Genomic DNA, 72,089 nt, shown 5'->3' with positions numbered 1-72,089 from the left:
GGATATCGACTGGTTTTCAGTTTATTTTTCTGATTTTTATTAATGAATTGCAGTAAGGATATTAGTATATGTATTGATAAGGATTGTGGAAGATCGAATTATTTTCCTCAACCAACATGAGATAATCTGTGTGTTCGTAGTGGAACTTTTGGCTCGACAGATCTTCACAGGTGAGCAGAGAAGCAGGAAAAAAAATAACTCTGATTGTGACTTAATATGTATATACACGTATATATCTATCCTTATCTTTTATATTTAATATAAATAGTTATAATTATTAAATATCTTAATAATAATAATACTTGTTAATATTAATAATATTAATTATCATGATATTACTATGACAATTTATATATATGTATATCATAATAACATTAATTATACAAATTTTAGTATCTAATGTTAATGAAACAAAATAATAGTAATAATAGAAATAATAATAATAATGAAATGATAACGATATTCTTATTAATGATAATAATATCATTTATATTATTTTCAAATAATATTAATAATAACATTAATATTACATTTATTAAATTATATATATATATATATATATATATATATATATATATATATATATATATATATAATATTAACATATTAATATTCATAATACTGATATTAATATTAATATTTATATTGATTTTAATGAAAGTAATAATAATATAATAACTATAACAATCTTAAAATTCATGTTAATACTAGTACTAATGCTGATATTGATATTTTTAAATTACAATTATAATTTTAGTCATTCTTATAATAGTATTTATATTTAAAATCTTTAATTTGATAATCATAATAATAATACAACTCAACTTTAATATATATACATTTTATTTTAAAAGTAATAATATTACTAGTACAAATTTTAATATTAACAATAGTAACAAAAGTAATGATAATTATATTAATATATCAATTATATTCAACTTGTAACTTAATAATATTATTTATTATTTATGTAATATTATATTATATGATGACTTTTACCGAATAGTTAATATTTCATATATATTTTATACAATATATATCTATTTATATATATTAACAGTAACTTAATTATTTTAATCGTTATTTTACATTTTAATTCTAATGATTCATTTATATTTTTTTTTCCAATACTTACATTTATATTTGTTTGCAACAATTGTTCGTGAATCGTCTGGCATAGTCAAATGTCAATTGAATGTATAACATTAGTTCAAAATTTTGAGATTCAATTAAGTAGACTTTGCTTATCATGTCAAAACATTAATTACACAAAGATTAAGTTTAAATTTGGTCGGAAATGTCCGGGTCATCACAATATAGCAGTGTATGGATCACCACTATTACAAATTACAAATCAGGTAGATGACTTAATAAGGTGATGGTATTACGTATCTAGGTAGAAAGATAATTTGTGTACCATTAAATATATTACACCCATCTAAATATATAAATATAAATATAAATATATATATATATATATATATATATATATATATATATATATATATATATATATATATATAATTTTGATTTTGATTTTGAAATTTTATTATTTTTTATTTTAACTTTATATATATTTATTTGATTTTGCTAATGTATGACCTCATAGATTAATCTACATTTAATGAACTCGTATAAATTTCTAAATATGAGTATTTGCAATTATAATGCACTAATAAAAAAGAAAAAAAATTTGATTGAATGAATGACAATTTAATGAAATTAATAACTTCAACTTTATTAAATACAACTTATTATGTCATAGAAGCACACATTAAAAAAACTATTTTTATCTGTGACACACAATATTTTATGAAAATTATATTAATGAAACAATGTTTAAATAATACGGAGTATCCATTTAAATAATTTGCATTAATATTTTCGCGGGGTTATGTTGTATGCATGTTTGCAGATTTCCCCTCTGTTTGTAGTAGTTATTTTGAGTTAATACAATACCATATTGCCTTTAAAAAAAATTATAAAATATTATATAACATAAAAAATATTAAAAATTATTGTTGAAAAAAAAACCTTTAAAAGTTAAATTAGATAGTTATTTTATAACACATAGAGTATGTTTGAAAATGTATGATTAAAACTTTGTGATATAAAATTAGAGTTTTGTGATGTAAGATTAAAAATTAATTATGTAGGGGTAAAGATATATAGTATACGAATTATACCTAATCTGTTATAAAAGTAATAATTGGATGATAATTTTATTATTATTATAGATATTGCATAGTATATTTTTTTGAGTATAAATAGGTGTGTTGAGTTAGAGTTTAGTATGTGTATTTTTTGGTTAACAAAAACACTCTCTCTCTCTAGATTCCAAATGCCACCAAACTCTCATTGTACATTTTTCTATAAATAAAAAACCAATTACTCATACCTTTTGTTCAACCTTTGTTTTCTCCGTTTTACAGTATCTCTATCTCTATATACCTTCTACAGTCAAGAACCACTAAAGGTAGTTATAAGCCTACTGAATTATAACACGTTATCAGCACGATTATCTCAACATTTATACTAAATATGGTTGGCTCTGCCACCTAACTAATATATGGTCGGTTATACCACCTAAATGATATATGGTCGACACTGTCGCCTAATTTACATTTATGTTATCTAACATTTATTTATGTATACTAACATTTACATTTATTTTATCTAACATTTATTTATGTATACTAACATTTACAGTTATGTTCACTAACATTTATATTTATGTTATTTAAGTTATATATGGTCGGTTATACCGCCTGAATTATATTTCTGTAATCTAACTTTTATTAACTTCACTAACATTTATATTTATGTTATTTAAGTTATATATGGTCGGTTATACCACCTGAATTATATTTTCTGTAATCTAACTCTTATTAACTTCACTAACATTTATATTTATGTTAATAAGACCTCATGATTGTACGCAACACGTCATTTGACAACACGGTACTTTATGTACGCAACACGTCATTTGACAACACGGTACCATGGGTCGAGATTAATTCCGATCAATACGAATACGACGGGGTCTTTATATGTTATCTAACATTTATGATTACTTATGCAATTAATCATTATTTATTTCATGCATACTAATGTTTATTCTTAAATTTATAATTTTAAAAGTTAAAATAAAAAAATAGTTTGTATTTTTATTAAAAGTAAATCTTAAAAGTTAAAATAAGAAAAAGTAGTTTGTACTTTTATTAAAAGTAAATCTTAAAAGTTAAAATACAAAAAGTAGTTTGTATTTTTATTAAAAGTAAATCTTAAAAGTTAAAATAAGAAAAAGTAGTTTGTATTTTTATTAAAAGTATATCTTAAAAGTTAAAGTAAGAAAAAAAAGGGGATGGTAAAATAAAATAGTTTTTTTGTCAAAAATGAAGTATTGAAAATGAAGTGGTCTCCTTCTATAACTAAAAAAAATATATACTTTTATCAAATGAATTTTTTTGTGGCCGACAATTTCAAACACGAGTCCGTGTTTAGTTTATCAAGAATATCTCTTGCTTTGGTGAAAGGTCACGATCACGATATCAGGTGTTGTGAAAGAATTAAAAAATTGGTCAAGTGGCCTTTTAAAAACTAGAAAAAAAATTTAAACAAAAAGTTTTTTTTATATATTTATAATTTACGGGTAACGTAAAAAAAGGAAGTTTTTTAAAAAAAAAAAAAAACAAAGAAAGTGTTTAAATGAGTTTTACAGAAAGGGGGAAAGCAAAGTAAAAAAAAAAACTTTTTTCCAAATAAAGGTAAATGAAAGTAGGACTTAATACAAGAAAAAAGTAAACATCTCCTAGACGTGATAAAATCTATCAATGATAAGTATTAGACTTGATGAGCTAAATGTGACAAAAATGTTTCAACATGTCTTATGTTAATTTTCTAAAATAAGTTATTATTATTCCGAGTTTAACACATATACATATGTTAATTAAAAACAACCTTTTTGTTCTTATGTAGTGTTGGGTTGCAATTTTGGTTGTATGCCATAATTCCATCCAGTAGAGTGACAATAGAAAACTTTTGATGATAATCAATAAAAAACTTTTTTCCAAACTTGTCAAATGTTTTGTTAAAAACGTGACCGTTGAAAAAAGGAGGTTGAATAATAAAACTTAAAAAACAAATTATTTTTTAAGAGTGTGCATCAAAATGGCCCGTTTAATAATGGGGAGTAAAAATATAGTCAAATTGTTTCAACGAACAAGGGTTCAATTGGATGTCTCTTAAAAAAAATCCGCGGGTACGGGTGATGGATCCAATGGATCCGCATCCACGACCCGCGGGTGCTATCCCTAATTGTGACAAGTACAAATCAACTAAAAGTCTAAAAAATAAATGCTCTTATAGGGACCAAATGTTCACAATAATTGCCTAAGCTAGATATGAAATAAATAGTTCATAAAAAAAAAAAAAAAGGTCGTTGTGCGTTTTCGGGATGATAGCCGAAATACACTTACAAAAGTAGGTCAGCCGTCAATTCTTTATGGCCATATCAACGTAGATCAATAAAATCATTTATGGTTTTGATAAAAGATTAATTAAAAATTAATTGTTTTTTGGTCTTGGATTCTCGGTAACAAAAGCAAAGGTTGTTTTTGGTTGCCACAACAAACAAGACAGAGGTTGTTGACTTTTGTTGTTAAACATGGCACAAGTGAACAATAACAATAGATTATTGTTTTTGAAAAGAATAATGATGCGTTAATTTAATTGTATAAAATAAAATTAAAGAAAATGGTTTTCATTGATGACTATGAACAAACGCAAACAAAGTGTTTGTGGTATTTGGTGATTAAAAAAAAGTGCATCTAAAGCTTCTACTGAAAATAATATGCATCTAAAGCTTCTACTGAAAATCAATGTGCAAGGTACAACATATGACTATATGGTCAAATTCATTTGAGCCTTCGGAGTCACAACTATATGATGTATATATATTACTCAATTAACAAAATAGTAAATCGAAATTAATTCATATGAATAGTAAAATGAAATTAATTAATTTACTATTCACATAAAAAAGCGCATATGATGAAAAGCGCATCGCATATGATAAGCGCATATGATAAAAAGCGAATATGATGAAAAGCACAGCGCATATGATGAAAAGCGCATATGATTAAAAGCGCATATGGTGAAAAACACAGCGCATATGATTAAAGGCGTATATGGTGAAAAGGATATATGATAAAAAGGCACATATGGTGATTAATGAAAAGTATATTGTGAAAAAGAATCACAAATGTTTCTTGAAAGAATTCAAGGTAAGATATATGAACCAATTCATCCATCATGTGAACCATTTTGATATTTCATGGTTCTAATAGACGCATCTAGCGGATGGTCTCATATTTGTATGTTATCAAGCCGTAATATGGCATTTGCAAAGTTTCTTGCACAAATTATTAAATTGAGAACACATTATTCTGATTACACCATTAAAAGGATGAGACTTGATAATGCTGGTGAGTTAACATCTCAAGCATTTAATGATCATTATATATCTACAGGGATTGTTGTTGAACATCCAGTTGCTCATGTGCATACACAAAATTGGTTTAGCTGAATCAATAGATAAACGCTTGCAGCTAATAACTAGACAATTGATAATGAGTACAAATCTCTCAATATTTATATGTGGACATGTAAATTTACATGCTGCGACATTAATTCGCATTATATCATGTGGAAGTCATAAATATTTTCACTTAATACTTGATTTTAGCCAAGAGCCAAATATTTTCCACCTTAGAACATTGGTTGTGCAGTGTATGTTCCAATTGTATCACCACAAAACAATAAAATGGTTCTTCAAAGAAAGATGGTAATATATTTTGGATATAAAACATCTTCAATCATAAGATATATTGAACTCATGATGGGTGATGTTTTTACAGCACGTTTTGCTGATTGTCATTTTAATAAAACATTGTTCCCTAGATTAGGGGGAGAAATAAAAATAAAAAATAAAATGATGCTTCATGATGTGAACATCAATTAAGGTATATTGAACTCGCACAAAAGAATGTGAAACGAAAGTTCAAAAATAATGCATATGCAAGAACTTGCAAATTAATTACTTTATGCATTTACAGATATAAAAAAGTGACTAAATCATATATACCAGCGATAAATGCTCCAGCTCGAACTGAAATTCCAAAAGCTGGCAATAATGTCACTGTTGAGTCTTTGCCACGCATCAAACGTGGAAGATCAATTGGTTCCGAAGATAAAAATCCTCGAAAAAGAAAATCAGCTGATAATGAGGTAAGAGAAAGTGTTCAAGAAGAACCACAAATCAATATTCCTTCTGCAGAGGATATTGATAAATGTAAATACTAAAATTGCGATAAATTATGCAATATTATGAAACCGAAATGAAACTAAAATCTCTATGAGATATTTTCATATAATGTTACAATGACATCATGAATAAAGATGATGATCTGGAACTAAAATCTGTCATTGAATATACAAAATGGACATGATTGAGCTCAATGGAAAGGAGCAATAAGAGCTGAATTAGAATCGCTCGATAAAAGAAAAGTTTTCGGATCAATCGTTATCACTTTTAAAGATGTGAAACGTATGGGATATAAATGAATTTTTATCTGAAAAAGAAATGTGCAAATGAAGATACAAGGCAAAACTAGACTTGTAACTCAAGGTTTCCCACAAAGACTAGAAATGAATTATGAGGAAAACTTATCCTTATGTAATGGATACAATTACTTATTAGATACTTAATCAACCTGGTAGTTATTAAAATGCATCTCATGGATGTTGTTACTACTTATCTATATGGATCACTTGATAGTGATATATATGAATATACCTGAAGGGTTTAAGGTATCAGAAACATCTAACGCAAAACCTAAAGAAATGTATTCCATTGAATCACAAAGATTTTTATATGGGTTGATACAATAGTATAACGGATTAAGTGATTACTTGATAAGAAAAGTGTATACATATAAACTTATTTGCACATGTGTTTTAATTATGAAAACAATGACCAGATATATATCGTAGTTATTTATGTCAATGGTCTTAATATCATAGGTACAAATAAAGAGATCCATGAAGCCATTCAACTTCTAAAGAAAGAATTTGAAATGAAAGATCTCGGAAAAACCAAGTATTGCCTTGGTTTACAAATTGAACATATGCCTAATGGTTTACTTGTACATCAAACAACATATACTGAAAAGATTTTAAAACGTTTTAATATGGACAAGGCAAAACCATTAAGTACTCCTATGGTTGTTAGATCACTTAATGTTGACACTGATCCATTTCGTCCCTGTGAAGATCATGAAGATATCCTAGGACCAGAAGTACCATATCTTAGTGCAATTGGAGCTCTTATGTATCTTACAAATTGTACAAGACCTGACATTTCTTTTGCAGTTAATTTGTTGGCAAGGTTCAGCTCAGCTCCTACCAAAAGACACTGGAATGGGATCAAACACATATTTTGATACCCTTGAGAAACTGCTGATTTAAAATTATTTTATTATAACGTTTCAAAACAAGATTTGGTTGATTATATATATGCAGGTCATTCATCAAATCCTCATAAAGATAAATCTCAAACTCGATATGTATTCCTAAATGGAGATACCACAAAATCATGGCGTTCTTAAAACAAACACTTGTTGCAACATCATCATCAAATCATGACGAAGTGATTGCATTATATGAAACTACTCGAAAATGTGTTTGGTTGAGATCAATGACACAAATCATTATTGATTCTTGTGGACTAGAACGCTATAAAAGACTAACAACTATCTTCACCAACAACTATATATGAAGATAATGCAGCTTGCATAATACAAATGAAAGAAGAGTATCAAAAGTGACTGAACAAAATATAAATACTGACGAGGCGCCAAAGCCATAGACGGTCTTAACGGTCATAAGTTTGATGGAAAAGAATGGTATGTTGGTAAGGCTCAGAAAAGACTACAAAGGAATAGGAATTGAAACAAGGGTTTGAGCAAACCATGAAGGAGACTGTAGACAAATCACAAGGGCTAAACTTGTACATAAAAGATTTAGATGATACAGTTTCAGATGAAAACCTCAGATTCTTCTCATATACTCAAGATCTCGTAAAAGACAACCAGATTAAAATGAGATACGTTCAATCAACAACTCTGCTGATCTTTATACCAAAGCACTGCCAACTGCTATTTTCAGAACACACGTTCATAATATTGGCATGAGGCATGTTCAGAAGATGTAACAACTCAGGCGTTGCCTACTTGAGGGGGAGTCAACTCTATGCTGCACTCTTTTTCCCTTAGCTAAAGTTTTATCCCAAAGGGTTTTCTTTAGCAAGGTTTTTAACGAGGCAGTACTAGTTATTCACTAATAAAATTATCATCCAAGGGGGAGTGTTATAAAAGTAATAATTGGATGATAATTTTATTATTATTATAGATATTGCATAGTATATTTTTTTGAGTATAAATAGGTGTGTTGAGTTAGAGTTTAGTATGTGTATTTTTTGGTTAACAAAAACACTCTCTCTCTCTCTAGATTCCAAATGCCACCAAACTCTCATTGTACATTTTTCTATAAATAAAAAACCAATTACTCATACCTTTTGTTCAACCTTTGTTTTCTCCGTTTTACAGTATCTCTATCTCTATATACCTTCTACAGTCAAGAACCACTAAAGGTAGTTATAAGCCTACTGAATTATAACATAATCTTTATAACTAACGGATTATTCTATAATTATGGATCACATTGATTATCTATATGTACATATAAAGATCTAAAATAATGATGTCATCATTAAGCTAATTACCCTTTAATGATGATGTCACTATTTTATATTAATTTCATTAAAAAATAATACGAAATCTTTTATAAAAGAAAATACTAATCTCTCATAAATTATAAAATCTTCTACAGAACACCCATATTTTAAAGCATATTGTACAACTTTTATATAATAGTTGTATTTTAATTTTCTAAAAATATTTAAAAGGCATTTATTATTACTAATAATAATTATTATTATTATTATTAAAAATATAAATACTCTAGTTACTCCATCAATTTAGGGCGATTCTAGGAGAACAACGGCGCTTTTTTTTCCGATCCTTTTCCTTGAATTTCCCTTGCCGCCGTAGTTTTTTTTTTAGCTTTACGTTTTCCAATCGTTATCGCGGTTGAGTGATCGTGTCTTCTCCATTATGGGGAAGAATTCCAGGGGAAAAAAGATCAAAAACCCCATCTACGGCATCATCCGCTAGGGTTTTACGTAACCGAGTTATCGGTGGAGATGTGTCTGTAGGGGTGCGTAACGAGGATTTTCTTGATGAATCTTCATCGGAATCTGGTGAAGATCAAGTGTCAAAACCTGATATAACAATCTTGTCGAGTAATCAGTTAGAGGCTTACAATGACAAAGGTCATGACAAAGGTTTAGTTGGGGAGGAAGTTGATTTGCAGCACACCAATTTTATTGGTAGTGGTATTGATTCGTCTTCAAGTTTTAAAAAGGTTCCAGGTAGTAAGCCTGATATTGCGACTGAAGATCCTAGGGTGGTGCTTCGGTACGATGATAGTCATGTGGACTCCTCTCCTAAATACTCTTCACAGTCAAAGGAACAACAAGATCATATGACGGGTTTACTGAAACCTAAGGTCTCCCTGGTTGTAGGTGTAGAAACGGAAGACATTCACATGAAAGAAGTAATTTGTAACGACCCAACTTCGTTTTACCAAAAACACGACTTGAATTTTTTTTTTTAATAACACGGCGTCCAGTTTCAAAGGACAGGACGGCGTTCAACAATCAGGACGGCGTCCAGTTGCACTAAAAAGTTCTGTGACAGAACACACCCAACCCAAGTTATACTAGACGGCGTCCAGGATACATGATCAGTCCCATTTCATTTCAAAATATACTGAACACTTCGAATCAATACCAAAACGATTTGTAACAACCCAATCAAGTTTTACATCAACAAAACGTTATATAAAAGTGTTTACGCCATAAATACGGGTTAAGACTCAATAACCCAACCCAATACCAAGAGCATAATCCTGGGGACTAGCAAATCCCCAATCCGCGTTCATATCTCCAAAAGCTACCCCATCGAGCCCAAGCGCTCCTATGCATCTAGCCTAACAACTAGCTAGCTTCATAATCACAATACCTGTAAAAAGTTAAACAACGAGATGGGTAAGCATAAAGCTTAGTGAATGCAATAATTATACATATACTTATATGATTTACTTACTTGCAATCACTTACACAACTACCTCATACACGCTAGCAATTTAAATATCATACCATCGCAAAGTATAACGCTAAATCTCCATTACCACAAGATAGCACAAACAATAGCATATATAACTCGAACAATATAATATGCTACACTACAACACATAACCATGGTTAACCAATCGTACAAGGGAATGGTGCTCGCGAAAGACCATCGGTGTTCACAACATCCGTTAGCGTACATGATAAGGCTAAAAAGGAACATATATTTCATAGCAATATCCCTCCTAAATAATAGGTTTTCATATGTAATTGTATTATATTTTCATTGTAATTGTTTAAATAAATAAAGGCGAAAACGAAGATTTGAAGATACAAACGTCCAAAAAGCTCAAATGTACAAGATACAATTCAAAAGGTTCAATTTATTGATGAAAAACGTCTAAAAATGACAAGAGTACAAGTTACAAAACGCAAAGTACAAGATATTAAATTGTACGCAAGGACATTCAAAAATCTGGAAGCGGGACATGAGTCAACTATCAACGCCCGACGCAACGGACCAAAAATTACAAGTCAACTATGCACAAGAATATAATATAATATATAAATAATTATATTAATTATTTATATTTTATATTTATATATTTATTATGTCGACAAGCTAGGAGCCAAAAGTTTGTGAGATGGATTTTCAAACTCCACGACTCGCGGAGTTTGAAGGCCAAAAACTCCACGACTCGCGGAGCTTGAAGGCCAAAAACTCCACGACTCGCGGAGCTGCCAAATTCCAAAATGCCTATAAAAGGTCACAAATTCTGCGAGTTTAAAAAATATAATAATAATAATACTCTGTAATAAATAAATAAATAAATAAATATATATATATATATATATATATATAATATATATATAGTATAGGGTAGTTTTATATTATATTAGTTCGGGTTATGTAAAGGTTATTTTACGGGTTTTAAAGTCGGAGCTCTGTCCGTGTAACACTACGCGATAAATAATCAATGTAAGCTATGTTCTCCTTTTTAAATTAATGTCTCGTACTTAAGTTATTATTATGCTTATTTGAGCCAAAGTAATCATGATGTTGGACTAAATATTAAAGACGGGGTAATTGGGCTTTGTACCTTAATTGGGGTTTGGACAAAAGAACGACACTTGTGGAAATTAGACTATGGGTTATTAATGGGCTTTATATTTGTTTAACTAAATGATAGTTTGTTAATTTTAATATAAAGATTTACAATTGAACGTCCCTATAAATAACCATATACACTCGATCGGACACGATGGGCGGGATATTTATATGTACGAATAATCGTTCATTTAACCGGACACGGGAATGGATTAATAGTCTATGGAATTATTAAAACAGGGGTGAAATTATGTACAAGGACACTTGGCATAATTGATAATAAAGTATTAAAACCTTGGGTTACACGCAGTCGATATCCTGGTGTAATTATTAAACAAAGTATTAAAACCTTGTTACAGTTTAAGTCCCCAATTAGTTGGAATATTTGACTTCGGGTATAAGGATAATTTGACGAGGACACTCGCACTTTAAATTTATGACCGATGGACTGTTATGGACAAAAACCAGACGGACATATTAAATAATCCAGGACAAAGGACAATTAACCCATGGGCATAAAATTAAAATCAACACGTCAACCATCATGGTTACGGAAGTTTAAATAAGCATAATATATTTTATTTCATATTTCATCGTACTTTTATTTACTCGCTATTTTATTTAACGTCATTTATATTTTGCATTAGGTTTTAATTGTAACTTAAAATATAAAATCGACAAACCAGTCATTAAACGGTAAACCCCCTTTTATATATTATCAATATAATATATTTTGTACAAATATAATTGTTTAAAAATATAGTGTAAGCCCACTCCCTATGGAACGAACCGGACTTACTAAAAACTATACTACTCTACGATTAGGTACACTGCCTATAGTGTTGTAGCAAGGTTTAGGTATATCCATTCTATAAATAAATAAATATCTTGTGTAAAATTGTATCGTATTTAATAGTATTTCCTTATAAAATTTAATAGTATTTTATATCCCTTAGCTTTAACTATCAAGTTTTTGGCGCCGCTGCCGGGGAACCGGCGAAACGCTATATTTTTAATTTATTTTTGTATAAATATATTTATATATCATTTTAGAAAAAACAATATAAAATTTAAAAAAAAAAACGTTTTCAAACTCCACGACTCGCTGAGTTTGCAGGCTTAAAACTCCACGACTCGCGGAGCCGCCCTGACCAGCCTGACCTGAAACCCTATTTCGCATTAATTACGGAATATTATTAATTATTATTATTCATAAACCCTATTTAATTTATTATTATTAATATATAGTTTTAGTTTTTAAATTAATTTGTATTTTGTATTATAATTAGTTTTATTATATATAAAAATTAATACTTTTATAAAATAAATATAAAAATAATATTTTTATAAAAATAAGTAATTTTATCACTTTTTATTTTTAAATTTGTATCCTTTTATTTAGTGTAATTGTAATATTTTGTATATTTTTCGTTCGCAATTAATTTTAAAATTAGTTTTTCCGTAGTTATTTTATATGTATAGATTCTTAGGCTTTGCCATAAAATCCTTTAAGTGCTTTTTCTTTAGATTAAGATTTAAGCGCTTTAGAATTTTACGACGCCGTTTTAAATTTTAGTGCCTTTTAAGTAATTGCCGTTTTGGATATAGAATTCCTTTAAGCTTTAATACCTTTAGGCGTAACTTTTTAGATTTAATTTTTAGACTTTTAAGTTTTGACGTTTTTCTTTCTTATTTTTATTTTTCGACGTTTTTTTTCGACGCGCACTCTTTTTCTTTCTTATTTCTCGACACGCTAGTTTTTAGGATTTAGAAATTTTCTCTACTTCTTCTCTAATAATTCCAAACGAAAAATTATTTTAAGTGGTTAAATTGATAGACATCCAAATTTTCTGCTTCGTAGTAATAGTTGGATTTGTTAGTGGCTGAGTTGTGAGCTTCCGATTTAAAGGGTTCTTGCTCCCTGTTGCATCTATTGGCTATTCGAAACGTGGGCAAAAGCAGAAAAGTTTATTAATTTGATAACTTATATAATTTTTATTTTTAATTTGATAACTTATATAATTTTTATTTTTATAACTAATAGGATAATTAAGTAAATGCACCACATTGTAGCTAAAATTTGGTAATAAACGCATTATGGAAAATCTCGAAAATATCTTAGAAACTCTTTATGACATCCGAAATCAATTTCATCAATACTCTCAAACAGGTGTTGATGACAATTCGTTCGGTCAATCTTGGATCACGAATGATGAAACAATAACTGGTTGTGAAATCTGTGGAGATTATCACTCAACATGGGAATGTTATTATTACGTTCCTATGGAAAATTATGCACCCATGGAAAATGAATGGAATGATTATGAAGAATACAATTCAAATTGGGATTATTCCTAAGAATATATCCAAACTCAACAACCAGTAGACGAGGAAAATTACGTGTCTGAAAATTCTTTAGACAATATGAAAATCAAACTCGAAGAACTTGATGCTCAAAATGAACAAATGAGAGAGTTTGTAAATTGGCAAGCTGAAACTCTATCAGATTACACACCTGTTGATCTGAGGAGTCGTGTGCAAGAAAATCTCATATCATCGAATTTTGATGAATTCGAGAGCTCCGAAATCACCAACTATCCCGATGATACTTTTTATTCAGCTTTACCAATTTCACAACATATCGACACATTAGCCTTTACCGACGAAATCAATGACCTATCAATGAATGAAGAAGAAGTAAGGGTGACAAATTGGTACTCTTGGAAAAACAATAACGTTGAAAATTTTACCCCCGAGACCAAAGTGGTGGGACTGATAAGTACCGTTAATAAAGAAGAATCTACTCCAATCCCGAAATTCACCATTCCACAACCTTCCAACCCAATATTCTCAATAGACAAGTCATCTACCGAAGATGAACTACGAGCTGTAATAGATAATGACACCTCAGATTTCACCCAATTGGGTAATAGAGGTGAAAACTTTGATCTCGAGAATAAAAGGAAGGAAACGTTAGAAATTATCCACCCTATAATATGTATGTCGGTGTATATCGATCCATTTGACCAAGAACCAGAAAAGAGACATATCCATTTACTAAAAGCTATACTTAAAAAAGAATTAAGTAGTGATATTCGGGTGGGTCTAAACTTTAAACCCATTGATATATTTTATACCACCCGAGATGTAAATAAGTGGCTCACTATTTTAATTCGTGGAACTTATTCTATCGACTTCACATGTCGTCAGCTAAGTGTGGGGAAGTCTAACCCCACTTAACGTTAAATTAGGGGTTCGGGTTAGTGCATAACTCGTTAATAAAAATGCATGATGAGTTAGGGTAAAAGACGTATTTTCAAAACTTAGAAAACAGTCCAGAAAAGCAACCGTTTTTGAAGAAAAACATGTGTGATAAAACAAGAAGGAATGAACGATGAGGCGCGCCATCTATCATTCGACGAGCTTTATAATTACAAACTGAGTATTTTCAATCACTTTTCTACACTAATCACCCTCATGAATTTATAATTAGAGTCTGATTTCATGCAAATGAGGGCATTGCATGATCTCAAGTGTGGGGAAGAGTTATAAATTCTCTCGGGTTTATACTTGGTTTATTTTCTAAATTTTGTGAAGAAAACAAAAAATTTCAACTAAATGAATTCAAAATCATGTTTATACATATTTATGAACGATGAAAACTAAGTGTTAATACCGAAATTATCGTTACCTCGGAAAGGACATAAATTGAGAACAACTAAAACGCTTGAATTTATTTATTAAGATATAAAAAGACGCATGAAAAAAAGCCAAGTGTGGGGAGAATGTACCAAGTTATTCAATTAAAAACTATCTATCACATGTTTCTGTAAAGTTTATTGCAGGTACTTTTGTTTTGGACTAAATTGACTATTTTACCCGCAATATTATAATAAAAATAAAAGAAAAGATGGATCTACACGATGAATCAATTCCATCATTAAAAGGAAGTAAAGTCTTCCGAAAAAGACACGCGCTTCTTGATTTAGGTCAAGAAGTTGTCGTCCAGACCAGCTGTAGGTTGACGAAAAATCTAGAAAAGTCATCTCTAAAATCAGCAGGAAATCCACGGACCTCAGCATCAAACAGGGTCGCTATGTGGTCAGACTTATCCTAACTATGAGAGGATCTGTCTCGTAAAATGGGGAGGGCGCCGTGCAAATTAGCTTGATAAGACTAATGAATCAGACCCCCAGAAAGGATAATCTCCTTAAAGATTAAAAATTAGCTTTTAAGCCTGATATTACTCAATCCTTGAGATTGACCTTAAAGATTGAGAATTACAAACTCATGGAATTCGATGATATCTAAACTCGAGCTTGAACGAGAAAATATTTTGATCAAAATTACAAACCGATTTGTTTTCTGAAAACCTATTTTCAATGTGTTCATTACCATTGAACGTAAAATCCTAGGAATTCACCTGGAATTCATTAGGTCACCTGAACCAAATCGGGTGTCAACCGTAAGAACGGTGGTTGCATAGCATGGTCGAAGACAGGACCTTGTGCCAGACCAAAAAATCATAGGATGATCTTTACTATTGCTCCTACAAAGGATAGTAATAGCATCCGACACGTTTTTGGACCATAATCAAAAGCAAGTCATGGGACATTGGCTTAACAGTTGCTTGTTCAACGCTTTCCTTTACAATCGAACGGTAGTTTACCGAAAGGTAATATACGGGACAAGTGAACTGGACGTGTTGCTTTCCTAATACAAGGTTAGCAAGTGGGTGACACAAAACCATAAGTTTTGAGCTAAAATTTTCAAATCTGAAACCCACAAAACCCACAAAAATATTTTGCAACACCGGTGAAGGGTTATTCCGGAAAACTTATCTAGGGTAAAAGCTAGATTAAATTTTCAAAAAGATCAAATGTTTTCATAAAGATCCAATTTCCTTAAGGATCTACATTTTCATAGTCATGTGGGACTGTAAACCGCCTTTCAAATGTGCACTTTGCTTTGGAAACCGAAAGTAAATCGGCTATTTGATTGCAAGTGTCGTTGACCTAAACTCGAGCAACTGTGGATGACACACCCACATTTAACCATCGTTACTATCATTGTTTATACCGCTATATCAAAATCACTGATGTACAAAGTGTGAGAATAAAAAAGTGATTCGAGTGAAGTGTGATTTTATTTCAAGTTATGTATTGCTTGAGGACAAGCAACGTTTAAGTGTGGGGATATTTGATAAGGCTAAAAAGGAACATATATTTCATAGCAATATCCCTCCTAAATAATAGGTTTTCATATGTAATTGTATTATATTTTCATTGTAATTGTTTAAATAAATAAAGGCGAAAACGAAGATTTGAAGACACAAACGTCCAAAAAGCTCAAATGTACAAGATACAATTCAAAAGGTTCAATTTATTGATGAAAAACGTCTAAAAATGACAAGAGTACAAGTTACAAAACGCAAAGTACAAGATATTAAATTGTACGCAAGGACGTTCGAATATCCGGAACCGGGACATGAGTCAACTATCAACGCCCGACGCAACGGACCAAAAATTACAAGTCAACTATGCACGAGAATATAATATAATATATAAATAATTATATTAATTATTTATATTTTATATTTATATATTTATTATGCCGACAAGCTAGGAGCCAAAAGTTTGTGAGCTGGATTTTCAAACTCCACGACTCGCGGAGTTTGAAGGCCAAAAACTCCACGACTCGCGGAGCTGCCAAATTCCAAAATGCCTATAAAAGGTCACGAATTCTGCGAGTTTAAAAAATATAATAATAATAATACTCTGTAATAAATAAATAAATAAATATATATATAATATATATAGTATAGGGTAGTTTTATATTAGATTAGTTCGGGTTATGTAAAGGTTATTTTACGGGTTTTAAAGTCGGAGCTCTGTCCGTGTAACACTACGCGATAAATAATCAATGTAAGCTATGTTCTCCTTTTTAAATTAATGTCTCGTACTTAAGTTATTATTATGCTTATTTGAGCCAAAGTAATCATGATGTTGGACTAAATATTAAAGACGGGGTAATTGGGCTTTGTACCTTAATTGGGGTTTGGACAAAAGAACGACACTTGTGGAAATTAGACTATGGGCTATTAATGGGCTTTATATTTGTTTAACTAAATGATAGTTTGTTAATTTTAATATAAAGATTTACAATTGGACGTCCCTATAAATAACCATATACACTCGATCGGACACGATGGGCGGGATATTTATATGTACGAATAATCGTTCATTTAACCGGACAAAGGAATGGATTAATAGTCTATGGAATTTTTAAAACAGGGGTGAAATTATTTACAAGGACACTTGGTATAATTGATAACAAAGTATTAAAACCTTGGGTTACACGCAGTCGATATCCTGGCATAATTATTAAATAAAGTATTAAAACCTTGTTACAGTTTAAGTCCCCAATTAGTTGGAATATTTGACTTCGGGTATAAGGATAATTTGACGAGGACACTGAAATGTCCCGTTCTTATTGATTAAAAACGTTCCATATTAATTGATTTCGTTGCGAGGTTTTGACCTCTATATGAGACGTTTTTCAAAGACTGCATTCATTTTTAAAACAAACCATAACCTTTATTTCATAGATAAAGGTTTTAAAAAGCTTTACGTAGATTATCAAATAATGATAATCTAAAATATCTTATTTACACACGACCATTACATAATGGTTTACAATACAAATATGTTACAACTAAATAAGTTTCTTGAATGCAGTTTTTACACAATATTATACAAGCATGGACTCCAAATCTCGTCCTTATTTAAGTATGCGACAGCGGAAGCTCTTAATAATCACCTGAGAATAAACATGCTTAAAACGTCAACAAAAATGTTGGTGAGTTATAGGTTTAACCTATATATATCAAATCATAATAATAGACCACAAGATTTCATATTTCAATACACATCCCATACATAGAGATAAAAATCATTCATATGGTGAATACCTGGTAACCGACATTAACAAGATGCATATATATAAGAATATCCCCATCATTCCGGGACACCCTTCGGATATGATATAAATTTCGAAGTACTAAAGCATCCGGTACTTTGGATGGGGCTTGTTAGGCCCAATAGATCTATCTTTAGGATTCGCGTCAATTAGGGTGTCTGTTCCCTAATTCTTAGATTACCAGACTTAATAAAAAGGGGCATATTCGATTTCGATAATTCAACCATAGAATGTAGTTTCACGTACTTGTGTCTATTTTGTAAATCATTTATAAAACCTGCATGTATTCTCATCCCAAAAATATTAGATTTTAAAAGTGGGACTATAACTCACTTTCACAGATTTTTACTTCGTCGGGAAGTAAGACTTGGCCACTGGTTGATTCACGAACCTATAACAATATATACATGTATATCAAAGTATGTTCAAAATATATTTACAACACTTTTAATATATTTTGATGTTTTAAGTTTATTAAGTCAGCTGTCCTCGTTAGTAACCTACAACTAGTTGTCCACAGTTAGATGTACAGAAATAAATCGATAAATATTATCTTGAATCAATCCACGACCCAGTGTATATGTATCTCAGTATTGATCACAAATCAAACTATATATATTTTGGAATCAACCTCAACCCTGTATAGCTAACTCCAACATTCACATATAGAGTGTCTATGGTTGTTCCGGAATATGTATAGATGTGTCGACATGATAGGTTGAAACATTGTATACGTGTCTATGGTATCTCAAGATTACATAATATACAATACAAGTTGATTAAGTTATGGTTGAAATAGATTTGTTACCAATTTTCACGTAGCTAAAATGAGAAAAATTATCCAATCTTGTTTTACCCATAACTTCTTCATTTTAAATCCGTTTTGAGTGAATCAAATTGCTATGGTTTCATATTGAACTCTATTTTATGAATCTAAACAGAAAAAGTATAGGTTTATAGTCGGAAAAATAAGTTACAAGTCGTTTTTGTAAAGGTAGTCATTTCAGTCGAAAGAACGACGTCTAGATGACCATTTTAGAAAACATACTTCCACTTTGAGTTTAACCATAATTTTTGGATATAGTTTCATGTTCATAATAAAAATCATTTTCCCAGAATAACAACTTTTAAATCAAAGTTTATCATAGTTTTTAATTAACTAACCCAAAACAGCCCGCGGTGTTACTACGACGGCGTAAATCCGGTTTTACGGTGTTTTTCGTGTTTCCAGGTTTTAAATCATTAAGTTAGCATATCATATAGATATAGAAAATGTGTTTAGTTGATTTTAAAAGTCAAGTTAGAAGGATTAACTTTTGTTTGCGAACAAGTTTAGAATTAACTAAACTATGTTCTAGTGATTACAAGTTTAAACCTTCGAATAAGATAGCTTTATATGTATGAATCGAATGATGTTATGAACATCATTACTACCTTAAGTTCCATGGATAAACCTACTGAAAAAGAGAAAAATGGATCTAGCTTCAATGGATCCTTGGATGGCTCGAAGTTCTTGAAGCAGAATCATGACACGAAAACAAGTTCAAGTAAGATCATCACTTGAAATAAGATTGTTATAGTTATAGAAATTGAACCAAAGTTTGAATATGATTATTACCTTGTATTAGAATGATAACCTACTATAAGAAACAAAGATTTCTTGAGGTTGGATGATCACCTTACAAGATTGGAAGTGAGCTAGCAAACTTGAAAGTATTCTTGATTTTATGAAACTAGAACTTTTGGAATTTATGAAGAACACTTAGAACTTGAATATAGAACTTGAGAGAGATCAATTAGATTAAGAAAATTGAAGAATGAAAGTATTTGTAGGTGTTTTTGGTCGTTGGTGTATGGATTAGATATAAAGGATATGTAATTTTGTTTTCATGTAAATAAGTCATGAATGATTACTCATATTTTTGTAATTTTATGAGATATTTCATGCTAGTTGCCAAATGATGGTTCCCACATGTGTTAGGTGACTCACATGGGCTGCTAAGAGCTGATCATTGGAGTGTATATACCAATAGTACATACATCTAAAAGCTGTGTATTGTACGAGTACGAATACGGGTGCATACGAGTAGAATTGTTGATGAAACTGAACGAGGATGTAATTGTAAGCATTTTTGTTAAGTAGAAGTATTTTGATAAGTGTATTGAAGTCTTTCAAAAGTGTATAAATACATATTAAAACACTACATGTATATACATTTTAACTGAGTCGTTAAGTCATCGTTAGTCGTTACATGTAAGTGTTGTTTTGAAACCTTTAGGTTAACGATCTTGTTAAATGTTGTTAACCCAATGTTTATAATATCAAATGAGATTTTAAATTATTATATTATCATGATATTATCATGTATGAATATCTCTTAATATGATATATATACATTAAATGTCTTTACAACGATAATCGTTACATATATGTCTCGTTTAAAAATCATTAAGTTAGTAGTCTTGTTTTTACATATGTAGTTCATTGTTAATATACTTAATGATATGTTTACTTATCATAGTATCATGTTAACTATATATATATCCATATATATATCATCATATAGTTTTTACAAGTTTTAACGTTCGTGAATCACCGGTCAACTTGGGTGGTCAATTGTCTATATGAAACATATTTCAATTAATCAAGTCTTAACAAGTTTGATTGCTTAACATGTTGGAAACATTTAATCATGTAAATATCAATCTCAATTAATATATATAAACATGGAAAAGTTCGGGTCACTACAGTACCTACCCGTTAAATAAATTTTGTCCCGAAATTTTAAGCTGTTGGAGGTGTTGACGAATCTTCTGGAAATAGATGCGGGTATTTCTTCTTCATCTAATATTCATGCTCCCAGGTGAACTCGGGTCCTCTACGAGCATTCCATCGAACCTTAACAATTGGTATCTTATTTTGCTTAAGTCTTTTAACCTCACGATCCATTATTTCGACGGGTTCTTCGATGAATTGAAGTTTTTCGTTGATTTGGATTTCAACTAACGGAATAGTGAGATCTTCTTTAGCAAAACATTTCTTCAAATTCGAGACGTGGAAAGTGTTATGTACAGCCGCGAGTTGTTGAGGTAACTCAAGTCGGTAAGCTACTGGTCCGACACGATCAATAATCTTGAATGGTCCAATATACCTTGGATTTAATTTCCCTCGTTTACCAAATCGAACAATACCTTTCCAAGGTGCAACTTTAAGCATGACCATCTCTCCAATTTCAAATTCTATATCTTTTCTTTTAATGTCAGCGTAGCTCTTTTGTCGACTTTGGGCGGTTTTCAACCGTTGTTGAATTTGGATGATCTTCTCGGTAGTTTCTTGTATAATCTCTGGACCCGTAATTTGTCTATCCCCCACTTCACTTCAAAAAATCGGAGACCTGCACTTTCTACCATAAAGTGCTTCAAACGGTGCCATCTCAATGCTTGAATGGTAGCTGTTGTTGTAGGAAAATTCTGCTAACGGTAGATGTCGATCCCAACTGTTTCCGAAATCAATAACACATGCTCGTAGCATGTCTTCAAGCGTTTGTATCGTCCTTTCGCTCTGCCCATCAGTTTGTGGATGATAGGCAGTACTCATGTCTAGACGAGTTCCTAATGCTTGCTGTAATGTCTGCCAGAATCTTGAAATAAATCTGCCATCCCTATCAGAGATAATAGAGATTGGTATTCCATGTCTGGAGACGACTTCCTTCAAATACAGTCGTGCTAACTTCTCCATCTTGTCATCTTCTCTTATTGGCAGGAAGTGTGCTGATTTGGTGAGACGATCAACTATTACCCAAATAGTATCAAAACCACTTGCAGTCCTTGGCAATTTAGTGATGAAATCCATGGTAATGTTTTCCCATTTCCATTCCGGGATTTCGGGTTGTTGAAGTAGACCTGATGGTTTCTGATGCTCAGCTTTGACCTTAGAACACGTCAAACATTCTCCTACGTATTTAGCAACATCGGCTTTCATACCCGGCCACCAAAAATGTTTCTTGAGATCCTTGTACATCTTCCCCGTTCCAGGATGTATTGAGTATCTGGTTTTATGAGCTTCTCTAAGTACCATTTCTCTCATATCTCCAAATTTTGGTACCCAAATCCTTTCAGCCCTATACCTGGTTCCGTCTTCCCGAATATTAAGATGCTTCTCCGATCCTTTGGGTATTTCATCCTTTAAATTTCCCTCTTTTAAAACTCCTTATTGTGCCTCCTTTATTTGAGTAGTAAGGTTATTATGAATCATTATATTCATAGATTTTACTCGAATGGGTTCTCTGTCCTTCCTGCTCAAGGCATCGGCTACCACATTTGCCTTCCCCGGGTGGTAACGAATCTCAAAGTCGTAATCATTCAATAATTCAATCCACCTACGCTGCCTCATATTCAGTTGTTTCTGATTAAATATGTGTTGAAGACTTTTGTGGTCGGTATATATAATACTTTTGACCCCATATAAGTAGTGCCTCCAAGTCTTTAATGCAAAAACAACCGCGCCTAATTCCAAATCATGCGTCGTATAATTTTGTTCGTGAATCTTCAATTGTCTAGACGCATAAGCAATCACCTTCGTTCGTTGCATTAATACACAACCGAGACCTTGCTTTGATGCGTCACAATAAATCACAAAATCATCATTCCCTTCAGGCAATGACAATATAGGTGCCGTAGTTAGCTTTTTCTTCAATAACTGAAACACTTTCTCTTATTCATCATTCCATTCAAATTTCTTCCCTTTATGCGTTAATGCAGTCAAGGGTTTTGCTATTCTGGAAAAGTCTTGGATGAACCTTCTGTAGTAACCAGCTAGTCCTAAAAACTGGCGTATGTGTTTCGGAGTTTTCGGGGTTTCCCACTTTTCAACAGTTTCTATCTTTGCCGGATCCACCTTAATACCTTCTTTGTTCACTATGTGACCGAGGAATTGAACTTCTTCCAACCAAAATGCACACTTTGAAAACTTAGCGTACAATTCTTCCTTCCTCAATACTTCTAACACCTTTCTCAAATGTTCACCGTGTTCTTGGTCATTCTTTGAGTAAATAAGTATGTCATCAATGAAAACAATGACAAACTTGTCAAGGTATGGTCCACACACTCGGTTCATAAGGTCCATGAACACAGCTGGTGCATTAGTTAAACCAAACGGCATGACCATAAACTCGTAATGACCGTAACGTGTTCTGAAAGCAGTCTTTGGAATATCATCTTCTTTCACCCGCATTTGATGATACCCGGAACGTAAGTCAATCTTTGAATAAATAGACGAGCCTTGTAGTTGATCAAATAAGTCATCGATTCTCGGTAGTGGGTAGCGGTTCTTGATGGTAAGTTTGTTCAACTCTCGGTAGTCGATACACAACCTGAATGTACCATCTTTCTTCTTGACAAACAAAACAGGAGCTCCCCACGGTGATGTGCTTGGTCGAATGAAACCACGCTCTAAAAGTTCTTGTAATTGGCTTTGCAGTTCTTTCATCTCGCTGGGTGCGAGTCTGTAAGGAGCACGAGCTATTGGTGCAGCTCCTGGTACAAGATCTATTTGAAATTCAACGGATCGATGTGGGGGTAATCCCGGTAATTCTTTTGGAAATACATCGGGAAATTCTTTTGCAATGGGAACATCATTGATGCTCTTTTCTTCAGTTTGTACTTTCTCGACGTGTGCTAGAACAGCATAGCAACCTTTTCTTATTAGTTTTTGTGCCTTCAAATTACTAATAAGATGTAGCTTCGTGTTGCCCTTTTCTCCGTACACCATTAAGGGTTTTCCTTTTTCTCGTATAATGCGAATTGCATTTTTGTAACAAACGATCTCTGCTTTCACTTCTTTCAACCAGTCCATACCGATTATCACATCAAAACTCCCAAACCTTACTGGTATCAAATCAATCTTAAATGTTTCGCTAACCAGTTTAATTTCTCGATTCCGACATATATTATCTGCTGAAATTAATTTACCATTTGCTAATTCGAGTAAAAATTTACTATCCAAAGGCGTCAATGGACAACTTAATTTAGCACAAAAATCTCTACTCATATAGCTTCTATCCGCACCCGAATCAAATAAAACGTAAGCAGATTTATTGTCAATAAGAAACGTACCCGTAACAAGCTCCGGGTCTTTCTGTGCCTCTGCCGCATTAATATTGAAAACTCTTCCGCGGCCTTGTCCATTCGTGTTCTCCTGGTTCGGGCAATTTCTAATAATGTGGCCCGGTTTTCCACATTTATAACAAACTACATTGGCATAACTTGCTCCGACACTACTTGCTCCGCCATTACTCGTTCCGACACCATTTGTTCCTTTCGTTCTATTAACCCCTGGTCCGTAGACCTCACACTTCGCCGCGCTATGACCATTTCTTTTACACTTGTTGCAAAATTTGGTGCAGAACCCCGAGTGATTCTTTTCACACCTTTGGCATAGCTGCTTCTGATTGTTGTTGTTGTTACGGTTATTATTGTTGTTGGGATGATTGTTGTAGTTGTTGTTGTTGTTGTTGTTGTTGTTGTTGTTGTTGGGCCGTTTGTTGTAGTTGCGATTGATGTTGCGATTGTTGGGATAATTGTTGCGATTATTGTTGTAATTGCTGTTGTTGTTGTATTGGTGATTCTTATCACCGTTTTAATCCCACTTTCTTTTGACTTGCTTCACATTGGCCTCTTCAGCAGTCTGTTCTTTAATTCTTTCTTCAATCTGGTTCACGAGTTTGTGAGCCATTCTACATGCCTGTTGTATGGAGGCGGGCTCGTGTGAACTTATATCTTCTTGGATTCTTTCCGGTAATCCTTTCACAAACGCATCGATCTTCTCTTCCTCATCTTCGAATGCTCCCGGACACAATAGGCACAATTCTGTGAATCGTCTTTCGTACGTGGTAATATCAAATCCTTGGGTTCGTAACCCTCTAAGTTCTGTCTTGAGCTTATTGACCTCGGTTCTGGGACGGTACTTCTCGTTCATCAAGTGCTTGAATGCTGACCACGGTAGTGCGTACGCATCGTCTTGTCCCACTTGCTCTAGATAGGTATTCCACCATGTTAACGCAGAACCTGTGAAGGTATGCGTAGCGTACTTCACTTTGTCCTCTTCAGTACACTTACTTATGGCAAACACCGATTCAACCTTCTCGGTCCACCGTTTCAATCCGATCGGTCCTTCGGTTCCATCAAATTCCAAAGGTTTGCAGGCAGTAAATTCTTTGTAGGTGCATCCTACACGATTTCCTGTACTGCTAGATCCAAGGTTATTGTTGGTATGTAGCGCAGCCTGTACTGCGGCTATGTTTGAAGCTAGAAAAGTACGGAATTCCTCTTCATTCATATTCACGGTGTGTCGAGTACTCGGTGCCATTTCCTTCAAAATAGTCAAATGGAACAAGTTAATCATACAGAATATTAAGAGTAGTTAATAGTATTTCGTAGCATAATATAAACTCATTTATAAAAGCTTTTTCTTCATATTAGCGTTTTATAAGTTTAAATTCGGGTAGTACCTACCCGTTAAGTTCATACTTAGTAGCTAATATACAATTCAACTACTACAATTCTATATGAAAAACTGATTATAATAATATTTCGCGTTCAAACTTTTACACAATATTTTACAAACTTACAATACCGCTTATTTTACATATAGCATGAAATATAGCATATAATAAATTTGATACAAGATGGTTGTGAAGATAATTCTAGCTAGTACACAAGTCGTTCAACAAAGGCAATAAAGACACATAATTCATACGTCCAGAAACAAGTCATGCATTCTGGTTTTACTAGGATTACTTCCCATCCTTGGTCTTGTGGAACATAACCGTTATGGCCGTTGATAAGACAGCGTGTTGTAACGTCGTCAAAGGGACGAGGGTTACGTAATGACCAACAGTCTCGTAATAACCTAAAAACCTCATTTCTTACCCCAATTACCGACTCCGTCACTTGTGGGAACATTTTGTTTAATAGTTGTAGCCCGATGTTCTTGTTCTCACTTTGGTGAGAAGCGAACATTACTAACCCGTAAGCATAACATGCTTCTTTATGTTGCATGTTAGCCTCTTTTTCTAAATCACGAAGTCCTATATTCGGATATACTGAGTCAAAATAATTTCTTAACCCGTTGCGTAAAATAGCATTTGGGTTCCCCGCAATATATGCGTCAAAGTAAACACATCGTAACTTATGGATTTCCCAATGTGATATTCCCCATCTTCCGAACGAAAGCCTTTTATAAACCAAGGCATTCTTGGAACGTTCTTCGAATGTCTTACAAACTGATCTCGCCTTAAATAGTTGTGCCGAGGAATTCTGACCGACTCTAGACAAGATTTCATCAATCATGTCTCCGGGTAGGTCTCTTAAAATATTGGGTTGTCTATCCATTTTGTGTTTTTATACTGTAAAATAGACAAGAGTTAGATTCATAAAAAAAAATACTTATTAATACAAGCAATTTTTTACATATATCATAAAGCATAAGCACACTATATTACATATATTACACCACACGAATATAACTATCTTATTTCGACTCGCTCGTTTCTTCTTGTTCGGTTTTGGTTCGTTTTGCCAAGTTTCTAGGGATATATGATGTTCCCCTAATACGAGCCGTCGTTATCCACATTGGTTTAGAAAAACCTGGTGGTATAGAGGTTCCCGGGTCATTGTTAAAACTTAAGGACTTCGGGGGTTGACGATACATATAAAGTTCATCGGGGTTGGAATTAGATTTCTCTATTTTTATGCCCGTTCCCTTATTATTTTCTTTTGCCTTTTTAAATTCAGTTGGGGTAATTTCTATAACATCATCGGAATTCTCGTCGGAATCCGATTCATCGGAGAATTGGTAATCCTCCAAATATTTTGCTTCCTTGGCGGAAACACCATTGACCATAATTAACCTTGGTCGGTTGGTTGAGGATTCTCTTTTACTTAACCGTTTTATTATTTCCCCCACCGGTTCTATTTCTTCTTCCGGTTCCGGTTCCGATTCTTCTTCCGGTTCCGACTCTTCTTCCGGTTCCTCTTCGGGAACTTGTGAATCAGTCCACGAATCATTCCAATTTACATTTGACTCTTCATTATTATTAGGTGAGTCAATGGGACTTATTCTAGAGGTAGACATCTATCACATAATATCAAACACGATAAGAGATTAATATATCACATAATATTCATATGTTAAAAATATATAGTTTCCAACAAAAATGTTAAGCAATCATTTTTAAAGAAAAAACGGTCGAAGTCCAGACTCACTAATGCATCCTAACAAACTCGATAAGACACACTAATGCAAATTTTCTGGTTCTCTAAGACCAACGCTCGGATACCAACTGAAATGTCCCGTTCTTATTGATTAAAAACGTTCCATATTAATTGATTTCGTTGCGAGGTTTTGACCTCTATATGAGACGTTTTTCAAAGACTGCATTCATTTTTAAAACAAACCATAACCTTTATTTCATAGATAAAGGTTTTAAAAAGCTTTACGTAGATTATCAAATAATGATAATCTAAAATATCCTGTTTACACACGACCATTACATAATGGTTTACAATACAAATATGTTACAACTAAATAAGTTTCTTGAATGCAGTTTTTACAAAATATTATACAAGCATGGACTCCAAATCTCGTCCTTATTTAAGTATGCGACAGCGGAAGCTCTTAATAATCACCTGAGAATAAACATGCTTAAAACGTCAACAAAAATGTTGGTGAGTTATAGGTTTAACCTATATATATCAAATCATAATAATAGACCACAAGATTTCATATTTCAATACACATCCCATACATAGAGATAAAAATCATTCATATGGTGAATACCTGGTAACCGACATTAACAAGATGCATATATATAAGAATATCCCCATCATTTCGGGACACCCTTCGGATATGATATAAATTTCGAAGTACTAAAGCATCCGGTACTTTGGATGGGGCTTGTTAGGCCCAATAGATCTATCTTTAGGATTCGCGTCAATTAGGGTGTCTGTTCCCTAATTCTTAGATTACCAGACTTAATAAAAAGGGGCATATTCGATTTCGATAATTCAACCATAGAATGTAGTTTCACGTACTTGTGTCTATTTTGTAAATCATTTATAAAACCTGCATGTATTCTCATCCCAAAAATATTAGATTTTAAAAGTGGGACTATAACTCACTTTCACAGATTTTTACTTCGTCGGGAAGTAAGACTTGGCCACTGGTTGATTCACGAACCTATAACAATATATACATGTATATCAAAGTATGTTCAAAATATATTTACAACACTTTTAATATATTTTGATGTTTTAAGTTTATTAAGTCAGCTGTCCTCGTTAGTAACCTACAACTAGTTGTCCACAGTTAGATGTACAGAAATAAATCGATAAATATTATCTTGAATCAATCCACGACCCAGTGTATACGTATCTCAGTATTGATCACAACTCAAACTATATATATTTTGGAATCAACCTCAACCCTGTATAGCTAACTCCAACATTCACATATAGAGTGTCTAAGGTTGTTCCGGAATATGTATAGATGTGTCGACATGATAGGTTGAAACATTGTATACGTGTCTATGGTATCTCAAGATTACATAATATACAATACAAGTTGATTAAGTTATGGTTGAAATAGATTTGTTACCAATTTTCACGTAGCTAAAATGAGAAAAATTATCCAATCTTGTTTTACCCATAACTTCTTCATTTTAAATCCGTTTTGAGTGAATCAAATTGCTATGGTTTCATATTGAACTCTATTTTATGAATCTAAACAAAAAAAGTATAGGTTTATAGTCGGAAAAATAAGTTACAAGTCGTTTTTGTAAAGGTAGTCATTTCAGTCGAAAGAACGACGTCTAGATGACCATTTTAGAAAACATACTTCCACTTTGAGTTTAACCATAATTTTTGGATATAGTTTCATGTTCATAATAAAAATCATTTTCCCATAATAACAACTTTTAAATCAAAGTTTATCATAGTTTTTAATTAACTAACCCAAAACAGCCCGCGGTGTTACTACGACGGCGTAAATCCGGTTTTACGGTGTTTTTCGTGTTTCCAGGTTTTAAATCATTAAGTTAGCATATCATATAGATATAGAACATTTGTTTAGTTGATTTTAAAAGTCAAGTTAGAAGGATTAACTTTTGTTTGCGAACAAGTTTAGAATTAACTAAACTATGTTCTAGTGATTACAAGTTTAAACCTTCGAATAAGATAGCTTTATATGTATGAATCGAATGATGTTATGAACATCATTACTACCTTAAGTTCCTTGGATAAACCTACTGGAAAAGAGAAAAATGGATCTAGCTTCAATGGATCCTTGGATGGCTCGAAGTTCTTGAAGCAGAATCATGACACGAAAACAAGTTCAAGTAAGATCATCACTTGAAATAAGATTGTTATAGTTATAGAAATTGAACCAAAGTTTGAATATGATTATTACCTTGTATTATAATGATAACCTACTATAAGAAACAAAGATTTCTTGAGGTTGGATGATCACCTTACAAGATTGGAAGTGAGCTAGCAAACTTGAAAGTATTCTTGATTTTATGAAACTAGAACTTTTGGAATTTATGAAGAACACTTAGAACTTGAAGATAGAACTTGAGAGAGATCAATTAGATGAAGAAAATTGAAGAATGAAAGTGTTTGTAGGTGTTTTTGGTCGTTGGTGTATGGATTAGATATAAAGGATATGTAATTTTGTTTTCATGTAAATAAGTCATGAATGATTACTCATATTTTTGTAATTTTATGAGATATTTCATGCTAGTTGCCAAATGATGGTTCCCACATGTGTTAGGTGACTCACATGGGCTGCTAAGAGCTGATCATTGGAGTGTATATACCAATAGTACATACATCTAAAAGCTGTGTATTGTACGAGTACGAATACGGGTGCATACGAGTAGAATTGTTGATGAAACTGAACGAGGATGTAATTGTAAGCATTTTTGTTAAGTAGAAGTATTTTGATAAGTGTATTGAAGTCTTTCAAAAGTGTATAAATACATATTAAAACACTACATGTATATACATTTTAACTGAGTCGTTAAGTCATCGTTAGTCGTTACATGTAAGTGTTGTTTTGAAACCTTTAGGTTAACGATCTTGTTAAATGTTGTTAACCCAATGTTTATAATATCAAATGAGATTTTAAATTATTATATTATCATGATATTATCATGTATGAATATCTCTTAATATGATATATATACATTAAATGTCTTTACAACGATAATCGTTGCATATATGTCTCGTTTAAAAATCATTAAGTTAGTAGTCTTGTTTTTACATATGTAGTTCATTGTTAATATACTTAATGATATGTTTACTTATCATAGTATCATGTTAACTATATATATATCCATATATATGTCATCATATAGTTTTTACAAGTTTTAACGTTCGTGAATCACCGGTCAACTTGGGTGGTCAATTGTCTATATGAAACATATTTCAATTAATCAAGTCTTAACAAGTTTGATTGCTTAACATGTTGGAAACATTTAATCATGTAAATATCAATCTCAATTAATATATATAAACATGGAAAAGTTTGGGTCACTACAGACACTCGCACTTTAAATTTATGACCGATGGACTGTTATGGACAAAAATCAGACGGACATATTAAATAATCCAGGACAAAGGACAATTAACCCATGGGCATAAAATTAAAATCAACACGTCAACCATCATGGTTACGGAAGTTTAAATAAGCATAATATATTTTATTTCATATTTCATCGTACTTTTATTTACTCGCTATTTTATTTAACGTCATTTATTTATTGTCATTTATTTTTCGCTACTTTAATTATCGTCATTTATATTTTGCATTAGGTTTTAATTGTAACTTAAAATATAAAATCGATAAACCAGTCATTAAACGGTAAACCCCCTTTTATATATTATCAATATAATATATTTTGTACAAATATAATTGTTTAAAAATATAGTGTGCAATAAGCCCGCTCCCTGTGGAACGAACCGGACTTACTAAAAACTATACTACTCTACGATTAGGTACACTGCCTATAGTGTTGTAGCAAGGTTTAGGTATATCCATTCTATAAATAAATAAATATCTTGTGTAAAATTGTATCGTATTTAATAGTATTTCCTTGTAAAATTTAATAGTATTTTATACCCCTTAGCTTTAACTATCAGTACATAACACCGCGTATCACTAACCCCCGGGTGGCATCTTAACACCTCGATACTTCACCCTGGGTGGCATCTTAACACCTCGATGCTTCACCCGTCAATATACTTTCCGGAGTGGTGTCTTAACACCTCGACACTTCACTCCCGGGTGGCATCTTAACACCTCGATACTTCACCCCGAGTGGCATCTTAACACCTTGATGCTTCACCCATCAAACATTCCGGAGTGGTGTCTTAACACCTCGACACTTCACTCCAGGGTGGCATCTTAACACCTCGATACTTCACCCCGAGTGGCATCTTAACACCTCGATGCTTCACCCGTCAAACATTCTGGAGTGGTGTCTTAACACCTCGACACTTCACTCCCGAGTGACATCTTAACACCTCGATACTTCACCCCGAGTGGCATCTTAACACCTCGATACTTCACCCTTCAAACATTACGGAGTTGTGTCTTAACACTTTGACACTTCACTCGTCACGTGAAACGTGGTGTCTTAGCACCTCGACACTTCACATTTCACGCTACACAAATAAGTACATTATATACGTACACCCATAATTATTCCACTCACCTCGAACTCGAGCAATACAAGCCATGCGTGAAATCTCCACTAAACGCAACCGAGCAAGCTTTTTACCTATAATACGCATATAGGTATACAAACAATCAACATACATTCTCTACGAGAGAATTCGACTCCAACACCCTTACCCAAGTGATTCTATCTAACTCAACAACCCGCTCATTTAGGCACCTAAAAAGGACTTCACCAATTACCACTACGGGTGGTAATTCCGACCCATTCAAACAAGTACCCACTAACACTTAATGCACTTGATCTTGTAAAAATCAACCCATAAGTGCAACTTGACCCAAATTGCACTTAACCACCAAAACAAGTCAAGTTCGACCCATAAGCACCATTACTAGTGATTTTGTCATAAAATCACCAATTTAACACTTAACACAAAAGTTTGACTTTCCTTTGACCAAATTAGGTTTAACTCACTTCGACTTGTCAAATTACACCCAAAGTACCTACAATCACTAACAACTAGTGATTGTATATCAAAATCATCATTTGACACCAAACTTCAATAACACTTGAACCATTTCAACACAAAACCCATTTTGACCCACATTAGGGTTTACACCCAAAAATCAAGTCAACACAACACCAAAATCACTAGTACACAAGTGTTCTAAGGTTTAACCAACACATGCAAGACTCAAACTTACAATTTCATAAATTTGGGTTTACTTACATGATTCTTACCCAAAACCCCCAAATTTCACAATAAATGGGTTTATAACTCTAACTAACACAAACCCTAACTCAAACATGAATCTTAAACAATGAAATTCGGATTTAGAATTTACCATAACAATCAAAACGTGGCCGAGAATGAAAGGAGCAACTTTAACTCTCGAGCTTTGGCGAGAACCTGGCTTCTTCCTCCTAGATCGGAGCTTTCTCACACTAAAATCACCCTCTCTCACTAGAATATGTTGGGAGTATTTTGTGAAGGTGAAAATGGGGATAAGAATGAGGTTGGATCAGTTCTAATGGCTCAAAACCGACCCCCAAGTGATAAGACACAAATACCCCTTTTAAATTCATTAAAATTCCAACAGCTGGCCTGTCAGGCCATTTGGACGGCGTCCAAAATGGTTGGACAGCGTCCAAATCAACTGGATCAATTTTCTGAACTTGTTTTGGTCGTAACTTTCAAACCGTAACTCCGTTTTTGATGAATCATATATCGTTGGAAACGTAATGAGATTTACTATCCAATGGTAAGGTTTTAGAACATTAACTCAAACTTTATTTGGGATCCAAATATACGCTTACATGCCTCGTAACTCGAATGACGTCCAAAATAACGCGTAACTGGAAAACGGGATGTTACATAATTCCTAAGGACACTTTGGGTGATCTGAGGGCAGAGAACATAAACAGTGGCCAAGTAATCCATAATAGTTCAAAGGGTAATGAGGATGAGGCTCGCTCAGAGTCTGCATCAAATCAATCTAGGGATAAGGGTCTAGCAAAGGACGATCAATATATTTTTCCAAACCTTGGTAACCCGAGTATGACCCCTTGTGATGATGTTCATGTGGCTGTGAAACCTTATTGGTGACAAGATTAATCTATCCGCTTCTTATTTGGGAGCTGTTAATGGAAATCAAAGCAAGAAAAGTGTGAACTTCAGGTTTATAGAGCCATCAGCTTCGCTAGATGATGGTGTTGATGTTGAGTTGCCATTAGCTTCGATTTTGGAAGTGAATGAAAGGTATAATAATACGTTATATGGGTATTTTCTTGGTAAACGAGTAGCTTATCTAGTGGTGAAAAACTATGTTACTAATGTATGGAAGAAGTTTGGATTGGAAAAAATAATGATGAACTCTAAGGGTTTCTTCTTCTTTAAATTTTCTTCGGAAACTGGATTGCAAGGAGTGCTAGAATCAGGCCCGTGGATAATTCGTTCAAATCCTATTATTCTCAATGCATGGTCGCTTGATGTTCTGTTAACAAAGGAAGACTTAACATGTGTCCCGGTCTGGGTGAAAATCCATGATATCCCAATAGCAGGTTTTACTGAGACGGGTTTAAGTGTTATAGCCTCTAATATTGGCATTCCGATGAGATTGGATTCTTACACGAGCATAATGTGTCTAGAGTCATGGGGTAGGCCTAGTTTTGCTCGAGCATTGATTGAAGTCTCGTCAGACAAGGGGTTTAAGGATAATATCAAATTAGCGATTCCAAGTATTGATGGTAAGAGCAAAACCTCTTGTTCTTTGAAGATAGAGTATGAATAGAAACCCCCGCGATGCACATGTTGCGCCATCTTTGGTCATACGGATGCCCAGTGTCCAAAGGTGGAGACTACTACCGAGGGTAATCAACCCAAAGATGAAGATGGTTTTCAGGTAGTTGGCAAGAAGGTGGCTAAAGACGTGACAAATAGTAATAACAAGCAGAAGGTTACTTTTGGTGTAAGTAAGCCAAAGAAAAAATTGGTGTATAGGCCTAAGAAGAATAATGATTCTAATAATGGTTTTCAAAAGAGTGTTCCTGGTGACAAAAAGAAGCCGGAAGTTGGGACAAGCAAAAGTTCTCAAGTGAAGACTCAGAACACGTTCGAAGTTTTGAACAAAGAGCCATTTAGATTAATAGATGAAGAAAGCGATGTTGAATCTGATAAATATGAAACATCTGAGTTTATGGCTACGAAAACTCTTGCTAAGGATAGAACCACATTTGGTATGAAATCAGGATGGTTACAGGTTGTGTCTGTGGGTAGGAAGGTGTTTATGTGGTTTTGGTTTTGCTAGTTCTTGTCGTGTTTAGGTTCTAGCTTGGTCATTAGTTGTTTGTGAGGTCTCAGGGTATGCTTGAGGTCGTTGCTCTTTTTTTGTATCTTTTATTATTTTTTAATAATATTTACCGGGTAAAACCCTTTACCAAAAAAAAATATAAATACTCAACTTTGAGCGAACTTTATTATTATTATTTACTTTTAATATAATAATTATTATAATTATAATTATTATATTATCAATATTCAAATATGGATTCTTTTTATGAAATTAATTACGTTACATATGTATGAGAAAATATATGTCTCTATATATTTGTAAAAACAACGACAAGTTTCTTAGTCAAACGGGTCATTAAAATAAATGACTTTAACATTTACATTCACTTAATACCTAAAACATGTCATTAAATTATTTCGTTTAAACAAACCCGTAATTTTACGGATCATTTCACTAGTTTTTAACATTTTATAAATGTTGCTGATATCCCATAATCACCATTATTGTAAGGGAGATTATAAATTCAATTACATTTTTTTATAAATTCATTTTTATTGTACATTATGTGTTTATTGTTGGAAATTTAGTGTAATTGAGGGATTTAATCTACACTTGTAAATGGGTTAGGAGGTACGGAGTGTACACCCATTAAGTGATAGATTACCCGGACCCGAAAGTGGTTTTCCATTATCACAAATTTGAGTGATTACGGAAGTATTATTCATGCACTAGGTGAAACATCTCCATCGTGGAAATAAAACAAACAACTTTATGAAAAGGATTTAATCGATTTCCTTGATTTGGTTGTTGGAAATAAAACAAACAACTTTATGAAAAGGATTTAATCGATTTCCTTGATTTGGTTGTTGGAAATAAAACAAACAACTTTATGAAAAGGATTTGTTTTAGATTTGAAAAGGAAATTAGTTAGTGAAACATCTCCATCGTGGAATAATACTTGTTTTTGGGTGCCTATAAATAAGGACTATCATTCATGAGAAAAAATAGATACAAAAACACCTTAATACTCTTATGCAAAAGAGTTCTTGTTTACTGCCAATAACAAGAACTAATCTCTGTCTTATCCCAAAGTGATATTCGTGTAACCCAGGCAATAAGGGTCGAATAATTACTTTCGGAAAGTGATACCACGATTTAGTGTTTTATCCGGCTATCGATTATTTTACCCTACACGAAATTTGAATAAAACCTCCAACATTTGTACAGTATAAACAATTATGAATACATAATAAAAGTGAATGTATAAAATATATGAGTTGAAATATCACTTTGGTGTAACTATTATAACATTCAATATTTTTATTTTTATTTTTTCATTTTTATAAAGGTTGAAAAAGTTAGGAGGTGGTGATCTTGATTTCATGAAACAAGAAGCACATCATGTCATCATCCATAGGAAACCTATATACAAAAGTAATCCCAACCCATCCATTCATTTATCCCCAACACATATACATTATACGTACACATGATGATTATATACACATATATACACAAAAATACATACATGATTACATAAATACAAATACATAACTTCCTCCCTCATATATCTCATCTCCCTTCCACCCCTTTTTTATTATTCTTTCATTCATTCACTCGTTAATCTACATCATAATATATACATAATTAAAATTCTTACTTTTCTCTCTGAAAATTCATCTAATTTAGCAATAACCTTTTTATAATAATCATCAATCCAACTTCCACCCATATAATATTATCAACAGTTCTATCCAAATTGGTGTTGATCAGATAAAGATTCTGTTTTTCTGGGTTTGTTCTTGAGAAAGAAAAGTGATTGTTTGTTTGATTTTGATAGATCTTGATTCCATGTAATTCCTTTTGATTTCAATAATCATCATAAATGTACAATTTTTATAATACCGAATTGGAAATCAAAGTTACCCATGATGTATATCATATGATGATTTCTCTAAAACTTATCACTCTACTTGATGAAATGTATTTCTTTTTCATTTTTTGATCTTTGATGATCATAAATGTACAATCTTGTCTAAAAAGTTACCAACTTTACTTGATGGTTTGATGAATTATACTTTGTTTGATGACAGCAAAATATATATTTATAGTTGATCATGATCTTTTTATGATCAGATTATTAATTCTTCATTGTATATGATTTTTTGTTTATTCCCAGAATCAAAAATTTTTTGTTAATGTGATCCTTTGGATGAAAGCTATCAGATATAATTTTTGTTAATGGCCAATTCTTTTTTGAAGCAAATATGATTTCTTTATCTGATAATTTCCATTATTATTATTTTTGATTATTGAATTATTGATTTTCAATTTTTCATTTCATCTGTTTATAATCTATAACTTTGTGCGTGTCAACATTTATTAAATTTTATCCCAATTCAATCATACACGATTGATCAATGAGAATTGTTTCATTTTAAAGCGTTTTAATCACTTTAGTATAATTTTTGAACTTTAGATGCCAATTTGATTGTGTTCTGATGATGATCTTGTTGTTTTTGTAGTTTTGAGACTTTGGGTTTTTGTGTTAACCAAAATCTAAGGTATGACATTGTTTTCTTTACAAAAAGTTTGCACATTTCTTTCATTAGTGAAAATCAAGCCGTTTAATTATGATTATAGACCAAAAGTGATCAAGAAACGATTTTTTGATTAAATCTGCATATGAACAACAAATGTTGTGAAGTGTATGATTTGTTAACATATCTTATTTATGTGATTTCTAACAGTTGATTAATTTGGGCACTGCAGAATTGAGCAGTGCCCATGGATGCCACCAGTAGTGGAACACCAAGTATTCAATATCATAACATACCCGAACAACCGAATCCTACAATGGTGACATCACCAACTCCATCATCATTTAATCGACAAACTCGACATTGTTTTGGAGATGCAACACCAGGAGAATTTCCATTATCTGCAAACCCATCCATTGTTCTTCATGTTCTCACTGGTTGTAACTTAGACCCTCAAGATTTAGCAAAATTAGAGGCAAGTTCATATTTTTATATGTTTCAACGATAAAAAGATTATAACCCAACATTTAGAATTGATAGTGCTGCTGATTTCTGTGTGAAAAATGTTTTTTTTTTTTTTTTTTTTGCAGGCTACATGTTCTTTCTTTAGGCAGCCTGCCCATTTTGCCCCTGATCATGAACTCTGTTTACCCGAGCTTGCAGCTCTTGATATGTGCCAAAAAAGAGCAATCTTTAAACCAATGACTTCAGAAAAACGTGACGAATTGAAATTACGATGTGGGGGTTCTTGGAAATTGGTTTTGAGATTCTTATTGGCCGGTGAAACATGCACTAGACGAGAAAAGTCTCAGGCTATAGCCGGGCCTGGCCATAGTATTGCAGTCACTTCAAAAGGTGCTGTTTACACTTTTGGGTCTAATAGTTCAGGCCAACTAGGTCATGGCACCACTGACGAAGAATCGAAGCCCCGCATAATCAGGTTTACATTCTTGATCCGTGTACCTTTTTTACCCATTCTTTATACTAAACGGGTCGATTGGTGCAGATCATTGCAGGGCATTCGCATTATAAATGCAGCAGCAGGGGCAGGGCGAACAATGCTGATTAGCGATTGTGGGCGGGTTTACGCCTTTGGAAAGGACTCATTTGGGGAAGCCGAATATGGAGTTCAAGGAAGTAAACAAGTGAACACGCCTCAACTGGTCGAGTCTTTAAAAGACATATTTGTTGTACAAGCGGCCATTGGAAATTTCTTTACGGCTGTATTATCACGAGAGGGAACAATCTACACTTTCTCTTGGGGAAATGAGAATAAACTAGGGCACCAAACCGACCCAAACGATCTTGAACCACACCCGTTGTTGGGTCCGCTAGAAAACATACCTGTGGTCCAAATTGCAGCCGGCTATTGCTACCTTCTTGCATTGGCTTGTCAACCTAGTGGCATGTGAGTTTCACTTGAACTTTATCAGTCTAATACCTTTTGGGTCCAGGATTGTTTTTACTAGAAATGGCAAAATGGCCCGGTTGACCCATTTGGGTAACTAGTTAAATGGGTTCGATTAAAGTGAGTTTTTTGTTTTATATATTTTAAAACGGGTGGTGGGTCAAATGGGTCTCGGTTAAATCACTATTTGCCATGTTCTTTTTTTGTTCATTTGTGGTTGTGCATACTGTTAAAAAAATCTTGAATGTTGAAATTGACTTGTGAACAGGTCGGTGTATTCGGTTGGATGTGGATTAGGAGGGAAACTAGGGCACGGGACCAAAACCGACGAGAAACAGCCAAGATTGATACAACAGTTTCAGACTTTAAACCTGCAGCCTATGGTGGTTGCAGCCGGTGCATGGCATGCGGCCGTGGTTGGGACCGATGGCAGGGTGTGTACATGGGGTTGGGGCCGATACGGTTGTTTGGGCCATGGTAATGAAGATTGTGATTCAGTCCCAAAAGTGGTTGAATCTTTAAGCAATGTAAAAGCTGTACATGTTGCTACAGGGGATTATACTACCTTTGTTGTTTCTAGTGATGGTGACGTTTATTCATTCGGTTGTGGTGAATCTTCGAGTCTCGGGCATAGTACTGCAGAGGCCGATGCACAGGTTCGAAAACATTCTTGTGTTTTTTACAACTTCTTAGGTTTCAACAATATAAACTGCCTAGAAAGTTGATATAAACTTTATACTCTGTCAACTTGTGCTATATATATTATACATCTCATCTAAAAGGTTTCAAAGATCGAGTTTTTGCCAAGAAAACTGAACGTTATCTTAGAAAAAGATTGAATATTGCAGTGACTTGCACCCCATTATTGGCAAAAATTGAATATTGCACTCCATTATTGTCAACATTGAATCTTGCACTACTTTATTGAAAAATTTAAATCTTACAACCCTATTTAGGAATTTGAAATTAGTAGAATAGTCAAGTTTAGAACTTAATGTTATTTTCTTGAAAAGAAGTGATGTTAAAAACACTCGTGTTTTTTTTACAATTTCTTAGGTTTCAACAATATAAACTGCGTAGAAAGTTTTGAACTTTATGTTATTTTCTCGAGTCTTTAAAATAAGTGATGTTAAAAAAAATCTTGTGTTTGATATACAGGGAAATAGGCATGCTAATGTGTTGAGCCCGAAGATAGTGACATCGTTGAAGCAAATTAACGAAAGGGTGGTACAAATAAGTCTAACAAACTCAATCTATTGGAACGCGCACACATTTGCGCTTACAGAAACAGGAAAGTTGTATGCATTTGGAGCTGGAGACAAAGGGCAGTTAGGGATGGAACTTTCGGCTAATCAAACCGAAAGGCCAACACCGGAGCGTGTGGAACTCGATCTCAGTTAGCAAAGTTTAATGATGATGATGATGACTGTGACTATTAATGCTACTACTACTCTACTAATTTCATAATTGTTTGTGTTTTTATTTTATCAGTTTGGTGTCAGTCAGTTGTTCCTTCAAATGTCTATTTATGTACATAGAAACAAAGAAGGATTTATGAAGAATGTTGGTGTAGGTTGAGTAGAAAATGTTGGGGGGTTTGATGTAAATATTTAATTTCATTTGTGTATTATGGTTTATTGATTTAAACAAGTTATTTATTATTGATTGTATTATGGAATCTGTTTTTTACGTCAATTTTGGATCACACTTGGGATTAAACCACTCACGCGTTCCTCTCCTGTAGTTGTATAACCCGCTTTCAACTATTGCCCTGAAAGAAACCCGGACCAATTCGAGGGCATGGCCGGTAAAACCTCCCTCCATGTTGCCTCGCACTAAGCGAAAGGCGACCTAAAGTAGATACTTCATGTCAGATAATGATAGAAATGTATGATAGAATAAAGTGCTTTCTAAAATTAAAATACTTAAAATATGTATATATATACTAAACTAAATAATGGTAAACTTTTCTTTTTCATGTGTGATAAATTGCTTTCAATGTACATGTCACAACTTGAATTTGCTAATAATGGAATTACATATATCCCCATGTGATATTTACACTTCTCTTAGCATGTCCCCATAGATTCAGGGTTATCTTTTAAGATTTTTAAATTGTCACATATATGAAAGCTTATTTCTATGGACAAACTGTAATGTAAGTTCATAAATACTAGTGGGAGAGATCTTTTGCGCAAAACATTTGGACGGTGTTAGGTTATAAGGGGATCAGTTGTAAATATATATTACTCCGTAATATATTGAAATTTACTTTCAACATTATCCACATATTTGTTAATTCAGGTTTGTGTTTGTGTTTTTTTTAGTTCAACCTTCTGATACAAGTGTGTGTTTTTGGTGGACAATAAAACAACTAATTATACTAAACAAGAATCAATAAGGGGATGTATACTTTTTTCCCATTAATATCTATATGGGTATAAATGGTAGTGCGGGTAATGAATGGTTACATGCAAGTAAGAAGATAATGAAAATTATTGTTTTACTTTTAGTGCTTAATGACTTGATGGAACAGTAGTAAATGATAATTCTAACCTTAACATAATAATTAAAAAGTATCTTTATTTTTGCATTCACTGAAACACTTCATTTAACATTCTTCATTCATTGTTAGACTTCTTATATACTTGAAAACACATTCCATTTAAAAACATTCGTATGGGTGAGATATGTCAAATGAACAGATTAAACCCCCATTCAAAAATTCAACTCAAACATTCCAAAATAGATACATTGTCACAAAGGAAGTTATCCGGATAACTAAAAACATAGAATGAGGTCAAGAGGGAAATGTCAAAAGGTTTTTGCAAGTTAGATTCGGGTCGATTAAGCAGGTGGAGGTGGATTTCTAGATTGGTTACGAGTTTGATAGTGTATAAAGGTCACCTAAGCAGCAATCATAATGGATAGAGGAGGTCGCCGGACCAGCAGTTACGGCCTGATGTGAGACTATCTGTGAACATTGTGAAGAAAAAATAGAGAAGAAGAAAGAGATACAATGGAAGGTAAAGTGAATGGTTAAGTTTGTAAAAAGTATGGCTGGATGGGGAGTGCCCATTCTTGAATGTGTCATTATCTTCTTACTTGCAATCTATAAATAATGCGGAGTAATTGTAAGTTGCAAGTAAACACCCTGCCTTTCTTACCGAATAATCATCTTAGACAATACAGCCCATTAATGCCAACAGAAAAACTCTTAAGTGATTTTTTTGTTGCAAATACCCAGTTTTTAAAAAGTATAATTGTTGCAAATGCTCAGTTTTTAAAAAAACCGGCTATACTTTTTAAAAAGATCATTTCAAAAACTTAAGAATGAAAAACCAAAGCAAAGAGAATAAATGTCTTTAATGGAGCAAGTGTCATAACAAAGCAGTAAAGCGTACTAATCTCGAAATAGTAAAAACATGACCGAGACCGCAACAAAGAGACCACACAACAAAACAAGACTACAGCAACCATGATATGCATGAAAAACGTTAACGTTTTGTTGTACATAATAATAAACCAAAACTTGAAAGCTAGGTAGCTCTTAGATGTCAATACTCAGATGGAGATATGACGTCATCAATCTTCAAGATCATCTTCACAACTTGTGTAGCAAGCAAGATCTGCTGTTGTTTTCCAATTAAGGTTTCAAATACGTTTTGCTCACGCATATCATTGGTACCCGTATCGTTGCAATCTATGCCACAGCAATGATTGTTTTCCTACAAATCAAACCAAATATGTCATAATGCATCCCAAATGCAAACACATAATATCACACTCAAAATGCTAAACCATGTTCTATTAAGAAGAAAAAAGTGTATAATGGGGTTAAATCTTGCCAAAAGCTTTGTCAAGTGTTTCAAACTCCTAATTCGTTTTATTGGAAAAAAAAGATTATTTCTTGAAAAAATTCATATAAACAAGAAACAAAGATTATCAAATCAACCCAACCAATTTGACCCATACTAACTACCGTCATTAATACCTTGATTTGCTGAGCTTTAACTGCAGATAGTGTTTCAATGGGTTGCAGACCACTATTCTCTGCAAGAGCCATGGGTACAGCATCCAAAGCATCAGCAAAAGCCCTGATAGCATACTGTACAAAAAAATAGAGAAGTCATCAATATGAACAAGTTTCAAACATATGCTAAAAAAAAAATTACTAGCTATATACCCAAGTATATGGGACCCACATTCACATCTTCATTCTACACATATCATATCAATACATCCAAATAATAAATGAATATTACCTGTTCAACACCTGGATATTTATCAGCAGCAGCTTCTACAGCAATTGAGCATGAAATTTCAGCTGCACCACCCCCATACACAATGGAGTTATTACGAATGAGATTCCTAGCAACGCACAATGCATCATGAAGGCTGCGCTTAGTCTCCTCGATCATCATTTTGTTACCTGATTCATCACAAAATAACATTTTTTAGATATAAACATGGATTGAGTAACATCATAAAGTACTAAATGCTGTGAAGAAATGTCAAAAGTTATTATAAGCTATAAACTTTGTATCCATAATGCTAACTTACCCCCACGAATGAATATGGTAACAGCCCTTGAGTTCGCACAATGCTCAATATAAAGCATCCGATCTTTTGTGGTACCAAATGCCTTTTCCCTTACCAAACCAGCCTGTCAAAACAAAATGCAATAATATATTATAAATAATCAATAAATCAATAATGGTATAATAATAAAAATGAACGAAAAATCAAGAGCTATAAATTACCTTTCCTAACTTGTCAGGTGTAAGTTCCTGGAACCTCGGAACAATTCTACCACCTGCACATAAAAAAAGATAAAGTATTGACCATTTAAAACTCTAGTAATCTATAAAAAATATATAAACCAAACTATATACTTAAATAGATAATAAATAAGCACAAACCAGTTGCTATTGCAATAAGCTCTAGTTCTACGCCACCAACCCATCTGACAGCAGGCAAGTTTCTGTGCATCAACAAGTGATTTGCTTCATCATCAAATCCCCATTGACAAATCACCAACGTTGCCCCTACATCCTGAAAAAAAAAAAAAAAAAAACATTCATCAACCACCATACACTAATATCAAGAAAATTATACTTCAACATTGTAAAAATCAACTTACCTTGCATTGTTGAACCATGTCATCAAAGTACTTCTGCTCTTGCTTACGTAAAGTTTGAAACTTTTCAACAGTATCAATGTCAACCTTATGTTTGGTCTTAGGCTTTGGAGGCTCAAACGGGCAAGTCAAGATTGCAATTTTGGCATCGTTTATTTCTTTTGGCATCTGTGGGTGACTCATATCTTTATCAACAAGTATTCCATATATAAGTTCAGTATCCTCCAATTTACCACCTACTTTACCCTCCACTTTAATAAGGTCCAAATTAACATCTTTCCTCTCTAAATCAGCAACAGCCATAACTCCCTTCACTGCAATCTCAGCCAGGCTACGTTTGCATCGATTAACACTGAGAAAATATTAAATAAACCTCCATTAGATTAGATTAGATTAAACAGTATAATGTTTCAAATTGCATTACTGAAATCAAGCTTACATTTTGGAGGACAAGGTAGTCATGCAAGTTTGGACCAAAGGTTCTATATTTGTGGCGTTGAAATCAAACTTATCTGCTATACGTTCCAAATGATCAACTGCAATCCTTGAAGATATTTCAAATCCCTCCGCAACACGGATCGGATGAATTCCACGTTCCAGCAGCTTCTCCGCTTGTTCTAATAAAGCACCAGCCATAACAACCACACCGGTTGTTCCATCACCAATCTCATAGTCTTGACTTCGTGACAATTCAACCATAAGTTTCCCAATTTGATTGTCAACTTCCATTTGCTCCAATATTGTAGCACCGTCATTTGCTAAAGAAAAAAAATAAGAAAGAAGGAGAAGTTAAAATATACGATACTTCGGTTTATTCTGCATTAGACTTCATAAAATTATGTTCGATGGCATTCAATTGCTTCAAAAACTGTATATAAACTTTATAAATCATAAACAGTTACGAATTAAAATAGAATTCGGTGTTTTTAAATGTATAAAACTCTACCATAAACTATACGTTATGTATCCTACATGAAAACGAACTTCTGTATATATCGAACTTCGACATATTACTACTATATGTATCCAGTGACTATTTCAACATATATTGTTTACCAAACAGACTGCAACGTGTTCAAAACGCCATTTTAAAAATCAGGCGACAACTAGTTTTAGATTATAATACACACATTATCTACATTTAAGCACACTTAAAGCCCTATCGAATAAAATAAAGATCCAAAGCAGATAAAACCCTAACATATAAACTAATCAAGTAAAGCACAAACATAATTACAGATCAATGGATAAACATATATGAGAAATAAGAATTAGTATATATATATACTGATGGTGATATCGCCATCGGGGCTCTGAAGCATCTTGTCCATGCCTTTAGGGCCAAGAGATGTACGGAGGATTCTAGAAACTGCAACGCCGGCGGCGATGTTAGCTTTTTGAGCATCTAAACCTCTTAACCTACTTTTGCTTTCCTGTTCGCGTAGTATGATGAACGGGCGTCCGTATTCATCGAACGCTAACGCCATTTTTTGTGATTTTGTGACCTAATTAGGGTTTTAGATCGGTTAATGAAATGAGGTGAAATTGGAACAGTGAGATCGGCACACAGTGTGTGTGAGTGCTAGAAGTATTTTGTGTGGTTATTTTTTGACCTAGAAATGGGTTCATTCTACCCGTTTTCCAAATTCGGGCCGGGTCGATTAAAACCAAATTTGATGGAACTTTGATTTTTTCTTCCAACAAACAGAATATAAATAAAATAAAGGGTTAAACACAAATAGACTAAGGTTGTGTTTGACGCGTAGCTTATTGGAGCTTATGGAAGCTTATTGAAGCTTGAACTTATGATTTTAATAAGCTCCAAGTCAAAAGCTTCGTTTGGTAGACAAAAAAAGTAGAGCTTATGAAAATCATAAGCTCTGAAAAAATAAGCTACTTGTAGTAGCTTATGAAAAAAAATAGAGCTTATGAACTGAAAAATAAGCTCCAGCTAGTTTACCAAACATTTATAAAAAAATAATAAGCTCCAGCTATCAGCTTCAAAAATAAGCTCCTGCTCAAGCTCCTGCTCATAAGCTCCAGCTACTTTCGTCCAAACACACCCTATATACTTTTTTAAATATTCTGATAGACGATATACCCATTTTTGTCTTACTGTCGGCTATATACTTTCGAAAATTGTCCTCATGTCAACAATTAATTATCAATTATCAGTTACCTGTACAACTCGTCAAAATAATTACGTGTATTTTTTGTTTTTTTAAAAGTGACGTGCACTAAATATAGTTTCTCTTTTATTCTAATGTAAGCTAATAATTTCAACTTTGTTCCAATGTAAACTATAAATATGATGACACGTCATCAACATTTTTGGTTGAAGGTTAAAAAAATATAATCGTTTATATGAGTACACTTTTAAAACTATATAGCAAACAAGAAAGAATGAGTATATAGCCTATATCGAAACATTTGAGAAAATATATAGTCTATTTGTAGCTTTAACTCAGAATAAAATTAATCAAAACATGAAGGAAGCTGGTTAGATCAACAATGAAATGTAAATCTTACTCTAAAACAAACACTACCATTTGACATAGGTGGGTTGTGATCCCAAATGTAACATTGATATTTTTTTTTTTTTTTAAAGCAAAACATTTGATTAACGAAATTGATACACTACCATGTACAAATGGGCCGTGAAGTGTACTAGCGGGTTAGCCCAATAAACTACCAAGATTATGACTAAATGAACTATAAGATATAATACTACAATTACAATAATTCTATGAAGGTTGGGTATGAATTGTATCTTCAGTAGTTTGACCGATGCCAACTCTTTGAATGTTCGAAGATGTGTAGGACGATGGGTTGATCAACCACTGATGTCATTCGATACATGTCTTTTTGAGCCTTTTAGAAATCCATTCGTAACTTTGAGTTTGAATATCCAAGATAATCCTATTAGGTGACCATTCTTTGTTCGAGAAGACTTTCCTATTTATGTTTCTCCATATCGTGTAACCGCACATCCATTTGGTAGCTTGCCATATGTTTTCTCTGTCGAGGTATTTACCACACTTTGATCTTCGACGAATGCTTCTTCAATATTAGATATGTTTATTGAGTTGAAATTCCACCATTTTAGTAACAAATAACATATAAGTTGAACTTTTAGACACAAAATCATTATGTGCTCCACTGTTTCGACGTCGGTATCACATAGTGGACATAAAAGGGTGTTTAAGTCAATGCCTCGCTTGTCAAGTTCTGATCGAGTAGGTATCTTAATTCTTACACATGATAGCACGCCATATGAATATATCAATCTTTTGAGGTAGTGATTTGTTGTGCAATGTCTCCACATCAGAAGCAGCACCAGCCAATTTCTTATCATAGATAGTCTACCATGTAACGGGCTACATGCCCATGCTAGCTTAGGGTTATGTCTTTATTTACATTGTACGCAACATTCTGGCAGATATGCAATATACAATTTACTATGTGTTAACACCTCTAAATGAATTAATGTATTGCTAAAAGCTTGATTCGATCCAATAATGTCATCGTATTAAAATTAGGCAAGAAGTAAAGAGACAAATTTTACAATTAGCTATCGTTAAAAGGCCAAATGGTGAGTAGTATGATTAGATATAGTTGAGTTACAACTAATAAGCGATCGTCTTCTGTGTAATGAAGAAGTATAGCAAAAATGAAATCCGTGTTATATATATAATTGTTTCTTTTTCATATATACATCCTTTAGATTCATATAAAAACGAAATTCAAAGGGAAATTATTTTACAACATCATCATAAAGATGATGAAACAAGATATAAAAAACGGTTTCAATGGATATATACAATGCCCATTTGTTGCACCTTTTATTTATTACAATAATAACTTTTGTACAAAATTATTTAAAAGAAACACCCTGCCACAATGAGGGTTGATACAATGACTCCAACAGCCGAGGCCTTGAACGATGGAGCTTCAGCGGCCGCTGGATCAGCACCGCTAGTTGCACCACCTCCTGATGTTGGGGCACCGGCAGCTCCTGCATCGGGAGACCCTGCAGGGGATCCAGCAATAACTCCTGCCGCATCAGATGCGGCATTACCAGCCGCACCTGCAGCGTCAGAGGCAGCTCCACCAGCTGTGTCAGCAGCCGAGACATATGCAACCATGGCGGCAAAGATAAGTGCCAGAACAACGAATCGGTTGATGGCCATTTTTATTTGTTTTTATTTGAATCGAGTAGAAGATGTTTTTTATTTATTTCTTTATTTATTCGTATTGCAATGAAGTTGAAACCAAATACAATGTAGGATTAATATAGTGGAAAAGGTTGCAAATGTTTGTCATTGAACGTTTAATTCGGTCATTTTAATGGTTCTTTATTTGTGCAAGTCGCTAAACCACTCAAAAGTTTAAACGTACAACGAGATATATGCAAAAAGAATTACACACACATTAGAAGTTTGTGGTTCCCTTTTTTATGGTGTATTTTGAGTTATCCATGGAAATATAATAGAATTTTAACCACACTTATATTTGCGGTGAATTCACAGTTGAAATTACGTAGTATAATCAATATAATAGCAAAAATTGTTTTAATCGTGATTACAATGAAAAAACGGTACTAAAAAGCTTATGGCCTAGCGATAACAAGTGAACCCATCAACATTCAGGTCGTAAATTTGAGTCTCGTTGTAGAAAGAAAAAAAAAAAACGTGTATTTGATGTTCAAATAAATAAATAAATATATAAATAAACAATGAAAGAACTGTGGTAAAATTTAAGTAGTAAAAATACAGTTAGTGTTTTTTATAACAAGAAATGACAACTTTAATGAGGTGTGCAATTTCATTATATAGTGATCATCATTCTTCATGACAACTTTAAGAAATATGTCCGTGGAGGTTTTTGCGGCATTCGACGAAATGATGACACTCTTGGCTGAGGAGAATGTTTCGGGTGATAAATCCGCCGATGTGTTATCTTATAACTTATAAGATGGAGAAGTGGTCTGAGAAGAACACTTTGAAATAGACGGTTGATGGTAAGTTGAAAAAGACGGAACGTAAAGGTCGATTTCACGTGGTTCATTTGGTTTGGCTCCCGTTTCTATCGGGTAATTTCTGCTTAGTATTGTATAGTTTTGTATTAAGATTGTTCAGGTTATTAAGCAAGGCTTGTTTATAAACTAGATAAGTATCCGATCGCGCGTTGCGGCGGTTACATTTGGGTAGACGTTGGTTCTGTATCGTAATAGCTAATGATGTTATACGCAAAATGGAAATTACATAACTTATATTATATGATCATATGAGGGCAAGCCACTACATACAAAATCGAACATTGATTATGGAGAAAAAAAAAAAACATTGATTATGAGAATATGTTAGGCACATATTGCTTCAGGCTACATAATATTGCTTCAGCCTACATACAGAAAATCAGTGACAAAGTTTGTTGCTTCAGCCTACATACAGAAATCAATGACAAAGTTTGTTAGGTGTGACGACCCGGAAATTTCTGACCAAATTTAAACTTAATTTTTATATGTTTCCGACACGATAAGTAAAATCTGTAATATTGATTCTCAAAATTTTTGAACTAATGTTATATATTCAGTTAAAATTTGACTATTGACCGACGATTCACGAACATCTATTTGTATATATATATATATATATATATATATATATATATATATATATATATATATATATATACAATAAGTTGGAATATTAAGTTATTAAGTATTCATAAATAACTTGCAATGCGTATTTAAAAACTGATTTAAGTATATTAAATAAAGATATATACATATATATAATTTTAAGTTATTTAGTAAACGATAGTAACATTCGTTTATTGATTAGATTGATATTTAGATAAGTTAACTAAAACGTTTAAGATGAACAAGTAAAACACTATTTGTTACAGTAAAACACTATTTGTTACAGCAAAACACTATTTGTTACAGTAAAACACTATTTGCTACAGTAAAAATGACTTTGCTACAGTAAAACACTATTTGCTACAGTAAAAACGACTTTGCTACAGTAAATATTATTTGCTGCAGTAAACACTATTTGCTACAGTGAATAATATGTCGACAAACAAGAAAACAAAACATATTGGGTGCGTACCAGCTGGCCAAGCGATCGCATGGCAAATGGGCATGAAACCCATGCGATTGCATGGGGATCAATCTCAGCAAACATCTATAAAGCTCGCACATTTCTGCTTCGACACACACACACACATAAATTCCTCTGTATTATTATTATTATTATTATTATTATTATTATTATTATTATTATTATTATTATTATTATTATGATTATTATTATTAAGATTAATAGTATTATTAATCTTATTATTATTATCAGTAGTATTAATATTATTATTATTAGTATTATACATAAAATACTACGACGAAGTACTGCTCAAATGATTTCAAACCGAGTTTTCAAATGAGTCAAAGCTAAGGAAACTATGGGTTATAGCTATGGAGGTTATGGGTAATGTCCATGGGTATTGTTCGCAAGTCAAACCTAGTGTTTATCATCTCTGTTGCGTCTACGTACTTTCCTACAATATTGAATCACAATATTGATACGTGAGCATAATAGTGTATCCAGGTCCAGTGCTCGAGTATATATGTTTATACATGCTTGTATGCTTTAATTTTGTCGTCAGATAGTTTATGATGATTCACGAATTTGATACATATGGTACTGATATAAAGTATATGATATGCATGTCGTTGGAAAACTATCGAAAAATTAATAACTTTTCATTTAGAAATCGCGTGATTTCGATGAACGGATTAAAAGATATGGTCAACTGAATTATGTTTGACGTTAATTGAAATTGTGTTTGAAACTGTAAACTAATATTTAAACAACTTGTCTATGAGATTGATAAATTGGATTTTTAGATATTACTAATCGAATAAATGAATTTCTATATAAGGCACGTCTCGTTTTGTTGAACAATTGTCAAAGTTGACCGTTTTATCATGTTTTAAAGCTTTATAAACACTATAATCTGATTCTACAAGTATTAGAAAAACTATGTGAAATAATAAAATATTTTCTATTGCCATGATAGTTCAAATATAATATAACTCCTGAAATAAGTAATATTTTGAGTTTGATAAACTATAAATTCGTTCAATTATCAAGACTTATACTATGTTAATAAACATGTATAGATTTAAAGATCATATTAGGTCAGGTTGACTTTTGAGATGACTTTTGTTAACTTTTGCATGTCGGTCTCGAGCATTAGGATTGTGATACACTATGACCTGACCTAGCTTGTTAGACATGTATTGACCAACATATGTTCTCTAGGTTGAGATCTATGGTTATTTTGCATTCCAAGTTTTGGTCACATTTCAGTGAATGACCTTATGTGCTGCTAAGGTGAGTTTCATATGTCCCTTTTTAATTGCTTTTGTAATCTATATTTTTGGGCTGAGAATACATGCACTTTATTTTAAACACAATGGATACAAGTACATACTTAAATTCTACACTGAGTTTGAACCGAAAATCCCTTAGCTTTGGTAACTAGTAGCTGCCGGTTATAAGAACTGGTGGGCGTGAATAGTTGTATATGGATCCATAGGGCTTGACATCCCCGTCTGTTCCAGGTATAGAAACCCTAGCCTGAACTATAAAACAGACGTATACTATTTGAGGTTAGTACACGTTGGATTGCGTGTATTGTACATGTTGGTTGCATGTATGTTAAAACAGGGGTACTTATTATAACGTTAAAGTTTAGTTACCAGGGTGCTCTGTTACGTAGAATCTTTTGATAAACGTTTCGGATGAAACAACTGAAATCTTGTGATCCACCTTTATATACAGATTATGCGCAACATTAAAACTATGAACTCACCAACCTTTGTGTTGACACTTTTAAGCATGTTTATTCTCAGGTTCCTAGAAGTCTTCTGTTGTTTGCTTATACGTTATACAAGCTATGTGCATGGAGTCATACATGCTTTATTCGAGAAAACTTTGCATTCACAAAATCATCACCATGTATCTTATTTTGACTGCATTGTCAACAGATGTAGTATTGTAAACTATTATTTACGGTGATTGTCTATATGTAGAAATCATCAGATGTCAAAGACCTTGGAATTAGATATTCATTTATGGTGTGCCTTTTCAAAAGAATGCAATGTTTATAAAACGTATCATATAGAGGTCAAAACCTTACTATGAAATCAATGAATGATGTATTCGTCCAAATGGAGTTGGACGGGTCATCACAGTTGGTATCAGAGCTTGAGGTCATATAGAACCAGAATTTGCATTAGTGTATTTAACTGGTAATTGTTAGGATGCATTAGTGAATCTGGACTATGACCATATCTGTTTTTACCGAGTTTTACTTATTATTTCTTGTCAGAAATTATATGCTTATTATTCTTAAGCCTAGACATGTTTCCTGCATTTATTGCATACATAGTGTGCAGACGAATTCGCATCTTAGCGTATCTATTACTGTAAACTTTGCTTGACATCTTCCGAAAATTCCTCCGTGATTTATGGAATTTTGGTATTATATATACATATGTAAATTATGTATTGAAGAGTACCAATCTAAATTCTATAATCTATTTCATACCAAAAATCATCTCCCTAATTATACAAGATGGATCCCGTATCTAAATCAAATCCCTTAAACTCAGACAGCTATTCCGATATGGATATTCACCTGAACTCCGAAGACAGTGTAACCGGAATGGATCAACCAATCAGCCATCACCTATTCTGGATGAATTGGGGATGGGTTCGTAGCCTACTTAGTCATTGGAGACAAGAAGAAGGTGATCCCTTCTATCCACCACATTCCACTCTTGGCGAAGAACCTGAAGCACTTACCCGCGAACCTGTTCGTAATACCATTTTCTCTCTCATCTCCAGAGTATTTCGTCATGATTTTATTCTATCTCAAATTCTGGATCTTATTCATCCGCTCGTCCGAACCGCCAATCATCCCGGTGTAGTATAAGAAGTCAACGAGCTTCGCGCTCGGGTAGTGGCATTGGAGAATATGGTGCAAAGATTACAAGCACCAGCAGCATCACCAGCATCAACAGTACCACTATCATCAACACCAACAGTGTCATTACCACCCCCAACAACAACATCCGCATCCCACACCTCAACATCACAATCTGTACCTCGAACATCAACGTCATACGCACCATAGATACCAAGGAATACCAACAACAACAAACGATGAAGTATTGATTCATAACTTCATCGAAGAAATATTCTGCAGAGAATATGTAGTTTCTAAAAGTTTTAGAGATTACTTATTCTAGTTCTAATTGTAAACCAGATGAGTGAGAGAATAGAAATGATGAAATAAAACCCTGATCGGAATGATGCACGATTTACAAGCTAGATCTGTTTTACCAGCAGCATCAACAGTACCGTCAGCATCACCAGCACCGTCAGTACCGTCAGCATCGTCAGCATTAGCATCATCTACAATATCACAAGCTCCGCCAGATCCATAATCACCGCAAACATCATCACTAATCAACAACGCGTATATTATATCAACGAGTTATGAAGTATTAACTCATTCCCTCTGAAGAAATTATATGTATATTTTATATATATATGAATTTTGAGATCAAAATAAATCTTTTCGTACTAAGCTATTACGTGTGAATCTTAACTACTCGGTTAGTTCATGTTATTAATATGATATGATGTACATCCTTTGTTAATGACTTAACAATCATTAACTATAATCTCTGCTTCAACTTAATAGATTCCATTTCATAATAAATCAAGTGTATTATTCAAATACATGTTTGATTTTACACTTTCATTTTCGATGTACTTGAAACTTTCCAGAAAACATCATTCGTACCTTGCGAAGTTAGCAAGAGTTTCATAAGCACCAACATGATTCACTGAGGAAATATCAATAAAACTGAATAACGAAGTATTGATTACTCCGTGAAGTTTATGAAATCTTTAATGTTTTAGAGATTATTCATTTCTAATCCAGTCAAAAATCAAATGAGCTTAATATGATATTAACTCATTAAATCTGTATTACATCTGAAGAAAATATACATACATATATTTTCATAAAGACTATAATAAAATTCTCTGGTACAAAATATTACTTGTGAAACTTTTAATGGGTAGGTAATACCCGAGAGATATATAAATTCACAATCAATATGTTGCATTCTTCGATTCTGATTCAGCAAATCATCAACTATACTCACTACTTTCACAACGATATACATTCTTTCCTAGAAATCAAAACAACCATTCGCATCTAAATTTGATTACATATTCTGATTTTGAAAAATCAGAATCCAAGCCAAGATTTAACAGAAAACATCACTCTTAGATTCTTACATCTTTCAAATGTCATACTTTGAATTCGAAACTGTACTAGAACATCATATGTATACATATATGATGTGCAGCGGGGTGTATATAAAATAGTTATTATTTTACTAGAAAAATACTATTAAATATGATACAATTTTACACAAGATATTTATTTATTTATAGAATGGATATACTTAAACCTTGCTACAACACTTATAGGCAGTGTACCTAATCGTACAGTAGTGTAGTTTTTAGTAAGTCCGGTTCGTTCCACAGGGAAATCTTTAAACAAAGCTCAACGCTATATTAGTTTACTTTTATAAAAATACAAATATATATATATAAGTAATATTATTATTATAAAGGGGGTTTTTACCGTTTAATGACCGGTTTGTCGATTTTAAAACTTTAGTCGCAGTTAAAACCTAATGTAAAATATAAAATACAAGACTTAAATTAAAGCGTAAAGTAAATAACGATAATGAAATTGCGAATAATAAAAATGCGATGAAATTAAATTGCGATAATTAAAAAGTACGATAATTAAAAGTGCGATAAAATAAAATAACAATAAATAAAAGTGCGATAATTAGAAGTGCAATTAAATATAAAATAAAGGAAATTAAATATGAAATAAAAGAATTATGCTTATTTAAACTTCCGTAATCATGATGTTTGACGTGTTGATTTTAGTTTTATGCCCATGGGTTAATTGTCCTTTGTCCTGGATTATTCAATATGTCCGTATGGTTTTTGTCCATAACAGTCCATCAGTCATAAATATAAATTGCAAGTGTCCTTGTCAAATTATTATTATACCCGAAGATAAATATTCCAACTAATTGGGGATTCGAATTGTAACAAGGTTTTAATACTTTGTTTAATGAATACACCAGGTTATCGACTGCGTGTAAACCAAGGTTTTACTACTTTGTTAACAATTACACCAATTACCCTTGAATGTAATTTCACCCCTGTTTTAATTATTCTAGTGGCTATTAATCCATTCCCGTGTCCGGTTAAATGAACGATTATTCGTACATATAAATACCCCGCCCATCGTGTCCGATCGAGTGTATATGGTAATTTATAGGGACGCCCAATTGTAAATCTTTATATTAACATTAACAAACTTTCATTTAGTTAAACAAATATAAAGCCCATTAATAGTCCATAGTCTAGTTTCCACAAGTGTCGTTCTTTTGTCCAAACCCCAATTATGGTACAAAGCCCAATTACCCAATTTTAGTAATTAGCCCAACATCATGATTACTTCGTTTTAAACAAGCATAATAATAACTTAGCTACGAGACATTAATATAAAAAGGTTGAACATAACTTACAATGATTAAAAATAGCGTAGCGTTACACGGACAGAATTTCGACTTACACCCTTACAACATTCGCTAACATACCCTTATTATTAGAATTATAATTAAAATTAAAATATAAATTATAAATATAAATATATTTACGTTGAAGAGGAAGAGAAAAAGGATGTTTAAAACTCGGCACAAAACTGGCTTTTTATAGGACCTGACCAGCAATCTCACACCATGCGACTCGCATGGTTTTGTGCCTCTGGCCATGCGAGTCGCATGGCCACCCTGGATTCAGCCAACTACTTTTGTTTTCTTCTTGCCGACGTAATATAATAATAATAATATATATAATATATAATTATATATAATTATATATATATTATATTATATTCTTGTGCATAGTAGACTAGATATTTTTGGTCCGTTGCGTCGGGCGTTTCTTCTTGGCTCAGGTCCCGGTTCCGGATTTTCGGACGTCCTCGCGTATTATTTTAAATCGCGTACTTTGCGTTCCGCAACTTGTACTCTTGTCATTTTGAGACGTTCCTCATCAATATTTTGAACCTTTTTAGTTGTATCTTGTACTTTATAGCTCTTTGGACCTTTTTGTCTACAATTTGTCGAATCTGCCTTTTGTCTTCACTTTTAATATTTAAACGAATATCTCTTGTAAATAGAACAATTGCAACTAAAAGCTTGTCTTTCTTGAGGAATAATGCTATGAAATATATGTTCGTTTTTAGCATTATCAAATATTCCCACACTTGAGCGTTGCTTGTCCTCAAGCAATATTGTCTTGAAATACTAGAATCACTTCTTTATTCTTCACACTTTGTACATCAGTGATTTCTATACGGCGGTATAAACAATGGTAGTAACGATATGGTTTACAGTCTCACATGACTATAAAAATTTAGATCCATTAAGGAAATTGGATCTTTATGAAAACATTTGATCTTTTGAAAATTAAATCTAGTTTTTCCCCTAGATAAGTTTTCCGGAATAACCCTTTACCGGTGTTTGCAAAATATTTTTGTGGGTTTGGTGGGTTTCAGATTTGAAAATTTTAGCTCAAAACTTGCGGTTTTGTGTCACCCACTTGCTAACCTTGTATTTGGAAAGCAACACGTCCAGTTTACTTGTTCCGTATATTACCTTTCGGCAAACTACCGTCCGGTTGTAAAGGAAAGCGTTGAACAAGCAACTGTTTAAGGCAATGTCCCGTGACATGCTTTTGATTATGGTTTATAACGTGTCGGACGCAATTACTATCCTTGGTAGGAGCAATAGTAAAGCTCACCCTTATAATTTTTCGGTCTGGCACAAGGTCCTGTCTTTGACCATGTTATGCAACCACTGTTCTTACGGTTGACACCCGATTTAGTTCAGGTGACCTAATGAATTCCAGGTGAATTCCTAGGATTTTACGTTCAATGGTAATGAACGCATTGAAAATAGGGTTTTCAGAAAACAAATCGGTTTGTATTTTTGATCAAAATATTTTCTCGTTTCAGCTCGAGTTTTAGATATCATTGAATTCCATGAGTTTGAATTCTCAATCTTTACGGTCAATCTCTAGGATTGAGTAATATCAGTCTTAAAAGCTGATTTTTAATCTTTAAGGAGATTATCCTTTCTGGGGATCTGATTCATTAGTCTTATCCAGCTAATTTGCATGGTGCCCCCCCATTGTACGAGATAAATCCTTCTCATGGTTAGGATAAATCTGACCACTTGGCGACCCTGTTTGATGCTGAGGTCCGTGGATTTCCTGCTGATTTTAGTGATGACTTTTCTAGATTTTTCGTCAACCTACAGCTGGTCTGAACGACAACTTCATGACCTAAATCAAGAAGCGCGTGTCTTTTTCGGAAGACTTTACTTCCTTTTAGTGATGGAATTGATTCATCGTGTAGATCCATCTCTTCTTTTCTTTCATTGGGTAAAACAGTTTAGCTTAGTCCAAAGCAAAAGTATTTTCAGTTATTTGTTACAAATATATGTGGCATATGTTTAAAATAACTTGGTAAATTTTCCCACACTTGGCTTTTTATTTTTCTTTTTATCGTCCTCTATTCCATTTTTAAATGAATTTTAACATTTTAGTTTGTTTCTCAATTTATGTCCTTTCCGAGGTAACAATAATTTCGGTGTTAAAACCTAGTTTTATCGTTCATAAATATGTATAAACATGATTTGAATTCATTTAATTGAAAATTTTGAAAAATTTTACTAGAATTGGGTAGTCAGTATATAAGACTAGGGCTGTTCTTTTTTTATCAGAGAGCACTAGATTCTAATACAACTACTGCTTTACTAGTATTTTTAATGGTAACCAAGTGTTTAATATTAAAATTTTAAAATCCGAAAGAATTTAACCCCCTTCCCACACTTAAGATCTTGCAATGCCCTCATTTGCAAGAAATCAGTAACAATTTAAATTATTGAGGGTGATTTGTGTGAAAATTATTAAATTTTTACCAAAGTTTCCTAATATATTGGCGTTTGTTTGCTGAATGATAAATGGTGCACGTCATTTGTTCATTCCGTCTTGTTGTTATTTCACATACATTTTGCATCATTGTCGTCAAAATTACTTGCTTTTGCTGAACTTAATGCCAGTCTTTGAAAACGCGTTGTTTCACCCTGTTTTGTGCATAAAAATAGAATACATACAATACAAATATAATCATACATGAAATTTGAAATGGAACTTTGGCATCCCACTTTCAAACTATAAGAAAAATATTAGTACACAATAATAATAGAAATATCAAACATTACATAAACGTAATAGAAATGTTAAGTGTTTAAAATAATAAAAAATAAAAATTACCAACTTATCTCTACTGATCAGGAGGTGGGTTAGGAGGAAAATTAGGATATGGATCCCAATTCATGTTCGCGTCCGGGTTCCATGGCTGATTATAGGTGTACTGGTATGCTGCGTCATAATCATATGAATCATAGGGTGGTCTCATCTCTGGCTGATGTGCGGGATAGTATGCGGGTCGGGTCGGATAATACATCTCACCAGGCTGCAACTGGCTTATAATTTGGCGTTGATGATAATCCCATCGGCCATGCTCTCGTTGCCGGGAATGCTCGTAGTCATTCCGGCGTTGCCATGCCTCGTACTGCATATGCCTATCATAGTTCGTCATGTATTCATCCTCCATACGAATACCTAAATCAAGAGCAGTCTCCCGAACAACTCCTATAATGTTGTTCGCCTCCTCCATCTCGTCATCCGAACCTCTCTCTACCTGTCGCTGAGGTCCCTCGTATCGATATACCCGACCACGTCTCATCAATAATACCCTTGCACCGTGATAAAGGTTTGAACTTATAGTTTCACCTCCGTCCTCTATTTCGTTCATTGGACCCCCTTGGTGCTTATCTACACCTAAATACTCTCCAATGAGAGTAATGAAAATACCACCACCTATAATACTCCCCGATTTCATCCCCGAAACTACATTAGCGAGATAATAACCAACACAATAGGGAATGTTAACGAAACTCCTCGGGTCTCTAATACACTTGAGGTAGAACAAATCATTTACGGTCAATTTCTCCTTATTCCTACCCCTTTGTGTAATTGTGTTTGCTAAGAATCTATGAATCACCCGGAGTTCAGCTCTGTCTATATCTAAGTATGTATGATTTCCACTGGCGTGAAATTCATTAAAGTGGGACATACGCCTCCAGACAGCGTTAATATCAAATTCCCTATCTACCCTTTCTCCTTGGGCAATCAGGCTATTACAGTCGGGGCTCAAAAGTTCAGCAGGGGTGTAAATCTGTAAGGCCCTTGCTAAATCTATCATGGACATTCTGTACATTCGTCCACCTAACAGAAACCTAATAAAGCTTCTATCATCTATCCTCCTAACATCACTGTTTAACTTAATAGTACTAAGTAATTCTATACACCATTCCCTATATATGGTTCTACGAATGGAAAATAGGCGCATCCAATCGTTAAACTGAGAATTACCATACCTTTGCACCAATAATTGCCGAATCGGTTCGGCAAGGTCAACTGTTTCCAAAGGTACCCAGTCAATTGCCCTTGGCATTTCAACAACCTTAAAGTAGAGAATGTGCATGTTCTTTTGATAATCTGGATACTCTATCCAACATCTATCAAATCTCAGATTTGGGTGTAACTGATCTTCATTAATGTCTAAACTCAGAATCCTTTGATGTGGAGCGAATTGACGAAACTGATTCACGAATAATTGATCTTGATCGTGATAAGGAATATGTTGCTCCTCCTGTTCTTCTTCTTCTTGTTGCATATGTTGTTCCTGCTCATGAAACATTTCCGGTTCGGGCTCTGGTTGCCTGGACGATGATGCTCCTGAACCTCCAGTATCGGCTTTCTGCAAAACACATTAAACACAAAATTTGTGCATCCAAATATGCATTAGTGTTAGCAAAATAATAACTTGAAACAATTATGATGACCTGTTCAATTCATAACACATTTTATACACATTTTCTTAACAATAACAATTCTACACTTTTACATACGAAAATGTGTACAATGTTTTATCACATTTAAACTCTTAAACATGTCAACAATAATCATTATAGCAATTAAACACTTGTTACATGGCATTCAAATCAAACTAGTGTTCATTTTCATATTTTTGTCAAGTCTACACTTTGTCAAATAAGCCTATACGAAAAATGTACATCAAGTTCATAAGCATTTATCTCAAATAACATGCCAAAATAATCACTACTAGCAATGAAACAAGTTTCAAATAGCCTTTATATCAAATTATCCAAGTTCATGAATTTTTGGACTTAAAAAGTCCACTTTAATTCTCAAAAACATGTTTAGGCTCAAAGTTTGGATCAATTAACTACCTAAACATGTTACACTACTTAATTTAGTAACAATTCATGACAAAAATCGGCCATAACCTGTTTATATCAAAAAGCCCCAAATTGCTCAAGAACACAAACCCTAGATTCTTAAAAATTTGAAGTTTTTAGCTTCAATTCATGTTAAATAGCTTCTATCTAGGATATACATGCATAATATAACAACAATTTAGCTCTAATTACACCTGAATTTAACAAAATCAAAATATAAATTTTCTAGCTCAAGAACACAAAAATTCGAATTTAAAGAGATTAGGGGTGAAATCTTTACCTTTCTCCTGAAGGGGTTGAGACTACTGAATCTAGGCATGATTATTGTGAAGTTTTGCAAGAAATTTGGTGAAAATTGGTGAAAAATTGAGAGGGTTTTGGAGATGGTTCGTGTATATGTGTGTGTAATGTGAGAGACAGAGCAGCTCGCTGGAAGTTTTGATCCTGTCCAGTATTTTATGGCCATGCGAGTCGCATGGCCTTCTGCCCATCCCCATGCGACTCGCATGGGGGTCAATTCCCAGGTATTTTTTTTTTTTTTTTTTTTTTTTTTTTTTTTTTTTTTTTTATAAATAAACCTTAAACTTTTTAGAACATAAAATTTAATAAAATTTTAAAAATTTTGTTTCTTTTTAAGACGAGGTCGTTTCGGGACTATGCCCTAGTCCGTCCCTCGACAAAATTTTAAAATTTGTCTTTTTGTAGCGATTGTTTTAAAAGCTAAGATTTTTGGGTTTTTTAATGTTTTTGGCATACTTTAAATCAATAAGATTAAAAATAATGATAATAAAAGTTCTCGTCCCTCCCTCGGGTAAAGCAATTTCGGTTCAAAGACCTAGTCTTCAACTTACGACGAATTTTAAAAATCATATTCTTAACTTAACGAGATAAAGTAAATTTTTTTGTTTTTAAATTCACACAACTTAAATATAGAATTCAAAATTAATATTAAAAATTCACACCAAACTTAAAATTTGAAATGCATAAAATTAAAAATTAATATTTTAAAAATTAAAAATTCACACCAAACTTAATTTAAAAATTTATAAATTCATATCAAACTTATATTAATTTTTCAAATATTTACAATTTTAAATATATTGTTTTTACAAAGTTTACAATATTAATTTAAGATTTAAATATTAATTTTAAAAACATGGTAAAAATAAATTTAAAAATCTTTTTGTCTTTTTATCCCACTTTAATCAATCAAATATTATCAAAAATATGCGCCCCTCTTTTCGGTAAAGTAATTTCGGTTCCAAGACCTAATTTAACTCATGACGAATTTTTGAAATATTTTGGGTTGATTGATTAAAGATATTTATACCTTAAGAATAAACGTTAAATTTCGCAGTGATGTAATAAATTTATGAACGATATCAATAATTTCGGTCGCCAAACCTAATTTTATTTAATACCAATTTAATACTTTTTAGCGAACAAATTAGCGTTTATTATCAAAAGGTTAAAAATAAAAATAAAAAAAATAAAAACTGTACAGACATACCTGTGAAATAGATTTCTTAGTTATATGATCTATTATATTCATAAGATAGTCGGTTTAATTGGTCTTCCATGGCTGCATAGGCGTAACCTCGAGCATTCATTGTCTTTTCTTCTAAACATATGAACGGTCCGTCTCTGCATAAAGTAACAAATTCGGTATTTGAATAGGTTTGATTATTTGAACATTTACCTCCATGTGACCATTTTCCGCATTTGTGACATTTTTCTAGGTGTCGTGCTCTTCTTTTTGCTGCGGATTTTGATTTTCCTTTACCAAATTGTAACTTATTATCTTCGCATCTGGATCCTTTTCTAACTCCGTCCATTCTTTCTCTGATTACTGATACTATTTCACTCGGGAGTATGTCATTATTACGTTTAGTGATCAAAGCGTGTAGCATTAGACCATGGTTTAGTTCACAGGCAGTCTTCATTTCGTAAAAACCTAAAAAAAATAAAAATTCAGAATGGGGGGAGAAGACTAGTTCTTTAGGGTCTGCTAGGGAAAGACCATACGTGTTCCATTTTCGAGAACTATACGAAAACAGACAATCTAACTCTAACAGAAATATATATTATCCTTTAAAGACTTGATTCTCCCCCCACTTAGTTAGCTGTGGTGTCGAAATTGTGATTAACTTCGTTGTCGACTTCCATCGGACCATGTATGTAATGTTTAACTCTGTGACCATTAACTTTAAATTCAATCCCATTTGAATTTATTAATTCTATCGTTCCGTATGGGAAAACTCTTTTGACTATGAATGGTCCAGACCATCTTGATTTCAATTTTCCAGGAAATAGCTTGAATCGTGAATTGAAAAGAAGAACTCTGTCTCCTTCTTTGAATTCTTTTGAACTTCTGATTCTTTTATCATGCCATTTCTTCGTTCTTTCTTTATAGATTAACGAATTTTCGTATGCTTCATGTCTTAATTCTTCTAATTCGTTTAGTTGACTTAATCGTAGACGTCCGGCTTCATGTAAATCAAGATTACATGTTTTCAAAGCCCAAAATGCTTTGTGTTCAATTTCTACTGGAAGATGACATGCTTTTCCATACACAAGTCTAAAAGGTGTGGTTCCAATTGGAGTTTTGTAGGCTGTTCTAAAAGCCCAGAGTGCATCCTCCAATTTAATGGACCATTCCTTCGGATTTGATCCTACGGTTTTCTCTAGAATACGTTTTAAAGCTCGGTTTGTATTTTCAACTTGTCCACTTGTTTGTGGATGATATGCGGTGGAGATTTTATGAGTTACTCCATATCTTTTAAGAACTTTCTCAAGTTGATTATTACAAAAATGAGTACCCCGATCACTTATTAAAGCTTTCGGTGTTCCAAACCTTGCAAAAATACGTTTTAAAAAGTTGACTACAACTCGTGCATCGTTAGTTGGGAGAGCTTGTGCTTCCGCCCATTTAGATACATAATCAATGGCTACGAGTATATATAAATTATTATGAGATTTTGGAAATGGACCCATAAAGTCAATACCCCAAATGTCAAATACTTCACATACTTGGATGACATTTTGTGGCATTTCATCACGTTGACTTATTTTTCCGGCCCTTTGACATGCATCACAGGATTTGCAAAGAAGGTGTGCGTCTTTGTAAATTGTAGGCCAATAGAATCCAGCTTCATAAACTTTTCTTGCTGTTAGTTGAGGCCCATAATGCCCTCCTGTTGGTCCTGTGTGACAATGGTTTAAAATTTTACTAGCTTCATCTCCAAATACACATCGGCGTATTATTCCATCGGGACAACTTTTAAACAGGTGTGGATCTTCCCAGAAATAGTGTTTTATATTACTGAAGAATTTCTTTCGTCTTTGGTACGATAATCCTTTTTCAAGGAATCCACAAACCAAGTAGTTTGCATAGTCTGCAAACCATGGGATTTCTTTATAATCTATCTTCAATAGATATTCATCAGGAAAGTTGTCTTGTATGGCCGATTCATTCAGAACTTCTAATTCGGGATTTTCAAGACGAGAAAGATGATCAGCGGCGAGATTTTCTGCTCCTTTTTTATCTCGGATTTCAATATCAAACTCTTGTAAGAGTAAGATCCAACGGATTAATCTTGGTTTAGCATCTTGTTTTGAAAATAGGTATCTAAGAGCAGAATGGTCGGTATAGACCACCGTTTTTGCTAGAACGAGATATGATCGAAATTTGTCAAAAGCAAAGACAATAGCAAGGAGTTCTTTTTCAGTAGTTGTATAGTTCGTTTGTGCTCCTTGTAATGTCTTACTAGCATAATATATAGGTTGAAATCGTTTTTCAATCCTTTGTCCTAAAACGGCTCCCATTGCAAAATCACTTGCATCGCACATTAGTTCAAATGGTAGATTCCAATTTGGTGTTATCATGATCGGCGCATTAGTGAGTTTTTCTTTAAGAATATTAAAAGATTTGATACATTCATCTGAAAAGATGAATGGCGCATCCTTTTCTAGGAGTTTATTCATAGGAGTGGCAATTTTTGAAAAATCTTTTATGAAACGTCGGTAAAAACCGGCATGCCCTAGAAAACTCCTAACTCCTCTAACATTGGTGGGATGTGGAAGTTTAGCAATTACATCTACTTTAGCTCTATCCACTTCAATTCCTTGTTTTGAAATTTTATGTCCAAGAACGATGCCTTCTTTAACCATGAAATGGCATTTCTCCCAATTAAGTACTAGATTTGATTTTTCGCATCTAATTAGCATTCGTTCCAGATTAACTAGACATGATTTAAATGTATCACCGAAGACTGAAAAGTCATCCATGAATACTTCCATGCATTCTTCTATCATGTCATGAAAAATCGCCATCATACACCTTTGAAAGGTTGCAGGGGCGTTACAAAGTCCAAATGGCATGCGTTTGTAAGCAAAAGTACCATAAGGGCACGTGAATGTGGTTTTCTCTTGGTCTTCGGGTGCTATTGGAATTTGAAAATATCCGGAAAATCCATCTAGAAAACAATAGTAACTATTTCCGGCTAATCTTTCCAACATTTGATCTATGAAAGGTAAGGGAAAGTGATCTTTTCTGGTGGCGTCATTTAATTTTCTATAATCAATACATACACGCCATCCTGTTACAGTCCTAGTAGGAATAAGCTCATTTTTCTCATTTGTAATGACAGTCATGCCACCCTTCTTCGGCACGCATTGAACTGGGCTTACCCATGGGCTATCAGAAATTGGATATATCAAACCTGCATCTAGTAGTTTAATAATCTCTTTTTTAACTACATCTTGCATATTAGGATTTAGTCTTCGTTGGCGTTGCACATACGTTTTATGACCTTCTTCCATAAGGATTTTATGTGTGCAATACGAAGGACTTATTCCTTTAATATCATGAATCTTCCATGCAATGGCTGGTTTATGAGCTTTCAACACAGAAATGAGTTGTGATTTCTCATTTTCAGTAAGAGAAGACGATATTATTACAGGTAATTCAGATTCACCATGTAAATAAGCGTATTCCAAATGGTTTGGAAGTGGCTTTAACTCTAATTTCGGAGGTTCTTCTATCGATGATTTATATCGATATCTGTCTTCTTCTTTTAGCATTTGAATTTCTTCTGTTGTTGGTTCATATCCATTAGCTATAAGTGTAGCTAACATTTCAGCTTCATCAATTGGTTCATTACCTTCTCCTAAAGAACATTCTCCCGTTCCTTGTAATTCTGGAAATTCTTCTAATAATTCTGCATGTGCATCTATAGTTTGAATATAATAACATGTATCATCTGCAGATTGTGGTTGTTGCATTGCTCTATCAACTGAAAAGGTAACACTCTCATCCTCTATACTTAGGGTCAGTTTCTTACCGAACACGTCTATCATTGCTTTAGCCGTGTTTAAGAATGGTCTTCCTAATATGAGAGGAACTTGAGAATCTTCTTCCATGTCCAAAACAACAAAATCTACTGGAAATACTAAAGTACCAACTTTAACTAGCATGTTTTCCATTATCCCTCTAGGATATTTTATTGATCTATCGGCTAGTTGTATGCTTATTCTGGTTGGTTTCAATTCTCCAAGGTCTAGTTTAGCGTATAGTGAATACGGCATTAGATTTATACTAGCACCTAAGTCTGCCAATGCTTCTATTGAACTAAGACTACCCAGAAAACATGGAATTGTGAAACTTCCTGGATCAGATAGTTTTTCTGGTATCTTATTCAACAGCACTGCTGAACAATTTGCATTCATAGTAACAGCCGAGAGTTCTTCCATTTTCTTTCTATTTGTGATTAGATCTTTCAAGAATTTAGCATATCTTGGCATTCCTGAAATCACATCAATGAAAGGAAGATTTACATTTATCTGTTTAAACATATCCAAGAATTTGGATTGCTCGGCTTCAAGTTTTTCTTTCTTCATTTTACTTGGATAAGGAAGTGGTGGTTGGTATGGTTTAACATAAGGTTTATCCTTAACTGTGTTATCTTCATTAACCTTTTCAACTACCGGTTCTTTTTCCTTATCTTGATCAGGTTGTGGTTCTTGTGGAGTAGGAATAGTTTTATCAGAAGTTACAGGTATTTCAGGTGGTTTAAGTGTTGTACCACTTCTTGTGGTAATAGCTTTAGCTGTTTCATTCCGGGGGTTAGCATTTGTATCACTAGGTAAACTTCCCGGTTTTCTTTCACCTATTAACCTTGCTAGGTTACTTACTTCTTGTTCCAGATTTTGAATAGAAGCTTGTTGATTTCTAAATGCTTGAGCATTTTGTTCATTGGTTTGTTTTTGAGATGTGAAAAACTGCGTTTGAGTTTCAACTAGCTTCGTCATCATATCTTCTAAATTCGGCTTTTTATCATCGGTTTGTTGTGGTGGTTTGTTTTGAAAATTCGGTCTTTGCTGATTATAAGTATTATTGGATACTTGTTGATTGCTAGGACCTTGTTGGTTGTTGTATGGAATATTTCGGTTATAATTCTGGTTTTGATTGTAAATCGGTCTTGGCGGTTGATAATTATTCTGATAATTATTTCCAGGCCTTTGGTTTATGTATGAAATATTCTCTCTTTGTTCCATTGTTAATTCAATACTTAGACAATCTTTTGTCAAATGTGGTCCTCCACACTGCTCACAACTAATTCGTATTGAGTGAATATCCTTAGTCATCTTTTCCATTCGTCTCTCCACAGCATCTATCTTTGCGGAAATGGAATCTAAGTCATGGCTAGAATCGGCTCTAGCTGCTTTAGATGATCTAATGATATCTTTTTCTTGGTGCCACTCATGTGAGTGGGAAGCAGTATTATCAATAATTTTGTAAGCATCAGTTTCGGTTTTCTTCATAATAGAACCACCAGCTGCTATATCTATGTCTTTTCTTGTAGTGATGTCGCATCCTCGGTAAAATATTTGTACTATTTAACAGGTGTCTAAACCATGTTGCGGACATCCTCTTAACAACTTTCCATATCTTGTCCACGCCTCATATAGAGTTTCATTTGGTTTCTGTGTGAACGTAACAATTTCTGCTTGAAGTCTTACGGCTTTAGATGCAGGAAAGAATTGTTTAAGAAATTTGTCAATTAAAACGTCCCATGTATCAATCGCCCCTTCAGGTAACGATTCCAACCAATCTTTGGCTTCTCCCTTTAAAGTCCAGGGAAATAACATGAGATATATCTGTTCATCCTCCACTTCTCGTATTTTAAATAGTGTGCAGATCCTATTAAAGGTACGTAGATGTTCATTTGGATCTTCCTTCGGCGCACCACTAAATTGGCATTGATTAGTCACCATGTGTAGAATTTGTCCTTTGATTTCATAATCTGGCGCATTAATGTCTGGATGAGTGATTGCGTGACCTTGGCCAGTGCGTTTAGCTCTCATTCGGTCTTCCATACTTAAAGGTTCCAGATTCTCCATAATTGAATTTGTGGAATCGGTATCACTAGATGATTCTGATTTAATGGTTCGTTCCTCAACAATCTCTGTTTGAATGATTTGTGGTTCCGGAGGAAAGTTTAGTGGTTCAGGATCTATGAACCGTTCCTGAATATTTTCTGGATTCTCAATTGTGAGGTTTGTTTCAAAAACTGGATTATCGGAAATTTGAACTGAAGTACTTGGTCGACTGGATGACGATTCTAAAGAAAAATCAACGGCGGTTATATTTGTTAAACGATGTCTTGATCGAGTTACAGGTGGTGAACGTACAAAAGGTGATGAACGTCTTGCTCGGTGCATTCACTGAATATTCTATTAGTTTTAAAAAGGAAAGAAAAATTATAATAAGTTATCCAATCAATAGACTTTTCTGATTTTGCCCACGTTTCGAATAGCCAAAAGATGCAGCAGAGGGGCAGGATTCGTTTGGTCTCAATATAATTGAGGACTGTTTGGCTCCAATAACCCGGTCCACGTACAAATCCAACTATTACTACGAACCAGAAAATTTTGATGTCTATCAATTTAACTACTCAAAATAAATTTTCGTAATTTTAAGAAATTTAGATAAGAAGTAGAATAAATTCTAAGTCCTAAAACTAGAATAGCGAGAAATAAGAAAGACAAAGAGTTCGTCGCAAAAGGTCGAAAAAGAAAAATGGTTGAAAAATAAAAGGTGACGGAAAAATAAAAGAAACTTATAAAAACTTAAAAATACTTAATTAATTTAACCTTATTACTACAACTAACTTAAAATTATAATCGCAAATTGAAATTACTAATTGGAATGATAATTGATACATAGTAAAAGGTCTAAAAATATTAAAGCTTACAAGAAAAACTAAATCCCAAATGGAAATAACTTAAAAAAGAAACTTAAAACGTAAAAAGGCGTCGCAAAATTCTAAAGCACCTAAATCTTAGTCTAAAGAAAAAGCACTTAAGGAATTCTACGGCAAAGCCTAAAAATTTAGGAGTAAAAATAACTATAGCAAAAACTAAGTTTAAAATTAAATATGAGCGAAAAATATAAATATTACGCTACAACGATTAAAAAGGGACAAAATATAAAAGTTATAAAAAGTTATAAAAATATTAGATTTTATAAAAATATTATTTTTATATTTTATAATAAAAGTATTAAGTAAATAAATAATAAAAGTAAATAAAAGTAAAAATAACTAAATAAATTAAACTTAATTATAATAATAATAATAGTATTAGGGTTTAGTTAATAATAATATAATATACCCCGTAATTAATGCGAAATTAGGGTTGGATGTGGCCCTGTCAGACCCTTCATGCGAGTCGCATGGTTTTAGTGGGGGGGTCATGCGAGTCGCATGACTGAACTGGACCAGTTCAACTGGACTGGTTTAAATGACGGGTCACGTATTATTTTATATTTAATTTCTTTTATTTTCTGTTTTAAATTTAAATAAAATATATATATATAATTAGAATAAAAACTTAAAAATAAACTTAAAATACTTTATAATTTTGTAAAAATAAAAGAAAAACTTAAAAATATACTTAAAATACTTTTTTTTTTTTTTCTAATTTTAAAAGCTTTTTTTTTTTAATTTTTTATATCTTTTTAATTTTTTAAACAAAAATATAAATTTTACAAAAACTAATTATAACTTAAAAATTAAAAATATGGCGTTTCGCTTCGGCGAATGTTAGTTCCCCGGCAGCGGCGCCAAAAATACTTGATGTGCAGCGGGGTGTATATAAAATAGTTATTATTTTACTAGAAAAATACTATTAAATATGATACAATTTTACACAAGATATTTATTTATTTATAGAATGGATATACTTAAACCTTGCTACAACACTTATAGGCAGTGTACCTAATCGTACAGTAGTGTAGTTTTTAGTAAGTCCGGTTCGTTCCACAGGGAAATCTTTAAACAAAGCTCAACGCTATATTAGTTTACTTTTATAAAAATACAAATATATATATATAAGTAATATTATTATTATAAAGGGGGTTTTTACCGTTTAATGACCGGTTTGTCGATTTTAAAACTTTAGTCGCAGTTAAAACCTAATGTAAAATATAAAATACAAGACTTAAATTAAAGCGTAAAGTAAATAACGATAATGAAATTGCGAATAATAAAAATGCGATGAAATTAAATTGCGATAATTAAAAAGTACGATAATTAAAAGTGCGATAAAATAAAATAACAATAAATAAAAGTGCGATAATTAGAAGTGCAATTAAATATAAAATAAAGGAAATTAAATATGAAATAAAAGAATTATGCTTATTTAAACTTCCGTAATCATGATGTTTGACGTGTTGATTTTAGTTTTATGCCCATGGGTTAATTGTCCTTTGTCCTGGATTATTCAATATGTCCGTCTGGTTTTTGTCCATAACAGTCCATCAGTCATAAATATAAATTACAAGTGTCCTTGTCAAATTATTATTATACCCGAAGATAAATATTCCAACTAATTGGGGATTCGAATTGTAACAAGGTTTTAATACTTTGTTTAATGAATACACCAGGTTATCGACTGCGTGTAAACCAAGGTTTTACTACTTTGTTAACAATTACACCAATTACCCTTGAATGTAATTTCACCCCTGTTTTAATTATTCTAGTGGCTATTAATCCATTCCCGTGTCCGGTTAAATGAACGATTATTCGTACATATAAATACCCCGCCCATCGTGTCCGATCGAGTGTATATGGTAATTTATAGGGACGCCCAATTGTAAATCTTTATATTAACATTAACAAACTTTCATTTAGTTAAACAAATATAAAGCCCATTAATAGCCCATAGTCTAGTTTCCACAAGTGTCGTTCTTTTGTCCAAACCCCAATTATGGTACAAAGCCCAATTACCCAATTTTAGTAATTAGCCCAACATCATGATTACTTCGTTTTAAACAAGCATAATAATAACTTAGCTACGAGACATTAATATAAAAAGGTTGAACATAACTTACAATGATTAAAAATAGCGTAGCGTTACACGGACAGAATTTCGACTTACACCCTTACAACATTCGCTAACATACCCTTATTATTAGAATTATAATTAAAATTAAAATATAAATTATAAATATAAATATATTTACGTTGAAGAGGAAGAGAAAAAGGATGTTTAAAACTCGGCACAAAACTGGCTTTTTATAGGACCTGACCAGCAATCTCACACCATGCGACTCGCATGGTTTTGTGCCTCTGGCCATGCGAGTCGCATGGCCACCCTGGATTCAGCCAACTACTTTTGTTTTCTTCTTGCCGACGTAATATAATAATAATAATATATATAATATATAATTATATATAATTATATATATATTATATTATATTCTTGTGCATAGTAGACTAGATATTTTTGGTCCGTTGCGTCGGGCGTTTCTTCTTGGCTCAGGTCCCGGTTCCGGATTTTCGGACGTCCTCGCGTATTATTTTAAATCGCGTACTTTGCGTTCCGCAACTTGTACTCTTGTCATTTTGAGACGTTCCTCATCAATATTTTGAACCTTTTTAGTTGTATCTTGTACTTTATAGCTCTTTGGACCTTTTTGTCTACAATTTGTCGAATCTGCCTTTTGTCTTCACTTTTAATATTTAAACGAATATCTCTTGTAAATAGAACAATTGCAACTAAAAGCTTGTCTTTCTTGAGGAATAATGCTATGAAATATATGTTCGTTTTTAGCATTATCAATATAACATTCATCTCTTAGTATTATGAGCTTTCATTCTGAAAATCTAAAAAGCAACCAGTCTACGAATCGATACTCTGAATGTTGAAAAAGCTGATGAAGCAGCAAAAACTGTAAACGACCTTAACAGTCAAAAGTTTGACGATAAAGAATAACGTGTTGGCAAAGCTCAGAAAAAGAGAAAATTTGGTACTGAAAAATGAATTGAGCAAACCATGAAGGAGGCTGTGGACAAATCACAAAGACTAAAACTGCCTTCAAAGAATCCAAACGACTCAGTATCTGCTGAAGTCATAAACAAATACCTTGCTCCTGACTCTAAACCTTTATGGACAAAACTTCTTCATCATCCATCGATATTAGAAATTCTAAGATATTAT

General features: G+C 33.0%; 2 protein-coding genes across 3 annotated transcripts; one reads left to right on the top strand and one right to left on the bottom strand.

The window, feature by feature from the left end:
- The first annotated feature begins 36,535 nt into the window (after positions 1 to 36,535).
- On the top strand, positions 36,536 to 40,535 carry LOC139861702 (ultraviolet-B receptor UVR8). Of its 2 annotated transcripts, none has more exons than XM_071850187.1 (7): positions 36,536 to 36,779; positions 37,452 to 37,490; positions 37,699 to 37,941; positions 38,057 to 38,406; positions 38,473 to 38,874; positions 39,143 to 39,530; positions 40,033 to 40,535. In XM_071850187.1, exons 3-7 carry the CDS (start codon positions 37,714 to 37,716, stop codon positions 40,273 to 40,275), a joined length of 1,611 nt encoding a protein of 536 aa, XP_071706288.1. In that variant the 5' UTR covers positions 36,536 to 36,779; positions 37,452 to 37,490; positions 37,699 to 37,713; the 3' UTR covers positions 40,276 to 40,535. The 2 variants fall into 2 exon arrangements, with proteins under 2 accessions (XP_071706288.1, XP_071706287.1); XM_071850186.1 differs by having other exon boundaries at positions 37,677 to 37,941.
- Positions 40,536 to 42,231: 1,696 nt separating this feature from the next.
- Positions 42,232 to 45,593, bottom strand: LOC139861437 (T-complex protein 1 subunit epsilon). The gene is made up of 9 exons (XM_071849827.1): positions 45,303 to 45,593; positions 44,454 to 44,772; positions 44,018 to 44,366; positions 43,797 to 43,929; positions 43,638 to 43,690; positions 43,438 to 43,540; positions 43,140 to 43,306; positions 42,869 to 42,982; positions 42,232 to 42,602 (listed from the first exon to the last, which is right to left on the bottom strand). The coding sequence occupies exons 1-9, from the start codon at positions 45,499 to 45,501 to the stop codon at positions 42,432 to 42,434; spliced, it is 1,608 nt and encodes a 535-aa protein (XP_071705928.1). The 5' UTR covers positions 45,502 to 45,593; the 3' UTR covers positions 42,232 to 42,431.
- Positions 45,594 to 72,089: the final 26,496 nt, after the last annotated feature.

This window comes from Rutidosis leptorrhynchoides, chromosome 8 (assembly GCF_046630445.1).
Source record: "Rutidosis leptorrhynchoides isolate AG116_Rl617_1_P2 chromosome 8, CSIRO_AGI_Rlap_v1, whole genome shotgun sequence".
Taxonomy (NCBI): Eukaryota; Viridiplantae; Streptophyta; class Magnoliopsida; order Asterales; family Asteraceae; genus Rutidosis; species Rutidosis leptorrhynchoides.
Note: the sequence above shows the minus strand (reverse complement) of the source record. Positions and strands in the feature narration are given on the sequence as shown.

Coding starts and splice junctions, on each gene's coding strand:
- LOC139861702 (XM_071850187.1), top strand. CDS start 37,714: ATGGATGCCACCAGTAGTGGAACACCAAGTATTCAATATCATAACATA. Junction 38,875..39,142: donor GCTTGTCAACCTAGTGGCAT/GTGAGTTTCACT, acceptor ACTTGTGAACAG/GTCGGTGTATTCGGTTGGAT. Junction 39,531..40,032: donor CTGCAGAGGCCGATGCACAG/GTTCGAAAACAT, acceptor TTTGATATACAG/GGAAATAGGCATGCTAATGT.
- LOC139861437 (XM_071849827.1), bottom strand. CDS start 45,501: ATGGCGTTAGCGTTCGATGAATACGGACGCCCGTTCATCATACTACGC. Junction 44,773..45,302: donor CGATGGCGATATCACCATCA/GTATATATATAT, acceptor TTTTTTCTTTAG/CAAATGACGGTGCTACAATA. Junction 43,307..43,437: donor TACCATATTCATTCGTGGGG/GTAAGTTAGCAT, acceptor GTGATGAATCAG/GTAACAAAATGATGATCGAG.